At 33.3% G+C, this 60,948-nt stretch overlaps 3 protein-coding genes and 1 pseudogene across 3 annotated transcripts; 1 reads left to right on the top strand and 3 right to left on the bottom strand.

Moving 5' to 3' along the window:
* Positions 1 to 8,531: 8,531 nt before the first annotated feature.
* Positions 8,532 to 9,700, bottom strand: LOC126719180 (pectinesterase-like). Its single transcript, XM_050421761.1, has 2 exons — positions 9,373 to 9,700; positions 8,532 to 9,223 (listed from the first exon to the last, which is right to left on the bottom strand). The coding sequence occupies exons 1-2, from the start codon at positions 9,698 to 9,700 to the stop codon at positions 8,532 to 8,534; spliced, it is 1,020 nt and encodes a 339-aa protein (XP_050277718.1).
* A 15,701-nt stretch (positions 9,701 to 25,401) lies between these two features.
* Positions 25,402 to 41,470, bottom strand: LOC126719179 (bidirectional sugar transporter SWEET16-like; annotated as a pseudogene).
* A 458-nt stretch (positions 41,471 to 41,928) lies between these two features.
* LOC126716912 (bidirectional sugar transporter SWEET17-like) lies at positions 41,929 to 45,755 on the bottom strand. Its single transcript, XM_050417957.1, has 6 exons — positions 45,589 to 45,755; positions 45,411 to 45,447; positions 44,599 to 44,809; positions 43,847 to 44,008; positions 43,412 to 43,531; positions 41,929 to 42,540 (listed from the first exon to the last, which is right to left on the bottom strand). The coding sequence occupies exons 1-6, from the start codon at positions 45,620 to 45,622 to the stop codon at positions 42,202 to 42,204; spliced, it is 903 nt and encodes a 300-aa protein (XP_050273914.1). The 5' UTR covers positions 45,623 to 45,755; the 3' UTR covers positions 41,929 to 42,201.
* A 4,758-nt stretch (positions 45,756 to 50,513) lies between these two features.
* On the top strand, positions 50,514 to 55,315 carry LOC126716911 (uncharacterized). The gene is made up of 8 exons (XM_050417956.1): positions 50,514 to 50,704; positions 51,855 to 51,936; positions 52,037 to 52,104; positions 52,373 to 52,470; positions 53,784 to 53,920; positions 54,065 to 54,132; positions 54,691 to 54,754; positions 54,914 to 55,315. Exons 1-8 carry the CDS (start codon positions 50,694 to 50,696, stop codon positions 54,929 to 54,931), a joined length of 546 nt encoding a protein of 181 aa, XP_050273913.1. The 5' UTR covers positions 50,514 to 50,693; the 3' UTR covers positions 54,932 to 55,315.
* The last annotated feature ends 5,633 nt before the right edge of the window (positions 55,316 to 60,948 follow it).

Below are 60,948 nucleotides of genomic sequence, written 5' to 3'. Positions count from 1 at the left end.
AATAAACTATAAAATAGAACACTGAAAGTGGGAAAAAGGGCTTGCAGTCATAATTCTTATACCTTACGGAGAACAATTTTTGCAAAACTATGGGCCTATCAAAATACTAATCTCAAAAAGAGACAGAACCCATAAAGATTAAGCATGCATCCAGCCCAAGCCCAAAATCCATTGGTATACCCCACAAAATTCGCTAACCCAAGCCCATGAAGTCCAATGCAAATCCATCAAGAATTCCTAGCTGGGCCAAGATCTAAGCTTACTCTTTCTTTCTTTCTTTTTCATTTCTTCTTTTTTTCTTTTCTTTTTTCTTTTTTTTTTTTGGCTAAAGCTTACTGTTTCTTTGTATTTTATGAACCAAACCCTAGCATGAAGAGGAAGACCAACAAGAGGGAAAATTAAGTAGATGTGGATTAGAGAGCTATAAAATTATTTCGCACACTGGTATAAGCTTACTAAAAGGTCTCCCAATCGCTTAGAAAATTGACGAGACCAATGACCCATGTCGAATGCAAATATCTACTTAATTAAAATATACTAGTCTTACCACACATGCTATTTTTTTTGTTTGTTTAGTTTCATAATTTTTTATTTATCAAAATTTTAGGTTTACACATTCAATACTGCACATTTGCAAACTGTTAATATAATTAGGAATGTCATGAGGCTAGTTATAAAAAATAAACATCAAAATAACATTGAAATCATATATTTGTGTGTGGATTTGTTCATTTTTTGAAGCTAGCAATTCGTAAATGTATTAGCAATTTATAAATGTGCAATATTAAACGTGTAAACCTCAAATTTTGATGAATCAAAAATTATGACACCAAACAGGAAGAAAAGAAAAAATATGCTAGTTATTATTTATAATCACGTTAATTATTCTATTCTTATCTTTAAAGATAATTTTTGGATGTGGAGCCATACCATTAATCATGGATTTGGATTAAAGTCATCTTAAATTTTGCAAAATTACAAAAATCTTCTTTAGGATAAACCAAATAATTTATTTGAAACCTGATATTGCGCATAACAATATAAAATGAAAAAAGTTTCCTTACAATTATCTCTTCATGATTTTATTTTTAGTTCTACTGTGACAACGTACTTTGCCATAATATTTGTTACAAGTAATGACATGTAAGATTATAATCGGTAAATCATCACTTTATGACCCACCACCTTTTTACCGGCATTTATAGTTATACGTCATGGTTCTGGCTAGGGCTGTCCAGATTGATCCGGTAACCTAACCCACCTGAAGAACCGACCGGACCCGACCCTAATCTGGCCAACCCGACTGCTCTAGCGAGTTGGCAGCGAGTCTTCACCACCGGAAACTGATTCCGACGGGTCGGTTTCGGTTTTCCTCCCCTAAAACCCGAAAAACCCGAACCGACCGAAAGACTTATAGATTCCGGCCAAAATTTCCAGAATTTGGCGAAGAAACCCAGATTCCGGCAATATCTCCCTTAGATTCGGTGAGATTTTGACTGGATCTAGCGAAATCTCATCAAATCTAGTGAGATTTTCGCCGGATCTAGCGAAATCTCCTCCAGATCTAAGGGAAATATCGCCGGAATCTGGAAATCTATTGCCAGAATCTGGGTTTCTTCACCGGATTTGTGTTTTTTTGACCATTTTCTCCCCGTCTTCTCAGATCTATGACTCCGATCGACCCGCCCGCCACCCGTTGATGGTCTAAACCGCCCGACTCGATTACTCCGGCGGGTGCATTTTTTCCCCACCCGATTCCAGCGGGTCGGTTCCGGGTTGGGCACAAACTCGACCCGGACTGACCCGTGGATAGCCCTAGTTCTGGCAAGATTTGTGGTTCAAAAATATTCTCCGTAGACTTTATCGTATTTTTCTTAATTAGTTTATGACCTTCCACTTTTCTACCACTATTTATAGTTGTACATGTCAAGGTTGTGGTAAGATTTATGGTACAAAAATATTGTCTATAAATTTTATCATATTTTTCTTACCCAAGTTTATTTTTGTCAGTTTGTGACCCTCCACCTTTTTACCACCATTTATAGTCATACATGTCAAGTTGTGACAAGATTTGAGGTACAAAAATATTTTCTATAAACTTTATCATAATTTTCTTTCCCTAGTTTCTTATTCATAAATCATCTATGCTATACTTTAGTTTGTTATATATTGACATATGTTTTAACTTATAAGACTTTTAAATCTACTGAATAATTCAAAATGATTTGAAATGTCAAAATTCAACAGATTAAACAATCCATATAAATCCGTCAGAGTAGTTCAAACTTCCAACATGCAAAAATTAACATCTAGGCGTAATCTAAGTCTGGATGCAACATAATTCTCTCCAAATTAAATGGAAAACCGAAGTTTATTTTATTTTTTATTTATTTATTTATTTATTTTAGGTAAAATGGGAAACCCAAGCTATACAATGAATATAATTGACTAGAATGATCCTTCAAGAAAGGGTGAATAAATAATAATAGTGCACTAAGAAAGGGTGCTTTGAACGCTTTAATGCACTATTCCCTTAGCGTAGAGTTGCAGTAATTGAATTTGGTTCTTGGGCACAAATTATGACTTTTGGATTTATACATATCAAAATTTTATAATCATAAGGATTATGTTTCAATGGTGTTGATTTTTGGGGCAGTGTATCTCAGTCGTAATCGATATAAATAGTCACCATTCCAAATTTGGGAGGATAAGTATGGAGAGTAACTAGCTTTAAGTAGGAAAGTGGGGGGAGAGGAACAAAGAAAAAGGTAGAAATTATTAAGTTCACTAGGTGAATTGCTAACATAGTCCTCCCAACCAATGAAACAATGTCATCTATGCAAATATGTGAGTGAGCTTCCTAATTAGCAAAATGAATAAAAAATAAAAATTACTAGATGATGTCACATTTGCATAAATAATAGCATTTTATTGGTTGGAAGGTTAGAAAGAACCACGTCAACAGTTCTCTTAGTGGACCTAATAATTTCTCAGAAAAAGGAGAAGATTTTGTGAGGAAGTTGCTATTGGTTGTGTGATGGTGGTTTTGGCTGTGTACGTGGAGTGGAAAGTTTTTTTTTTTATTTATCTAGTGGGAAGTTTGGAGAGTTTTTTAGGGTGGTGTATCTCATAGTTATCTATATAAATAGTCATCATTCCAATTGGTTGTGCGAGGCTGGTTTTAGCTGTGTACGTGGAGTGCAAAGTTATTATTATTATTATTATTATTATTATTATTATTATTATTATTATTATTATTATTATTATTATCTTGTGGGAAGTTTGGAGAATTTTTTGGGCTGTGTATCTCATATTATCTATATAAATAGTCACCATTCCAAATTTGGGAGGGTAAGGATGGAGAATAACTGGCTTTAAGTGGGAAAGTGGACGGAGAGAAACAAAGGAAAAAGAGAAGGTTTTGTGAGGAATTTGTAATTGGTTGTGTAAGCGGAGTGGGAAGTTTTTTTATTTTTTAATCTAGTGGGAAGTTTGGGGAGTTTTTCTCCTGTAGTTTTTTGTTTTTTAATTTTGTTGAATTACAGTTCTATTCTCTTTTCTTTTTTTGACAATTTGTTAAAATGATAACTAACTTCCGCATCTTCTTAATCTATACAGATAAAACACATTCTCTTCCCAGTAAAGAGAATCGATTATTAACTGTAACTAATAATTATTGATATCACATTAATATATGCTTTCCCAAAATGCAAAACTCCTTTATTGTTTGAAAATATGTTGTTGCAATAAGTAAAACCATATTTCCCACACATTCCAGGCATAATTTCAAAAAGAGTGTTGTTAAAGGGTACTGTACAACACCCGTTAATATGATAAAATTTAAAATAAATTATTCACGTTTTTTTAGGGATGTGGAAAAAACTAAATATGTATTAAATGTGTGCCAGTTTAAATGGAAAAAGTCAAATTATTTTGTGATAAAACACAGCTGAAAAATAAAACTTTGCCAATTTCCTATGGAAGTGGGATTTGTGATAAATCATAAATGAACCACAGCTGGTTCATTAACAGGTGCTGGCCGGCACCTGTTAACAAAGTCCTTTCAAAAAAACGTGTTATTACCATTAATCCCTTATAGTAATAACTTATTACAATGAAAAACTTTAAAACAATAATTTTTCAACAAAAAATGTCTTTGCAATATGTTTTTTCAACCAATAATGTTTTGTATTTATTGTAGCGAAAATGTTGAAACAATATGTTATTGCCAAAGAATATTTGAAATATTAGCTTATTACAACAAAATTTGGTATTACTATTTCCGTCGAAATTTATTTTTCATATTTATTGTAACTAGTCGCTAACCCATGCAATGCACGGGAAAACTATTGTGTAAGTAGATATTAACAACTATTTGTCTTTTCCATTTTGATTGTACATAGTTGCTAACCCGTGCAATGCATGAAATAATTTGAGAAAAATAATATATATTTACTTTGCTTAAAAACTCACTTTAAAATGAATAGGCTGGCTTTCTACTCATAACATACTCAAAAACTGGAATCATGTTTGATTAAAGGAAAATTGAACAATATCAACTATTTGCAAAAATGGTAAAAGAACAAAAATATATAACTAATGAAAGTTTTCCATTATGTTTACGCTGTTTGTTGTTCTAAATAAAATATTTTATAATGTATAATATTTTACATGTAAAATATTTTTAGTAAAATGTTTTCATTTTACGGTATTTAGTTGCATAATTGGAAATGTTTTAGAAATCATTTTTTAGTGTTTTTTTTTTTAGTAAAATAAAAATAAAAATTCCATTGTTCTCAAAACCCACCAAATGCAAGCACAATTACACAACTACGCACATAACCCACCACTGACAACCACCCAAAATTCTAGATCCATAAGGGAAAAAAAAAGAAAAAAAAAAAGTTATGATAGCCAACCAAAAACCCAAATCTAAAAACCCAACCAAATTTGCTCCAATCTCCAAATACACCAATCTCATCCCAACCACCATCAGCTAATATCCAGTACGGCCATAACCCAAAAAAGAAGGGGAAAACTTAATCCACATCGCAACAAACGCATACAACTCAACTGCCAAAGTAGACAACCACCACAATACAACCCAACCTTCGATCCACACCCTCAAACCCAATGAAAACCCACATATCTATGTCTCTCACTAACCCATAGCAAGCCTCTCAACGACTTCGACTTGAGCAGCGATAGCCACCTACACATTGATTTCTAATTGGGAGTTTTGGGTGTGGAAGTTCCGAGCAAAAGAGAGACAAATAGGTGTGGCTAACAGTGTGCACTTTAGGTGAAGGGAGAAGAGGGAGATTTGGTAGAGATTGGGTCTTTGGATTTGATACGGATTTGTAATGGTTGGTTAGTTGTTTGATGAATTTTGGACTGTGGGTGTGGCTTTTTGTTTGTGGCTGATTTCTGCGTTTAGGATCGGGTTTGTAATTTGTATTTGGTGGAAATAAAAAAAAAAGATTTATTATTATTTATATAAGTATTGCTGATGTGGAAAATTGTGGGAGTTTCAAAAACTTCAGTTTTATATATATATAGATGAAAATTTTTGAAACAATAAATTATTGCAATATGTTTTCGTGTATGAATAAATTACTTAATTGATATTTACAACATGTCAATAAATGAAAAAAAAAATTTATTCAATTGATATTTACAACGTTGCATGCACAGATAATTAAATCAAATAAAAAAATTATAAAAATTAAAAATTAAAAAAAAAAAAAAAACAAAAACAAAAATTTGAAGACTTATATGAGAATAGAACCTTACCTACTGAAGCCGATTTTGAAATTTCATAACATTGTTTCGCACTTTTGTTAAATTGAACTATAGTCTTCTCCATGCCTTCTCCAATTAAAACTAAATTGGACTTATTTTTACCAATGTAGACCACTTCAATATATATCCCTCGTTTGATTAAAATAACATATGGATTGTGACAACCTATTGAAATCTTTGATACGGGCCATACGGCTTCGTTGTGCTGAAGTTGTCACTGCATGCCATCAATGGTGTAAAGTTGTGATTTCCAACTATATTGTGTTGGTTTTAATTTCATGCCAAATTTGATTGTAATTTCTTCAATCATTTTCCCTATATGTATGTGAGTTTATGTGTAAGGGATAAGTGTGAGAGATCGGTGAAGAATCAAGCTTCAAAAATTGAATCAGTGGATTTCGCGACTAGCTCATGAGAAGCAACCCACGAAAAAACCACGTTTGGAGCACATGACTGGAAGATGAAGAGTTGTGTTAGGCTGTCATTTTCGTGACTATCTCGCGAGAAGAGCCAACTCGCGAAGGACCCGCAAAAGTTTCTGTTTGGAAAAAAGCTGTGTTTGCTTTACCAAGTCTTTACCCACACTATATATACCCTCATTATCCACGAATTGTAGGGAGTGCTTTTTAGAGAGAAAACCCTAGCAAATACACTTGAGAGTTAGAAATTATTATACCCACAATCATTTACACATTTCCTTGTAGTTTTTCTCAAACTCTTACCTCTCCATCTCTAGATCTTTGAGAGGTTGCCAGCCAAAATACTTACCACACCCATTCTGAGTGTTAAGTGAGATTTTGGTGCTACTGGAGAGCATTGGAATGAGTCATTCATTAGCAGATGTAATTGGACTGAATTGTGGGATTCGGAAAGCTAGAGAAGATAAGATTCTGAGAAGTCTGTTGGCAGTAGGAGCTTGGAGGGCTCTAGTACATGGGGTAGACTAGATTTGGAGGGTCTTTTGTTATTCGTGTACTCCAACTTTATTCTCTAGTGGATCGATTTCGATTTGGAGGATCACGGAGAGGTTTTTCACTAAGTTCCTCGATTTCTTTTTCAATAACACGTCTTGGTGTTATCTTGTGTTTGCATATCTCTTCTCTACTCTTTAAGCTTTCATTTTATTGTTGATGATGGATGAATATAGCTTAGGGTAGTACTATCGGTTTATTGCGCTTATATACTCTTATTCTGCACTTAGTTTAAGGCAGAGTAAAAGCAATCTAGCCGAAATTTTAATTGGAGGTCTGAATAAGCTCTTGTGTTTTAGCACAAATCCAAGCTTTCAAATGACAATTTTAACATTGGGCTTATAAGAGTGAACTTTGACACATGAAAAGAATAGAGTTAAAATGAAAGCTAGGACAAAAATATGTATTTCCATAAAATAAAAAGGTAGTTAGAAGAAAATAAACTAGAACTTTTTTTTTCTTGTGTTTGGATACAAAGAAGGATTACAAGTACAAAGAGTAAATGCTCTATTTATAACCTTACATTAGCGTGGACCTATGTGTGGGACCCACTCTTCATGTGAAAGGGAGTACACAATAACTTCCCCTCTCACTGGACTTAGAAAATTGATGAGACTAATGAGCTCATACCACAATATGCAACATATGGTCACTCATGGAATAACCAATTATCTACTGGATTAAATCACAGACACACATTCCTCCCAATAAAGAAAAACAATTACTAACCGTAACTAATAATTATTGATATCACATTAAAATATATTTTTGCAATATGCAAACTCCTTTATTGCCTTAAATATGTTGTTGCAATAGGTAAAACCCTATTTTCCACCAATATAATTTTAGAAACATGTTATTACCATGAATCCCTTTGCAATAATAACTTATTGCAATAAAAAACTTTAAAACTATAACTTTTTGCAATGAAAAATTTTATTGCAATAGGTTTTCTCAATTAATTGTACTTCGTATTTATTGCAACGAAACTGTTGAAACAATATCTTATTGCCAAAGAATCATTTGAAGCAATACATTATTGCAACAACATTCGGTACTACAATTTCCTTCAAAAAATTGTTTTCATATTTATTCAATGAAAATAAATTTAAAAAATTAAAACTAAAAGCTCAATATACTATAGAATCCTTCTTTTTTTTTAAAGAAGTATTTTGTATTGAAAGTGGTGTCACATTTAATATGAAAATAACAAAATTCTCAATTGTTGCAATGCACGATAAGTACTTGCACAAAAATTAAGAAATTGATTCGACAAAAGACACAAAATTAGACTTCAATCTTGGATTTCATTGGATTTTCTCTCAATTTTGACTTTTTATATATATATATATATATATGAATGCTTTCTACTTAAAAAATTACTAAACAATTTTTTGTTAGTGCTTGTTTAGGTGTTTATTATTTCCCACTAACCTTATAAAAAATTTTAGTTTATTTTTTAAAAAAAATTAATATTTATTCATATATTTTTTAGTCAACTCTCCATGCAATAGATGACATTTGGTTAGTTCACAAAGTAATATATCCATCAGGATAAAAACAATAGAAGTCAAGGATTGAAAAATAATGAAATAAAATCTGCATGGAGTCAAAGTGTTCCAACGAGTCAGGAAGGACTAAATTCTTTATATATATGTGTGTATATAAAAATATATATATATATATATATATACATATATATATATATATATATATAATTTCTTTAATTGATATTTTCCTTTTCAATGCATACAATATTTAATTTATAAAACCACCAACAAAAGGAACTCCCACACTTGGCAGCCATTGGGTACCATTAATAAAATTTTCAACAGTAAAATGTTTAATCTCTTCAGAATTTTTGGCAATATGATACCCGGGCCATTTAACTCTTCCTGTTGTATTGGCTCCTGGGCCCCAATTAGCATACTCCACGTGATGCAAAGTGGATAAGCTTTTCTTGTCATTGTTCGGAAGCCATCCTTCAGGGTCAACCAATTTGTCTAGAAAACATTCCATGACAATGGTTTGTGAATAACTATACCACGGCCTGCCTAGAAATGTTTTGATTTGTGGGTAAGGTTGAAGATCTTTGTCAGCCTTAATGGAACAATTGTGTAATACTATTCCTGTATCTTCCACTTGTCCTCGACCTTGAGCTGTGATCATATTCACAGTGCCTTCCGTACGCTTCCTCACGTAAATGTCACAATTCTGTAAGACAACTCGTGAATTCCCAAATATGAAATCTACTGTGCCATAAACTTCACATTCTCGGAAGAAATGAATACCATATGCTGTCAGTAACGTATCTTGGTATCCTTGTATGGAGCATTGGTAAATTGCAATTCGGTCACCGGCTACTCTCAAAGCCACAGCTTGGCCACCATCAGGTCCAGCATTGTTCACAAATCTAATACCTTTAACAAACACATCATTGGCGCTAATATCTAAATGAAGAAATATAAATGAAATAATCAGTATGTGTTAAAAAAATAAATAAACAACAACAACAACATGTGTTAATAGATATTTACAACATTACATGCAAAGTTAAATAAAAAAAAAAATTACGACTAATATGAGAATAAAACCTTACCTACTGTAGCTGATCCTGAAGTTCCATAACCTTGTTTTGCAGTTTTGTTAAATTGAACAATAGTCTTCTCCATGCCTTCTCCAATTAAAACTAAGTTAGACATGTTTTGAGCTATGTAAACCGCTTCATTATATGTCCCTTGTTTGATTAAAATAACATATGGACTGTTACGGCCTATTGGAATCTTTGATATGGCTTCGTTAATGGTGTTGAAGTTGCCACTGCCATCAATGGCAACTGTGACATTGGGCTTGTAAGATTGAACATTGACACATGAAATGATCAATAGAGTTAAAAAGAGAGGTAGACGAACAATATGTATTGCCATTGAGTCAGAAGAAAATAAGCTAGAACCTTTTCTCTCTTTTTTTTTTGGATACAAAGAGGGGGGAGCTAAAACTAGGAATCAAAAACACAAACTAGAGCTTAAACAAACAAACAAGTACTGATTGCAAGTATGAAATGCAAGTGCTCTATTTATAACCTAATATATAGTTGTACCATAATTTAAATTTAACCATGGTACAACTTATTAGTTGTTGTAAATAACCTACTAACCAATTCCTCGGTGTAGATGGCTTATTTCATTTGGTTTGCAATTTAGCTTAGTGGTTTATATGGTGCTAGCAGTTTGAGTTGGTTTTGCTGTGGTTCATATTGGCAATGGAGAGTGTGAATTCTTAGCCATGGGTGGACACAATTGTGGGTGCTTTGAGGTATTGTGTTGTCGGGGATGGTTTATTTTTAGTGCACATGTATGTGTACGTTGTGCAACATTTAGCACGAAAATGAGAAATCATATTAGAGAAATATGCAACTATTAAGCATTGACTTTGTCAATTGTCATACACTAAAAATAACTTATAAGAGTTGTCATTACGAAAAGCTACTTGAAAACCATAAATTGAATGTGATAAATGATTAGCACCACTTCACCAATTATACAAAACAAAATGAATGTAATGGTCATAGGTAAGTGACCCGGTCTACCGATTCTAAAAAATCAACCAATAAAAATAATGTAAATGCATTTATGAATGCACCCAAATTGAACATTGCCACATCTTCACTTAAAATTGATTAAAATTTCTAGAAATATCATTGCTTGAGTGGATCCAATAGTTGCAAATTTGCAATTATTTTCAGCAAATATCAAGTTGTCAACATGCTTAAGAATAATTTTAGGTTAAATTCACATCTCTCTTTAATACCTGGAAAAGTTACAGTCTTATAAAGTCTTTTAAAACAGAATGGATAAATGGATAGACTAAGTGATTAACACATTAATGCACAAGGGTCATGAGTGAGATTTAAATGAAAATGCAAAACTTTTTAACATGAATTTATCAAAATTTAATTGTTTTATTTCTATCTTCATTATGTGAAATAGATATGTTTGTCTATGTTAGTGTGCAAATATGTTAGTAACTCGGTATGCCTTACATTATGAGATTTGTTGAGAGCCATATGGCATAAATTTATGCAATTGTATCGCAAAAACTTTTGTAGCAATTTGAGATAAATTTAATTATAGAAAAAGTTTTATGATTTCTTTTGAAATTGCAGCCATCGAAAACAATATTTATAGGGCTAAATGGTAGAGTATTTTGAAGAAGGAAAGAAAGAAAAAGAGAGGACTTTTTAGTTTTACACTTTCAAAGGCTCGTAGGATATAGAATTATAAACAAATTAAAATGTTTTTTCTTTTTCAAAAACAATAAGCCCGCCTACCATTATTATCTGCCTACTCCTTTCCTTTCAAGACTGTCTTGTTGTGAAGTCTAAACTATTGGACTCTACAAATTCTCTCATTGTTTATTTCTATCAATTTAGAAGGATATTTTGATTATTTTAGGGATTTTTGAATTTTTTTTGTGTTTTTTAGGTTTCAACTTACAATATTTTGTTAATTTTGAAGGTTTCAATGATGTTAATTTGAGGGTTTTGAGAATATTATTAGGATGGACATTTTAAATAATTTTGAAATATTTCTATCATTTTTAAGATTTAGATTTACTTGAGACTAAAAATGGTAGAAAGGTTTTTTTTTTTTTTTTTTTTTTTTTTTTTTTTTTTTTTTTTTTTTTAACTCCTTAAAACAAGGCCCAAAACAAAAATTAAATAAAAACATGAAATTTTCCAACCAAATCAACGTATCCATAGAGATTTAGTACCAAGGCCTATTATTTTTATTTTTATTTTTTGACCCTATATACCCCACTCCTTCAAAGTGTTTTTGGGTTTGTGGATGCGCTTTGATTTATCATGGACCAATAGGGTTTGGTTTTAATGGGAGGATTTATTGAAATTTTAGTGGGAATAGGTAATCTTAAGAATACATTAATTTTTATACAGCTTCAACTGCCTATAGGTCGAAGAAGCATAATTGCGTAATTGACCATTGAACCTTACAGCGCCTCACTCACCTGCTATTGCAGGAATGGTGCCAGGGATAGCTTGTACATCTTCCCTAGTGGTATCTGGTATTAATGCTATAAGACAAGAAGGCAATGGTTATCCAAAGATGCTATAGGATTCATGTAGCCCTTTTCATAGGTAGGGGAAGGAGGAACCTTCCTGTTTCCTTGCTGCAAACTTTGGGCGTGTTTGGTGCTTAGGACGGTCAACTCCATACAATTAAACTAGGTATATGGTTCTGCTCGAAAATCTTGTGACATGGCTGTTTGCTTAACACAAGCTTTTCAAAGGCTCCATATGACTAACCGGTGGTGAGATCAGAGTGGCAACAGCCCTCACTCCTTAAAGAGAGGGGGTAAGGTTTACCTTACTATAAAGGGGTAGTTAATACAAGAAACTTCATAGTAGTAGTAGTACTCCTTAAAAAGAGTTCCATGAAGCCCTATTCTCAATAGATGAAAAGGCTAAGAGAGAACTGTAGTAAGGTATTAGAGTCCTGTAGCTATTCCTATCATTGCTATTCCTATTACAGCTATTGCTAGACTAGTATAGCTAGCTCATAACTCATAGTGTACTACTAGCTCATAACTCATAGTATGGACTGTTACCCCCCTAAGTCCCCCCTCAGGGGGATTGAGAGCAATTGAGCTCCTTAGTTTACTAATAGTTTGATTAAGGAGTGAAGCTCCTAAGTCTTTACTGGCTTGCTTTGCTTCGCTTATCCATTTGAGAGCGTTTATTTCTCATATCATGAGTCACTTCACTCCCTTGCAAGCCTATTCATAGGAGTTAAACGTTGGTTCCTACCTTTAATACATTTATTCATCTTAGCGTAGTTCCTTGGAGCACATCCCCCGAGGACCCTCTGGTTACATACCCTGCCTGCCCTATCGCACTAACAGCCTCAACTGCCTATAGGTCAAAGAAGCATAATTGCATAAGTGACCATTGTAAAAATACAATAAGCCTGAATATGCATTTCAAGAAGCAGGGGAAACAGGGGAGTTTGGGGGGAGTTTTCTTATTACTTTCTCTTGTCCTATTATCGGGGAACAAGTTCAGCTTGCTTGGGTTCCTGTTTTCAAGTTGTATACGTGACTTTACTTCATTTTAATAAAATTCTATCGATTATCTCAAAAAAATAAAAAAATTAAAAAAAAGAGAAATGCTTTCTATTGTAAATATTTTGAATTTAACAGAGAATTATGACTATGTGCATATAAACATTAAATTAGTTAAATACTTGATTTTGTAGTTTAATTAATTGATTTTGCTCTGCTAAAAAAAATATTTAATGTAGTTTAGTGGGAATATCATAATTCATCCTATACTTTTTTGGAAAAAGTATCTATATTATTATTTAAAGGATTTCCCCTGCTTGGATTCCTCATTTTTTTTATGCCTAAAATACCCTTATCATAACTAATAGGGATAAATATGTAAATTAAAACTCATACACTTTAAGATCCACAAACTCACACACGTACACTTTGCCAGTTTCTATCTCACTTTCTATCTCTCATCCTTCTTCAAATTGAAGACATTTAGTTTAGCTCTACATTCACATTTCTTTTTCTTCAGATTGAAGACATTTACTGTCAAAGGCTCCAACAACTTTTCAGGTTCTATCTTTTGCAAGTTCCTCTTTATTTTCTTTTCTTTTGTTTTGTTTATCATTGACTTTCTTTGAGTTCTTACCTGTCATGGCTGCCAATTATTCATAGTTTCAGGAGTACTTACTTGTGGGTGAATGTGATTAGGGATTCAAGGGTGTTTGACAATGGCTTGTTACCGTGGTTGACTTTGAGATTTCAAATAAGAGGGTTTGTACTTGAACTGGCTACTTGAACAAGGATATTGGTAAGAGTTCTTTCATTTTGTTTTGGTCTAGAATTAAACACAAACTCTTTTTTGGGTTTTTTTTGGGAATTTACGTTTTTTTTTTTAAAGGGAATTAAGCTACTTGGTTTGGTTATTTATTTATAGGAATTTACTCTTTTTTTATAGGAATTACGCTTCTCTGACCGAAGGCATATCATCAATTATACACTAGTTTTTATTCCAAAGATTGAGTCATAATTGAAAAAGCCTCATTTCGCACGCGTGATGATATAAGAAAACATTTAATGTCTTCAAAAAGGTAAGGAAGTGCTATTGGGTTATCTCTGTCTTGGGGTTCTTTCTTACTGGGATTTTGGCTTTGTTTTGGGATTTTGTAGAGAGGTTTGGCTGCTGTTTTGTGCTGATGAAAATGGGAAAAAGGTGGGATTTTTCACGTGTTTTGGGGTTTTTTTTTTTTTTTGGTTACGTTCCTTTTTGATTTGCTAGTTGTATGGTGGCTGGGATTTTCAAGTTGGTAAAGCAGAGGAGGGATTTTTTGTTTTGTGTTAGTGAAGACGTAAAAAGCAGGGATTTTTGGGGTTCTATTTTTGAAGGCTTACAGTGAGGTTGTATGGGGTTTAGGGGTAGGCGTAGAAAGGAAGATACCTTTTTTACGCTACTTTTTTTTAAATGTAATTTACGCTACTTTTTTTATAGAGGGTGTTATTATATATTTGATGTATCATGTTAATGGTTATCCAATTTAAACCTCATATGAAGTGGTTGTTATCTAAGAAATTGTTGTAAAAAAATTTCTTTTGTAACATAAATTATATTTATCATTTGTATAATTCTATGTAAAATTCAATTTACATTTTTTTTATAATTATTAATTTACTGCTCCATAAAAAATGTTACGTACCCTTTCTCAGTTTTAAGGGTAGTTGATATCTTTGAAATCTAAACTCTTTTTAGCTTTTATTATGGACGTGCAGTAAGTGGCTAACTATTAGGATTACAACACTACATTTTAGAATTAAAATTGATCCTTTTACCATAAAAGAAATATATTTGAAATTTAAGCTCTTTTTAACTTTTGTTATGGATGTGTAGTAAGTGGCTAACTTTTAGGATTAAAACATTACATTTTAGGATTAAAATTGATCCTTTTACCGTAAAAGAAAAAAAAATGATAGTTGCCAAATTTTAGATATAAGTTGTTTCCACTTTTTGTTATGGATATGTAGAACATGGCTAAATTTTAGGATTAAAACACAACATTTTAGAATTAAATGAGAAGTTTTTAACGTGGGGAGTGTTATTGCAACCCACATGTATAAATCATGCATTAAGCAAACGTGGGAGACTGGTAGTTTTATCCAAAAATTTTCAAGATGGAGTTATCCAAAAATGTGTACTGTTTTTAAACTTTGAATTAAATAAATAAAAATAAAATAAAATAAAAAGGTGGCCGGGTAGTGTTTTTTTTATAGAATGTGGGATTTAAAATAAATAAATAAATAGTTTAATCCGAAATTTTTAAACTTGTAGTTTTTCTTTTTTGATAAACTTTAACTTAAGGATAGGGGTCACACCAATTCCCCACGTTAAACTTTTAAATTTTCCTAAAATTTAGCTTTTTATTTTCTTTCAAAATAAGTGTAGGGACTGGGTTTGAGCACTTCTACTACTAGATGAGTGGACTCAAGCTCAACTAGCCCAATACAATAGATTTATAGAGAGTAGGTTTAAGAACTAGGTCTTAGTAAGGATTACAACAACCAGACACGGTTATAAATGGATTGAATAACAAGGATATGGACTAAAGTATGAAATTCTGTCCTCGGGCATTTCGTCTGAGGAACTTAGTGTTCTTATTATTTCTTCAGTGCTAGGTTACAAAGGTTTTTAAGATTATGCAAATTGCTACAGTCTTCTCCTTTCTTTTTTCCGCCCCTTTTTCTAGAGGATTTCTCACATTATATATCCCTCCCCAATCGATTTTGGCCCTCCATTTGTTGATCATGTAGGTCACTACTCGAGTACCTATCCCATCAGCCACCTTCCCAAACCTTCAATGAGTTGTAGCAACCAAGACTGCACTATTCAGGAGTCATTTCTTCATTAATGCGGCCAGAACGTTAGTTGTGGGCATTTAATGCGGAGGTGAAAGTTTCTCCTTGAGTTGTTCCTACACCATACTCCTATGGCTGTATTACAGTACTTGTCCTTTTTCTTGGGACACTCTAGGAGGCTACCATTGATGGCGGGCCGTTCTTCCCTCCTAGGATCTGGGTTAGCCGAGGACAGAATTGTCCTCGACAATGTTTCTGGGCAACTTGGGCTTTCTTCATTCGTCCTCGGCCATTCCTTCCTCCTCGGAGTGGGCCTTGGGTTTAGTATGAGGTGGGCCGGGGTTGTCAAATCCTTTGACCCCACAATAAGATATCCTAAAAATTAGTTTTTCTTTTATATTTCTTTTTCACGTTTTTTTTTTATTCTGTACAGATGAGGGGTTTTTTTTTTTTTTTTGTCCTATTCTTCTCCGTTTTCTTTTTCATTTTGTACGGATAATTTTTGTTTTAAATAAAATTATTGATGTAGGCTACCACTGGATAAAAATAAGGTATTTTCAAACTTTGAATTTGAAATAGAGCCTGGGATTTTATTTTTTTTTTTTTAAGAAAAATAGTTTAATCAGAAATTTTTGAACATGTAGTTTTTCTTTTTTAATAAACTTTTAAATAAGAATAGGGGTCACACTAATTCCCCACGTTAATCTTTTAAATTTCCCTAAAATTTAGCTTTTTATTTTCTTTCAAAATCAGATATCCTAAAAAATAGGTTTTATTTTATATTTCATTTTCACCTTTTTTTTAAATTTTGTACAGATGAGGGTTTTTTTGTTTTGTTATATTCTTTTCTGCATTCTTTTTCATTTTGTATGGATGATTTTTGTTTTGGATAGAATTATTGATGTAGGATACTATGGGATAAGGATAAGGTATTTTTAAACTTTGAATTAAAAAAAAAAGGTGGCCGAGTAGTGTTTTTTGAATAGAACATGAGATTAAAAAAAAAGTAATTTAATCTGAAATTTTTGAACGTGTAGTTTTTCTTTTTTGATAAACTTTTAAATAAGGATAGGGGTCACACCAATTCCCCATGCTAATCTTTTAAATTTCCCTAAAATTTAGCCTTTTATTTTCTTTCAAAATCAAATATCCTAAAAATTAGGTTTTATTTTATATTTATTTTTCATGTTATGTACAAATGAGGGTTTTTTGGTTTTGTTATATTCTTTTCCACAATCATTTTCATTATGTACGAATGATTTTTGTTTTGGATAGAACTATTGATGTAGGTTACCGTGGGAAAAGGATAAGGTATTTTTAAACTTTGAATTTGAAAAAAAAAAAACAAAAACAAAACAAAACAAAAAAAGGTGGCCAAGTAAGGTTTTTTTGGATAGAACGTGGGATAGTTTTATGTTTTTTTTTTTTTCTTTTCAAAATGGGGGTAGCTTTTTTTGGATAAAACGTATGACTTGATAACTGTCATAAAAACAAAAACAAAACAAAAAAACTAGAACAACAAAAATTTGAGTCTTTTACCGTGAAAGAAAAAAAAATGGTAGTTGCTAAATTCTAAATATAAGCACTTTTTAAAATTTTGATATGGATGTGTAGTACATGGCTAAATTTTAGGATTAAATACAACTTGATAACTATCATAAATAAAAGAAAAAGAACACCACCACTAAAAAGAAAAGAAAAAAAAAGTGTGGATGCACATCGGTAAAAAACTAAAACTAAAAAAATTTGAGTCTTTAGCCATAAAAGAAAAAAATGTTAGTTGCTAAATTTTAAATATAAGCTCTTTTTACTTTTGTTATGGATGTGTAGTAAGTGGCTAAATGTTAATATTAGCTCCAGTGGGTAAGCAAATTCACTGGCTAACTAGAACTTGAACATGGCCTTACAAAAAGGCATGATTTCGTTTTAAAGTGTGTCAAATGAGTATAGCAATTTAATCTAATTTAACTAGAAATGAGTTTGGGAAATAAAATAAACATTTTTAAAATTATATTTTGATCACATTGATCTAACAATTCATAACCTAAATTTAAATATATTCTCAAAACTTCTACCTGAAATAATAATTTAATAATTTTAAGAAGTGTAACTTATTTCTCTTATTTTAGTAAAAATTTATTACAATTGCACATTTTATTACAATTCTTTCATGTGATTAATTTGTTCAAAATTAGTTCAATTTTTTAAGGTTTTAATACATGCTATCTATGACATGGAAAGATTTATTGCTTATTGTGTATGTATGTGCAACAACCACTATAAATGTAATTTAAGTTTATGTAGAAATGAGTTTGCAAAATACAGCAATGGTGAATAACTATGACATAGAATGTTGTTGAGAATGATGGAGATATTATCCTCGCCTGAGAAGCCAACGAGAAAACAATGAGAGCAAAAATATTCAATTGGCAAGACATCGTGCTAATTACTTAAGACAAAGACAACAAACTTTAGGTGGTGATCACATTTTAGTGGGCAGCTAGAAAATTTAAATGAAGAAGATGTTGCGCATTCTAATTCAACATCAACAAACGCATCACTAATACCACCTATTCATGAGGCTGGACGAAGTCGTCGGCTTACACATATCCGTAACTTGGCATGCAATATGCCAATTGAGCATAAGGCTATGCAAGAAGTTAGTGGTGAGATTATAGTTTTGTATCTTTAAACATTCTTCATTACTTGGAATCTTATTATTTTGAGAAAATCTATAGTTTTTGGCCTGTTAGACCCCTTAAACAATTGATTAACCTAGGTAATTAGCCAAGTTGTTACTTAGTCCAATTAAACAAGTCTAGGTTATCACAATATAAAAGATCAAATCATACAAAGCAACGGAAAATAAATAACACAAGATATGATCACCTAGGAAACCAAACCGGTAAAAACCTGGGGAGGATTTGACCTAGCTATCCTCAAGGTAAACTTGAATCCACTATCTTGAAAGAATCGAAGTTCATACAATAAGACTTACAAGCCCCCACGCTCGACTTCTTATTGCTACCAACCAGTAGAACTTACTGACACGACCACGTGCAAGCTCCGAATCCACGGACTCCTTCTTTCTTGGATTCACCACCAAATACAAGCACACCCGCTTATGTATTCTTTAAAATTTAATGGCAGCAACTGAATTGATCATCAAGGTGTAGAAAATATCTCCTCCTTGAAAACCCAAAGTTTGTGTAAAGGAAAACTCATCTAGATCTCACAAGAGATTTACACAAACCGCAATATAAGCAACACTAAAACGTGGTTAGGGTTTGCCTTTTATACTTAGGACAAATAAGAAACCCTAAAAGCGTTTTAAAACAAATAGGGCTGAGTTGGACGAATCTGCAGAAAAGCATTCTGCCCGAACTTCGATCGGTCGAGCCTAAGCTTCGATCGATCGAGCCAGGCCGAAAGGCACAATCCTTTCTGCTTTCACTCGATTCCAACTTTACATAAAATCACAACTTTGAGCTAGACTTAAATACTTCTAAACACATTGTTTTGATCATGGTTTGCCAACATTACACATTAGAGTTCTAAATACATAAAATCCTAAACTTTAGAACCTAACAAACTCCCCCTTTGGCAATCCGTGACAAAACACAACTTAGAAGCTCAAAGTTTACAAAATGAAAAGCCCTTTACAAAAATAATGCTCATAAACCAAATTCAATCCTAACTACTATCCATCAGTTGCAAGTGTAGACAGCAACTTAATTGAATCAACCTGTATATTTCCTGAAATACTAAACAAAATGCATAACCGCATGTGTGGAAATAACACAAGTAAACAAAATAACTTCTTGATTTCAAACAACACACAAATAAAGACATATATCAATGAATAACTCATAAATATAAAACAATAAGCAGTTTGAAATAAGAAACAAATAAAGTACCAACACAACATAAAACTCCCCCTAACATGAATATCCCATCAAAAACAAGGTAAGAGCTAAAAATACATAAGTACAAAGTGAAGCACCTAGATACAATCTAAAACTCCACAAGCTCCAACCAAAAACAAATAAACTCCCCCTAAAAACAAAAACTCTACAAAGTACTCCAAAGTACTCCCCTTTTTTGTGACAGAATGCCAAAGGGCAAACAAGATATCCATCATCAAAAGGGAGGTGGTCTAAATTGCGCCAACTCCAGATGCAAGGCACGGATCTCATCAAGTACGTCCACCAAAATCTGTCCTTGAGCTGCCTGAACGGTCAAGACATGATCCAACGTGCGACGAATATCTGAATCATCCGAAGCAGTCGGTGGAGGAACATCAGCATCAGCAGCAACACTTGAAGTCTCAACAGCAGCAGTACCTGTAGAAGAGGGAGGAGGGGGAACACCACTAGATGACGCACCTCTAGTACGAGAAGGAGCAACTCTCAACTGAGCAACCCTCTGACGAAGAAAGGTGGCACCTATGGGAGCAATCACATGAACAGGCTCACTAGACGGAAAACCATCTAGACCTAAGTAGAGCAAAATCCTATGAATGAAAATAGGATGAATCAGTGCATGCCCTACGGCAGAACTCCTATGAACCTCGTTCAAAGAACGAAGGAACAAATGAGGAAAACTGATAGTCACTCCAGAAGCAAAGGCATACAAAAACACACATTGCTCTAAAGGGATGGTGTGGAAGTGAGAGATAGGCCACAAGGAATGACACGCAATCCTAAAGAAGAGATAGGCCGTCTCGGTAAACTCAGCGGACGTGATCCGAGGATCAGAACCCCACTGGATAGATGACCCAGTGATGTAAGACATGACAACGTCTAATGAGGGTGACTCATCATAGGGATAGTCAGCATCCCGAACAACCGACACCCCAAGAGCCTCAGCCACTACCCGAGGGGTAATGGTGAACTCTATACCTCGTATCCAACTCCTAACTAGGGTGTTGGAATCATAGATGTGGCAAGAGAGGTTCGAGTAGAACTCTATAATCAGGGCAGTCAGGGGTGGATGATCTATCTCTACGAGAGGCAACCAACCTCTAAACTCAAAATTGGCCCTAATGGCCGGATCAAGCACATCTAACACAACAACTCGCTCAGACCAGATCTTACGCTTACAGTTTAAAGTGTCATAGGCTTCCCTACGCTTATCATTCTTAAACAGCTCAACTCTAGTGGGAGACTCAGAGGAAGTGGAAGTGGTCCTATGGGCTCTAGTTTTCCTAGGCATGGTGCTAAGATAGGGATCTTGTTTAAAGAAAAATTGTGTGTCTTGAGTATATTCCTACTGAGCGTCAGAATGCCGACATTTTTACCAAACCTCTTGATAGAAGTAAGTTTGAGACTCTTCGTCAAGTGATTGGTGTGATTCTGTGTCCCTGATTTGTCTTTGGCCTCATGGTCCTTGTGCTTCATTACTCTACCCTTTGCAACCATTGTTCTTTGATTTTTGTTTTGTTCTTTTTGTTTCTAGGATTTGCATAGCATAACATTCATGCATTTCATTCTAGGTGTTTTTTTATTTTTATTAAAATAAAAAAGGAAGAAAAAGGAAGCACATTTTGTTTTGCACTTTTCTTCTTGGTTTTTGAGAACAAGGTTGGTCAATTTATTTTCATATAACATGTCTTTTGTACCTTGTTTAGCTTTGATGAGCTTATTTATTGCACTTTACTAGTTGAAGATTTGTAGTGCATGTTGTGTGGGAAAGATGTGTATGGTTTTTGATTACTATGTCTTAATCTTGAAGTCACATGTTTTTAAATGTTGGACTTGAACTTTTAGAGAAATGCATAAATAACCATCTCACTACTGTTCACTAGCTAATCATGAACACCTTAGTGCATATCATAAGATTTCGTGCTCGAGAAAGTGTATCACATGCACAAAAAGAATATAAGGTGAAGCCTCGGTTAAAGTGCTTAATTCTTAAAATCAAAATTGGTGTGTACTATTAGGCTTGATGCCAAACTCACATAACTTAAAATTGGAATGAATATTATGAGGCATAAATACAAGAAACTTACATGATTGCAAGCTTATGATCTAGGAAATGTGGGAATTATATGATGTAACTCTTTAAGTGATAGTCTCTTTTAAATTCTTTGTGATGAATTTTGTAGACTTTGTGATTGATTGCTATTCACATATCACCTCACATGTATCTCAAGTTTTTGCTAGTTGCACACACTACACGAGTTACTCTTTGCTAAACATTGTACATGTTATTGTGTGTGTTTATGGTCTGACCAACCAAGTTTTTGCAAATACTTTGAATTATGTGCAAACTTAATTTGTTGCTTGAAAATTTGTGGAGAATGTAAGAAATTTTGTTTTTGGGAATATTGGGCTTAAAATTCTTGATTGGAAAATCATATCATCTCATACTCATGCATTTTTGTTCTTAAATTTCAATGCTTTGAGTTAAATCAACTTGTTTTTCAAAAATTGTGTTTTTTCTCAAAAATATGGTGAGCCTTTACCTGATTCGATCGGTCCATTCTGTTTTTTGACCGATCGAAATTTTTAAAATTTTTAAAATTTGAGAGAGGGAGTCTCTGTCTGTTTTGACCGGTCGAGGCTGATTTTCGACCGATCGAAACTCGCGAATCAGGTTTTTTAAAAAGCAGAATTAGACTTTTTCAAAGGCACTTTTCAAATAGTTCTTTGCTTTTCTCTCTCTCCGCGTTGGCTCTAAGCTCCACCATCCATTTTTTTGTCGTTTTCCTTCAAGACTTTTGCAAGATTTTTGTCCTTGGAAGCCGGTAAGTCCTTTTTGCCATTCTTTTTCAAGTTTATTTCTTTATTTCATGCATTATCATGGGTATTTTCGGCACTTTCAAACATATTGGGGTTTTTGATAATTCGAACCTATTATTGTGAAATTGATCAATGGGTTTTTGTGCTATGATGTTATAATGATGTTTCCTATAGTTTAATTTGATCAATTTTGTGGTTTTTGAAAAATTGAAAATTCTAGGGTTTTGAATTTGATCTGAATTGGGGATTTTGTCAAATTGGCTTAAATTGATGAAATTGGCTTATCCAATTGATGTATTTGGTCATTATTTTTGTTATTATATCATGTGTAATGATCAATTCGTCAATATTTTTCAAATTGATCAAGTGGTTTTCCAAATTTTGGTTTTTTGTGTTAAAAACCTTAATGTTCAAGCCAATTTTGTAATTTGAACCTTTTGAACTTAATTCACTGCATTAGAACATACATCATGACATTTAAACTTGTTCATGCATCATATAGATTTTGATTCTATATTTTGTTTTTGTGCTAACTTGTAGTCTGCCCTTGGTTTTGGTTTTGTGGTTTTTGTTCTTTCGCTCTGTGTTTTGATCTTATCTTAGCACCATGCCTAGGAAAACTAGAGCCCATAGGACCACTTCCACTTTCTCTGAGTCTCCCACTAAAGTTGAGCTGTTTAAGAATGATAAGTGTAGGGAAGCCTATGACACTTTGAACTGTAAGCGTAAGATCTGGTCAGAAACTTCACCATCACTAAGGGTTATAGCCATAGCCTTACCCTTAGACTTCAAATAGGTTGGACATTCAGATTTCATGTGTCCATACCCTTGACACTCAAAACACTAAGAGCCCAAGGAATTATTAGAAGCTTGACCTACTCTTTCTCTAGGTTTATCATTGATGTTAACCTTAATGGGATCATGCTTCCTAAAATTTCTAGGTTCAACAGTGTTTGTGCCTCTTGCCTTTCTATTGCTATTCCTGAAAAAGTTTCTAAAGTTTTTGGCAAGATAAGCAATCTCTGTAGCACAGAGCTCATCATCAAATCCACCACCTTCAACATCATCAACTGACTTAAGAGCCATTGATTTGGATTTGGTAGTTTTGGGTAGATCTAACTCATAGGATTAAAGAGATCCTACAAGCTCATCAACAGGGATGGAGTCCACATCCTTGCTTTTAGTAATGGCAATCACCTTGGGTCTAAAGTCTTCAGTCAAAGATCTAAGAATCTTCCTAACAATTTTAGGTTGATCATAGATTTCACCCAAGTTAAAAGCAGAATTAACAATATCATTCAGTTTAGCATAGAATTCATCAAAAGATTCATCATTAGACATCCTAATGCTTTCAAATTTAGAAGTCAATTGCTGCAATTTGTTTATTTTGACAGTCTTTGTGCCTTCATGCACAGTCTGGAGGATATTCCAAACAGTATGAGCAATCTCAACATTCGAGATTCTCTTAAATTCCTCCATAGAAACAGCGTTAAAAATCGCATTCATAGCCTTGCTATTAAACGAAGCTGCTTCTTTCTGAAAAGTTTCCCACTCACTAATAGGAGTAGTGGGCTTCTCCCATCCGTATTCAACGGAATTCCACACCCTTTCATCAATGGATTTCAGGAATGCTTTCATCATTACTTTCCAGTAAGCATAATTATTCCCATCAAAGTGAGGAGGAATAACTAGAGAGTGTCCGTGTTCCATGACAACAGGGGTCAAGGATCAACTCAGTGATCAAAGGATCAACAACAAAAGAGCTACCCGCTCTGATACCACTTGACAGTTTTTAGACCCCTTAAACAATTGATTAATCTAGGTAATTAGCCAAGTTGTTACTTAGTCCAATTAAACAAGTCTAGGTTATCACAATATAAAAGATCAAATCATGCAAAGCAGCGGAAAATAAATAACACAAGATATGATCACCTAGGAAACCAAACCGATAAAAACCTGGGGAGGATTTGACCTAGCTATCCTCAAGGTAAACTTGAATCCACTATCTTGAAAGAATCGGAGTTCATACAATAAGACTTACAAGCCCCCACGCTCGACTTCTTATTGCTACCAACCAGTAGAACTTACTGATACGACCACGTGCAAGCTCCGAATCCACGGACTCCTTCTTTCTTGGATTCACCACCAAATACAAGCACACCCGCTTGTGTATTCTTTAAGCTTTAATGGCAGCAACTGAATTGATCATCAAGGTGTAGAAAATATCTCCTCCTTGAAAACCCTAAGTTTGTGTAAAGGAAAGCTCCTCTCGATCTCACAAGAGATTTACACAAACCGCAATATGAGCAACACTAAAACGTGGCTAGAGTTTGCCTTTTATACTTAGGACAAATAAGAAACCCTAAAAACGTTTTAAAACAAATAGGGCTGAGTTGGACGAATCTGCAGAAAAGCATTCTGCCCGAGCTTCGATCGGTCAAGCCTAAGCTTCGATCGATCGAGCTAGGCCGAAAGGCACAATCCTTTCTGCTTTCACTCGATTCCAACTTTACATAAAATCACAACTTTGAGCTAGACTTAAATACTTCTAAACACACTGTTTTGATCATGGTTTGCCAACATTACACATTAGAGTTCTAAATACATAAAATCCTAAACTTTAAAACCTAACATGGAGTAAGGGTTAATTTAGAGCATTTTATTATAATTTGTGATTACTACATTATTCAATCACAAAAAAAAAAAAAAAAAAAAAAAAAAAAAAAAAAAACCTAGGGTGTGATGAAAAATTATTTCACCACACATAATACTCATCATACCCCTAGGTTTTTTTTGTGATTGAATAATGTAGTAATCCCAAATTATAATAAATGCTCTAAATTAATCCTTACCCAAAAAATAGAAGAGAAGGTTTTTTTTTTTTTCCCTTTTATTTTTCAATGTTAAAATCATTAAATACAAGGCTAAGCAACACATGATTTCAAGTTTTCAACAAAACAAAAACCTCATAATCAATTGTGATTCTTTCCTCCCTTTCCAACCTCTTCTTCATAGGGCCAATTATAGTGTCTTTCATATGGATTCAAAGAAAGTGTCTTCAAGATCCTTTGGAAGCTATATTGTCGATTTACAGATGGTTTTGGGAGGCTGCTTCCTTTGTGAAGGTTTCAACTTTTCAAATTGGCCTCTTCATTGTCCTCGAATGCTCCCATCTCAACTCCTTTCACAAAATGAGCAAATTTAGCATTATGGGATATTTACAAAGGCAAGTATTAAAAAGAGAAATGTTCAATGTTTAGTGAAAGTTTTAAAGGGGAAACATATATTTTAGACTCTAAAATTTAGGGATATAACAAATTAAACTTGTGATTTTATTAAACCCTACAACTTGTTATTTAGGGTTTGTATCTATGTTTGTGATTTTGAAAGGGAAAATCACAAATCTGAAATTTTTGTGTTTGTATTAGGATTTCTATGTTTGTGTTTGTGTTAGGATTTGTTTTTGTATTAGGATTTATGTGTTTGTGTTTGTGTTAGGATTTGTGTTTGTATCAGGATTTCTGTGTTTGTGTTTGTGTTAGGATTTGTGTTTGTGTTTGTGAATTTGAAAGGAAAAATCATAAATCTAAAATTTGTGTTTTTCATTTCTCAATTTGTGTTTATGATTTTGGGCCAAGCATGATGGGACGGGGCCTGCAAGGCCCGATAGGGCAAGTTTGGGGATTTAGAAAAAAAACCCATTTATTAAACAAGGTGGGTTCAGGTAATGGGGGGAGGCCCGCAAGTTGGGTTCGCGCATAAGAAAAACCCGCCCTGAACCTAACCCGTGTGAGAAATTTAAACCGCAGAAACAGAAAAAGACTCAAAATAAGGATACCCAAAAGAAATAAAGAACAGAGAAGACAAAAACCATGGAATATTGGCGTGGTGCATAAACAGCGGGGAGCAAAGAGGCAGATCAAAGTGCTAAAACCGTAATCTTGAAAAGTCCTTCTACAGAAGAAGCAGGGCTTCTGTATCAAAATGAAAATTGTATCCTCAAAGCTATACTCCTAGGGCTTGCTTGGTTTGAGCGAAAAAGGGTGTATTCTGTATTCATTTCAATTTTCATGGGACTTGCCACTAAAAAACTTGTTTGACTATGTATTTGCACTCAATTTTCATTTTCAATATCCAAAAAAAAACGGATTTGAATACAAAAACTGAATACAACTTTTTGGTGTTTTTATTTTCTTGAAAATGAATACAATGGCATTTTCGTAAAAAACCAAATCTGTGGGTCCCTCTAACATTGACTTGTCCCCTCAAAAAACACACAATCTCTCTCTCAATTGTGTTGAATTTTTAATCGAAAAATATAAAGTGAAAAAACAAAGTAAAAACTAGACTAGAAAATAATGACAAACATGAAATGGGTTGGGTAGAGAAAATGAATACAAGATTTGAGAAAAAAAAAGAGTTTAAAAAATGAAAAGAGAAAATGAATTCACCCCCAATGATAACCATACAGGGCCTTAATTCCTTTTAAAACCAAAATTAACAATCCAAAAAACCATTTTATACTTATTTACATTTTACAAAAAGATTCTAAAGAAAAAAAAATATATATATATATATATATAAAAGGTTAGGGTATTTTAGAGAGTTTAAGAATTTGTGTGAGAATATTTTAATATACAAAATGATGAAACCTAAATAGAGAGTCTTGTTATTAGTATAATATATATAGTAGGGGTAAAAAGAAAGGCACACCCCTAATTTGGGCTTGGCCCATCTGAATCCAGTTGGTCCTATTGTCATCCACCTTAGCTTGGTGAAACATGGTCAGAGATGCCTCACCTCGGAAGGTCCCGCCGATGATAACTGGCCTCACCGAGGACATGTGTTAATATGGGGACAAACATCTTGCTGAGCACAAAATTGGCATTAAGAACAAGTTACTAAATGATCTTTACAATGTCATAATTTCATGCCCCACCTTTGATAAATAATTTGACAAGCATGAATAGTACTGTAGACACAAAGAACCACTTAAGCCCTGAAGGTGGTAGGGCCCACACGCGTGTGGAATATTCTGCCATCATAAGGGCTCCACTAAGAGTTTGTTATAAAAGGAGGAAGGAAAACCAAATAAGGGGCTAGAATGAAAATTGGGAGAAGGATACACGAGAGAAAAGTGAGAACACAGTCTAGGGATCAGAGAAATCTTGCTCAGATTTCAAATAGGGAAATCGGTTACTCAGCTGCTTGAAAGCCTTCTCGACTAGGCTTGATTCGAAGTAGCCTAATAGTAAAATAGAACTAGGGTGTTGTCCATCATAGCATAAATTGCATTAGAGATCTCCCATAATGGACTAAACCTAACCAAGAATACAAATAAATTGGCGGCTTGAGCCCATTCAACTTAGGGTTGTTAGGAAAATGCCACCACAATATATATATATATATATATATATAACTATTATGAGTCAGGTTAATGTATGCCCTTATGGCACATATTTACCATCAATTTTAGGAATCATTTTATAGGAAATTAAAAAGGCTGACAAAAAAGTTGATCACTTTTTCATTTTTTCATAAAAAGTTTCACAAAATGGTTTACATTGCACGCATTAGTAAAATTCATATATTATATTCACAGAATATTTGTTCATAAATAATAATAATCATGTTTTGGGTCGAAGCTACTTTTTATTCAGTCAACTCATAATAACCATAATAATAATCGTGTTTTGGGACGAAGTTTGATTTTATTTAGCCAACTCAAAATTACCACTGTAAGGTCAAAGAGACCGATTAAACAGTGTGGTTGTGTGGTCATATGTAATTCAATCCCGCGCTAAAATATTCCATTTACTTTTTATAGATCAACTTTCAAAATAGGTAGTTGAACTTAGAACCAATCACATCCAACCTTTTTTCTATATAACCATAGTCCAATAGCTACAAGTTTCACAAAAACACCCAAAAAAAAAAAAAAAGTACTATCGCTACATTGACTTTACCTTTTTAAAAAAATAAAATTTATCTGAAAAGAAAACATTATAGTGAAAACATGAATCCCATTTCAAGCCTCGTCTTTGTGCTTCTTTTGACTGTCTTTCCAACCCAAATTTTTTGCCAGAACTTGATTGCACAAGCTTGTGGTTACACTTCGTACAAGCCACTGTGCCTAAGCACTCTTCAATCGGACTCTGAGGCCAAATCAGCAAAAGATCTCCTGACTATAGCCAAAGTTGCACTAAAACATGCAGGGACTAAAGCTCAAGCAGTAAATGCGGAAGTCAAAAAACAGCAAGGTTCAGCAACGGACGAGGGCTTGAAGCAAGCCCTATCTGATTGCGCTGAGAACTATGGAGATGCAATTGATCAAATTCAGTCCTCGACCACTGCCTTGGGATCTAAGAAATATAATGATGTTAATACATGGGTCTCAGCTGCCATGAACGATGCAGACTCGTGTAACCAAAGTTTCGAAGATCAATCCGTCAAGTCTCCAATAACTTCTTCAAGTACCACATTTAGTCAGCTATGCAGCAATGTGTTAGCCATTACCAATCACCTCTAAGCCTTGATTCAATGTTGGCATAAATAAATTTTCCAACTATCAAGTTGGTGCTCATCTACTTCTATGTTGTCCTGGACGCGCAAAGGTTGCCAACCTATAAAATTTCCATATTCTATAAAGTATCAATAACATCTACAAGTTTGTACTAGGAAATGATTTATAATCGATACCATACATCTTATTATTATCTTATTTCATGTTTTTTTTTTCATTGGATCATAGCACAAGCAATGCATGTTTCTTAAGGCTTTAACACAATCAATATTAGCTGCAATAGTATGCACGTTAATTCTTAGGTCTAATAGCGTAAACATTACAGAATAGAAAAAAAAAATGAAGAAATTAATGCAGAGTCTCAAAGAAAAAGAAAAAGGAGTCCAAAAGGTTGGTGCACCAGTGACTGACCACCAGTAACATTAGTGGCCACAACATCCACCTATTTCCAATATTTTTTTTCTCTTATTTTTAACTATTTTCTCCTTATTAAATTCTCACCTTACAATTCCAATTCCTTCAATATACCTCCCACTTTTAATGGACTCTCTCTCTCTCTCTCTCTCTCTGGATTTTTAATTATTTATTACTTTTCTAATTTAGGTTGATAAATTTTTGTATTGAACTCTACTTCGGGTTGATGCGATTTGATTGTGTTTTAATATGTTATCTTTTTTCTTTTCATTTCTTCGATTGATAGATGTTAACTTATGACATTATGTAATGATATAATGTTATTCTGTTACGTCGCATTACTTGGATAATTTGGTGTTGACAACTATACATTTTCTTTTGTATTCTTTTATAAAAATTTGCAATTTTTCTTGTGTTCTCTCCTTAAAAAAGTTATTATTCTCTCTCTCTCTCTCTCTCTCTCTCTCTCTCTCTCTCTATTATTATTATTCTTTCATGCAACTCTACTTTAGATTGATATTTTTTGTGTTCCTTATATATCTACATTAGGTTAATACAATTTGGTGTTGTGTTTTTTGAGTTTCTCATCACATATACTTTCTCTACCTCTTATAATTTTGGTTTTAGTTAATTCTTAGATATTGTGTAAGTAAGAATTTAAGTTTATATCAAAATACAATTTACATGGCTATGTATTTAAATGTGCTTATCAATTATTTGAGTAATATCAATTAAAAATTTGTGACAAGATTTGATTTTCATAATAATCTTCTTAAGAGAAGGAGAAATTTGGTCAATTAATTTGAAGCATTAAAAAGTTTTCTTTTTAGAACTGAAACTTGAAAAAGGTTAATTGTATAAAAAAATATAGAGAAAAATGTAACACATACATATCTATATATAATATAAAAGCTAAATGTTTGACTTTTTGTTGACCACTTCTCATTGCGCCACATGCCTACATAAATTAATGCCACGTATACATTTGAAAACACCGAACAATTATGCTTTTTTTATTTTTCAATAGGCACATTTTCAGTCAATAGACATTTTTTCATTCAATAGGCACATTTTTTAAACAAATGATACCTTTTTATTCAATAGTTAGATACCTTTTCATTCAATAGGCACATGAGACACAACAAAAAACTATCATTGAGAACAAGAATGTTCAAAAAAAATTATTCACCAACAAATAGATTAGGGCAACAACAACAAAAAAGAAAGAAGGTAGTAAAGATTGAGGATTCAAGGTGATCTTACCAAGGAAATTTAATACATATCCCAATCTTACCAAGGATTCTAGGTGTGTAAACTTACTAATAAAACAAAATTAGACCAATTGTAAAATATTTAATTTGAACTATACATGTGGATTCCAGTTGGCCCAACTAATAAACTTTCTTACGGTTGAGTAAGAGATTTGAGATTCAATTCCCGCCTACACCAAAAACCGATTGTTGTCCTAGTCTAATGGTAAAGTGCTATCATCAGAAGCGAACGTTATAGATTGAAACTCTCTCAAAAAAAATTGAACCATACCTAAATGAAAATTTCAGATAGTGTGTAATGTGTCCCGTGTTGTATACCTTGATGTGAGGTTAGCAAGATTGGAGGAAAGATCAAGACATGTCTAGATCAATGATGAAACTCTTGGTGATTCCTGTCATGCCCGCGCTGGAACTAAACTATTTGTGATGTACCCAAATGATACCATCGTTTGTTACAAGGTTGGTGATATTGACCTTTTATATTTCAATGAGAATGAATTTCTAGAATAGTATGGGGCATTCAATTTCAGTATTCATTGCAAAAATTCTTTATTTTCCAAAACATTTGGTTTCTGATGGGACTAAAGCTTAGGGAAGAGAGCAAGAAATCTGAGAAGAAATACATCTGTAAGGAGTTTAAAGAAATCATTCAGTATTATTGTTGGTATCGTTGGTGTGGCTTGATTTCTGAAATAAATAAATAAATAAAATAAAAAAATAAAAAATTAACTACTCATAATGTTGGGAATTTAAAGGAGTAATATAATGAAATAACAAAATAATCCAGTAAACAAACATAAAATTTGATTGACTTAGAGGCACAACTGAATGCTATCCTTACATAATATTTTCCCCCACATAAGAGTTGCTAAAAGGTTATTACAAATTTGTCCTCGGGATACAACTAAATTTATTGAATTCTACAAATAGAAATTTTGGAGAAGACTTACAGGTTTCTAGCATTTCTAAAAAAGATAAAACAGAAGAAGTTAAAAAGAAGGTAAAAAATGAATATGAACCACTATTTATACCCAAAGGATTATGACCCTTCAATAGGCACATTTTCATTCAATATGCACATTTTTAGTTAATAAGCATATTTTCATTCAATAGACATTTTTTCGGTCAATAGACATATTTTTATTCAATAGGCACTTTTTCGGCCAATTGGCACCTTTAATATATATCCAATATGAAGGGTTATGACCTTTCAATAGGCACTTTTTAGTATATCTAATATGAAGGGTTATGACATTTCAATAGGCACTTTTTGGTTTATTCAATTTGAAGAGTTATGCAAAGGCACCTTTTGGTAATATATATTACAACCTATCTTGTATATACCTATACATACAACCAAGGGAATTAATACCGTACCAGAGGCCATTTCGGTTTGGTTATGGGAACAAAATATTTCGATACCGGTTCGTATTGGTGTACCGTTCGGAGTTACCACTATTACATATATATATATATATATATATATTTTTTTTTTTATTTATTTAATAATTCTCTTAGAGCATATACCTTCTATGTTGTTTAGGACTTAGAGAATTTGTTAATACATTTTAAGAATTTGTTAATACAAGAAAGAGCAATGTTCCCCATTGTATTCCTTACAATCTAGTGAAAAAAAATCTCTTTGCGTTGTAAGTAATTCTATGTTTTGCAGTGATTCTTTATGGTAAGCAATGAGTTAACATTGGTTCCAAGAAAGTTATATTTGGTAAAAGTATTCTTAAGCCAAAGTTTCACCATTTTAAGAAATATGCTTTTAGATCTTTATTTTTATGTTTTTGTTATATTTTTTGTGTTTTCAATAGTTAAAGTATAGAGGTGAGTTACGAAAGCTTAACAGGGTGAACCTCGAGTAGGCAAAATTCCAACTTTTAAACCACATGTAAACAACATAAATTTCGGCCAAACCACAAGTGAGTAAGTTGTAATTTGCCATTTTTTTAAGTTCATGCATTTTTGCTTACTACTCAAACTAAAAAATTATGTTTTTTTTTTTTTTTTAGTTCGAATCAAGCTTACCGATTTCAAATAGGGAAATCGGTTACTCAGCTGCTTGAAAGCCTTCTCGACTAGGCTTGATTCGAAGTAGCCTAATAGTAAAATAGAACTAGGGTGTTGTCCATCATAGCATTAATTGCATTAGAGATCTCCCATAATGGACTAAACCTAACCAAGAATACAAATAAATTGGCGGCTTGAGCCCATTCAACTTAGGGTTGTTAGGAAAATGCCACCACAATATATATATATATATATATATATATAACTATTATGAGTGAGGTTAATGTATGCCCTTATGGCACATATTCACCATCCATTTTAGGAATCCTTTTATAGGAAATTAAAAAGGCTAACAAAAAAGTTGATCACTTTTTTATTTTTTCATAAAAAGTTTCAAAAAATGGTTTACATTGCACGCATTAGTAAAATTCATATATTATATTCACAGAATATTTGTTCATAAATAATAATCGTGTTTTGGGTCGAAGTTACTTTTTATTCAACCAACTCATAATAACCACTGTAAGGTCAAAGAGACCGATTAAATAGTGTGGTTGTGTGGTCATATGTAATTCAATCCCGCGCTAAAATATTTCATTTACTTTTTATAGATCAACTTTCAAAATAGGTAGTTGAACTTAGAACCGATCACATCCCAACTTTTTTCTATATAAATATAGTCCAATAGCTACAAGTTTCTCAAAAACACCCAAAAAAAAAAGTACTGTCGCTACATTGACTTTACCTATTTAAAAAAATAAAATTTATCTGAAAAGAAAACATTATAGTGAAAACATGAATCCCATTTCAAGCCTCGTCTTTGTGCTTCTTTTGACTGTCTTTCCAACCCAAATTTTTTGCCAGGACTTGATTGCGCAAGCTTGTGGTTACACTTCGTACAAGCCACTGTGCCTAAGCACTCTTCAATCGGACTCTGAGGCCAAATCAGCAAAAGATCTCCTGACTATAGCCAAAGTTGCACTAAAACATGCAGGGACTAAAGCTCAAGCAGTAAATGCGGAAGTCAAAAAACAGCAAGGTTCAGCAACGGACGAGGGCTTGAAGCAAGCCCTATCTGATTGTGCTGAGAACTATGGAGATGCAATTGATCAAATTCAATCCTCGACCGGTGCCTTGGGATCTAAGAAATATAATGATGTTAATACATGGGTCTCAGCTGCCATGAACGATGCAGACTCGTGTAACCAAAGTTTCGAAGATCAATCCGTCAAGTCTCCAATAACTTCTTCAAGTACCACATTTAGTCAGCTATGCAGCAATGTGTTAGCCATTACCAATCACCTCTAAGCCTTGATTCAATGTTGGCATAAATAAATTTTCCAACTATCAAGTTGGTGCTCATCTACTTCCGTGTTGTCCTGGACGCGCAGAGGTTGCCAACCTATAAAATTTCCATATTCTATAAAGTATCAATAACATCTACTAGTTTGTACTAGGAAATGATTTATAATTGATACCATACATCTTATTATTATCTTATTTTATGTTTTTTTTTTTCATTGGATCATAGCACAAGCAATGCATGCTTCTTAAGGCTTTAACACAATCAATATTAGCTGCAATAGTATGCATGTTAATTCTTAGGTCTAATAGCGTAAACATTAAAGAATAGAAAAAAAAATGAAGAAATTAATGCAAAGTCACAAAAAAAAGAAAAAGGAGTCCAAATGGTTGGTGCACTAGTGACTAACCACCAGTAACATTAGTGGCCACAACATCCACCTATTTCCAATATTTTTTTCTCTTATTTTTAACTATTTTCTCCTTATTAAATTCTCACCTTACAATTCCAATTCCTTTAATATACCTCCCACTTTTAATGGACTCTCTCTCTCTCTCTCTCTCTTTCTCTCTCTCTCTCTGGATTTTTAATTATTTATTACTTTTCTAATTTAGGTTGATAAATTTTTGTATTGAACTCTACTTCGGGTTGATGCGATTTGATTGTGTTTTAATTTGTTATCTTTTTTCTTTTCATTTCTTCGATTGATAGATGTTAACTTATGACATTATGTAATGATATAATGTTATTCTGTTACGTCACATTACTTGGATAATTTGGTGTTTATAACTATACATTTTCTTTTGTATTCTTTTATAAAAATTTGCAATTTCTCTTGTGTTCTCTCCTTAAAAAAGTTATCTCTCTCTCTCTCTCTCTCTCTCTCTCTCTCTCTCTCTCTCTCTCTCTCTTATTATTATTCTTTCTTGCAACTCTACTTTAGATTGATATTTTTTGTGTTTATTATATATCTACATTAGGTTAATACAATTTGGTGTTGTGTTTTTTGAGTTTCTCATCACATGTACTTTCTCTACCTCTTATAATTTTGGTTTTAGTTAATTCTTAGATATTGTGTAAGTAAGAATTTAAGTTTATATCAAAATATAATTTACATGGCTATATATTTAAATGTGCTTATCAATTATTTGAGTAATATCAATTAAAAATTTGTGATAAGATTTGATTATCATAATAATCTTCTTAAGAGAATGAGAAGTTTGATCAATTAATTTGAAGCTTTAAAAAGTTTTCTTTTCAGAACTGAAACTTTAAAAAGGTTAATTGTATAAAAAAAATATAGAGAAAAATGTAACACATCTATATCTATATATAATATAAAAGCTAGATGTTTGACTTTTTGTTGACCACTTCTTATTGCGCCACGTGCTTACATAAATTAATGCCACGTATACATTTGAAAACACCGAACAATTATGCTTTTTAATTTTTGAATAGGCACATTTTCAGTCAATAGACATTTTTTCATTCAATAGGCACATTTTTTAATCAAATGACACCTTTTTATTCAATAGTTAGATACCTTTTCATTCAATAGGCACATGAGACACAACAAAAAATTATCATTGAGAACAAGAATGTTCGAAAACCATGAAAACAAAGACCAAAAATTATTCACCAACAAATAGATTAGGGCAACAACAACAAAAAAGAAAGAAGGTAGTAAAGATTGAGGATTCAAGGTGATCTTACCAAGGAAATTTAATACATATCCTAATCTTACCAAGGATTCAAGGTGTGTAAACTTACTAATAAAACAAAATTAGGCCTATTGTAAAATATTTAATTTGAACCATACATGTGGATTCCAGTTGGCTCAATTAATAAAGTCTCTTATGGTTGAGTAAGAGATCTGAGATTCAATTCCCACCTACACCAAAGACCGATTGGTGTCTTAGTCTAATGGTAAAGAGCTATCATCAGAAGCGAGCATTATAGGTTGAAACTCTCTCAAAAAAAATTGAACTATACCTAAATGAAAATTTTAGATAGTGTGTAATGTGTCCCGTGTTGTATACCTTGATGTGAGGTTAGCAAGATTGGAGGAAAGATCAAGACATGTCTAGATCAATGATGAAACTCTTGGTGATTCCTGTCATGCCCGCGCTGGAACTAAACTATTTGTGATGTACCCAAATGATACCATCGTTTGTTACAAGGTTGGTGATATTGACCTTTTATATTTCAATGAGAATGAATTTCTGGAATAGTATGGGGCATTCAATTTCAGTATTCATTGCAAAAATTCTTTATTTTCCAAAACATTTGGTTTTTGATGGGACTAAAGCTTAGGGAAGAGAACAAGAAATCTAAGAAGAAATACATCCGTAAGGAGTTTAAAGAAATCATGCAATATTATTGTTGGTATCGTTGGTGTGGCTTGATTTCTGAAATAAATAAATAAATAATTAATTAATTAATTAATTAACTACTCAAAATGTTGGGAATTTAAAGGAGTAATATAATGAAATAACAAAATGATCCAGTAGACAAACATAAAATTTGATTGACTTAGAGGCACAATTGAATGCTATCCTTACATAATATTTGCCACCACACAAGAGTTGCTAAAAGGTTATTACAAATTTGTCCTCGGGATACAATTAAATTTATTGGATTCTACAAATAGGAATTTTGGAGAAGACTCACAGGTTTCTAGCATTTCTAAAAAAGATAAAAGAGAAGAAGTTAAGAAGAAGGTAAAAAATGAATATGAACCACTATTTATACCCAAAGGATTATGACCCTTCAATAGGCACATTTTCATTCAATATGTACACTTTTAGTCAATAAGCATATTTTCATTCAATAGACATTTTTTCGGTCAATAGACACATTTTTATTCAATAGGCACCTTTTCGGCCAATTGGCACCTTTAATATATATCCAATATGAAGGGTTATGACCTTTCAATAGGTACTTTTTAGTATATCTAATATGAAGGGTTATGACATTTCAATAGACACTTTTTGGTTTATTCAATTTGAAGAGTTATGCAAAGGCACCTTTTGGTAATATATATTACAACCCATCTTGTATATACCTATACATACAACCAAGGGAATCAATACCGTACCGGAGGCCATTTCGGTTTGGTTATGGGAACAGAATATTTCGATACCGGTTCGTATTGGTGTACCATTCGGAGTTACCACTATTACATATATATATATATATATATATATTTATTTATTTAATAATTCTCTTAGAGCATATACCTTCTATGTTGTTTAGGACTTAGAGAATTTGTTAATACATTTTAAGAATTTGTTAATACAAGAAAGAGCAATGTTCCCCATTGTATTCCTTACAATCTAGTGAAAAAAATCTCTTTGCGTTGTAAGTAATTCTATGTTTTGCAGTGATTCTTTATGGTAAGCAATGAGTTAACATTGGTTCCAAGAAAGTTATATTTGGTAAAAGTATTCTTAAGCCAAAGTTTCACCATTTTAAGAAATATGCTTTTAGATCTTTATTTTTATGTTTTTGTTATATTTTTTGTGTTTTTAATAGTTAAAGTATAGAGGTGAGTTACGAAAGCTTAACAGAGTGAATCTCGAGTTGGCAAAATGCCAACTTTTAAACCACATGTAAGCAACTTAAATTTCGGCCAAACCACAGGTGAGTAAGTTGTAATTTGCCATTTTTTTAAGTTCATGCATTTTTGCTTACTACTTAAACTAAAAAATTATGGTTTTTTTTTTTTTCCTGAAACTCATCCAGTAACTATTCCTGTGCATTGCATCATTTCTAAGTTTTCCACCAAACAAAAACCTCATAATCAATTGTGATTCCTTTCTCCCTTTCCAACATCTTGTTTATAGGGCCTACACATGATTTCTAAGTTTTCCACAAAACAAAAACCTCATAATCAGTTGTGATTCATTTCTCACTTTCCCACATCTTCTTCATAGGGCCAACTAGAGTGTCTTTCATATGGATTTCTAAGTTAGTGTCTTCAAGATCCTTTGGAAGCTATATTGTTGATTTACAGATGGTTTTGGGAGGCTGCTTCCTTTGTGGAGGTTTCGACTTTTCATATTGGCCTCTTCATTGTCCTCGAATGCTCCTTTCACAAAATGGGCAAAGCCCTCTTCTTCCATCATTTCCAATGATTTTGTTGAAATGGACTTCTTGATGTAGATTGCATATATGATCAGCTGGATTGACCCCAACACAAAGCCAGTAGCATTTGGTACCTAAAATTGTTTGAATAAAGTATAAATATTGCATTCTGGGATATCTACAAAGATAGGTATTAAAAAGAGAAATGTCTAATGTTTAATGAAAGTTTTAAAAGGGAAACATATATTTAAAACTCTAAAATATAGGGATATAACAAATTAAACTTGTAATTTTATTAAACCCTACTTTTAAAATAATAAATTAAATTCTCAACCTAAATTAAACCAAAAATAAAAATATATTCAACTTAAATGACTAAATTTGAATTTATTATTATTTGAAACATCAAGGCTTAATTTCTTAATTTTGAAACTATAGAATTTCATATGTTACTTTTTAAAATTTTATAATTTAATTTTGATTGTTAGTTTTGAAACGGTAGAATTTAATTTTTTTACTTTAAAAAAAAAAATTGGAAGTTATATGATTTAATTTCACACATAAACTATAGAGTTTTAAGTTTTAAAAGTACCATTCCAAGAAGGAAGAAAAAAAAAAAAAAAAATCTAGATAAAACACCTTGTCTTTGTTGGGCTACATAGCATGAGCTATGTAGGACCATTTAAGGATTTAAACCCAACCCAACCAGATTTTGCAAGTTACAATTATCCCGGTTTAGTTGCATGGTTTTTATTATGCAATTCGGCCACATATTCTGGGCCCAGAATCTTCCTTCACATTGTCCTTATATGGACGTTATGCCCCCATTGATACTAGTGCTCTTCACTTAGGCTATGGAAGCTTTGGCTCACATTTAGGGTCTGTTTGGATGTTATTTATTTTGTTGAAAATATTATAAATAAAGTAAAAGTTAGTTGAAATAATACAATGAGGCTCATGAATAGTACCAAAAAGTGTAATATGACCCTTAAATAATAGGAAAAATAAACTAAATAGTAAAATAATTTATAATTTTCATCCAAATCCAAATGCATATTAATTGTACCAATTGCCAACTTTGTAAGGGAAATTTGGTGTTTAGTCTAATTCTAGCTCCACTTTTTATTTATTCCTTTCGGCATGGTTAATCAAAATTTGTTACTGCTTCAAATTTATATGCCATAGTGCTTAAGTACTAGAATTTTTAGCACCATTACTCTAAGAAGATGAATGAGAAAACTCACTACAATATAGAAGTCTTTGACAAGCACCATATAAATAGACCAAATACCAGCGTTAAAGAATAGAAAAAATGAGAGAAAAAATGGCATGTATTCCACACTCTTGGTCTTTATCGCTATTCCATGTAGGACAAAGTTAAAATAACATCAAATAAAGACTCACCAACAAAAAAAAAACAAAAAAAATCAAAGAAAGTGAAACGATTTTTTTTTTAGGACAATACCCTTTCCACATTAAAAAATAAAAACCTTGGATAATCAATTCTTTATATAATTGATTAATGCACTTTTCTTTTATTCTTTATAGACCATGCTCCTTGAAAAGTGTATTTCTTTACTAAAAGAGTGAAATGGCCCAGTGCCATGTGAGATCCACATACAACAAGTGGCATCATCACCGTGTGAAGAAGTATCATGCAAATAATGTTACTTGCCAGAACAAAAAAAAAAATTATAATAATAATTATATCAATTTTTTCTTGAGAAGTGGCTATTTTTTACTAATTAAGTACATGGTCTGTGAAGGGAATTAAAGATCTTAACATAATTGATAGAGGTGGTGCATACATGCCTATGGTTAATACAACATATAAAATTCCAAAAACGGTAAGTTGGACACTTCCAGGGATTGCTAGAAGAGTTACTGCAATTACGTACCCAAGAAATCCCACATTCAATTAGGCCACCAGCTTTGCCGTCTTGTCCTGCATTCACACCTGTGCTTTATTGAACAATAAATTACTAAGAATTGATGTTCATTTGCATACAATACATTAGTTATATTAGACATATTTTCTTTGTTTTTGTATTTTACTTTTTAATCAAGAAAATAGTCTATCATGGTTTTAAAAGAGAAAACAGTATTTCATGACACACACACAAAGCCTAAATTGGCAAAAGGCCAACTTCAATTGAAAGAAATTCTATAATTAATAAAAAGGTGGAAGATAGTGATAAACAATTATACAATTAATATATATGATATAACAAGAAGGTTAAATTGCAAATTACACCTTTAAAGTTTGGGGTAATTGGATTTTACACCTTGAAGTTTCAGAATTTAGATTTTACCCCCTAACGTTTGGGGTATTTGGAATTTACACCTTGGTATTTTAAAATTTGGATTTTACCCCCTAACGTTTAGGGGTGTTTGGAATTTACATCCTCATGTTTTAGAATTTGGATTTTACCCTCTAAATTTTGGAGGTGTTTGGATTTTACTCCCTATAGTTTGTGGATGTTTGAATTTTACACTCTAAAGTTTCATAATTTAGGGGGTGTAAAATCCAAGCACTCCTAAACTTTAAAGGATAAAATCAAAATTTTGAAACATTAAGGTATAAAATCCAAACACCGTAAACTTCAGGGGGTAAAATCCAAATTCTGAAACTTCAGGGTATAAAATTCAAACACTCTCAAACTTTAGGAGTGCAATTTGCAATTTACCCTAACAAGAATGAGTTAGGTTCCAGAATAAACCTTTCATTATTGAGTTAATTTATTCATTGACATAAATAAAATAAGAATTAAAAAAATTAATGATTTAATTCATTAATATGGTTAAATATTTATATTTTCAAGATTAGCTTCTTAATTTTTTTTTTTTTTTTTTTTTGAGCATTTATAAAAGTAGTTGACATGATAGCAAAGAAACATTTATATCACCTTCTTATCCTGAGGAGCATAGATGAGAGAGAGTGACATGTACATGAATGAATTGAAAGACAGTAACATCTCCATTGACCGTGGTTACAAGTAAACCATCTGGATTAAGAAGTCCATATAAGGTCCATAAACTTGTGATTAGTAGAGTAGTTATATATGGAATGCTTTTATAATTCTCAGTTGATTTCTTCTTCACCACCTACCAAAATGTCTTTCTCGAAAAAAGAAACATAACTGATATTACATACTTAGATGGGAAGTGAGTGTATTTGTAGGGGCTTTGCTGAATTGCTTATTTGTAGAAAAGAAGGGGTAATTATTTTTTCTTTTTTGGTTAAGGCTTGCCAAACACACTCAGAGCAACTACTTAATTGATGCCCAGTCTGAACTTGGCAATGAGTTCTATGCTTGACTACAGTTAAAGATTGAGCAGGATAAACTGGTGATTATGTTCATGGGCTTTGTTGGAGAAACAAAAGATTCAATTCCGATGACAAGTACATGATATCTTGTAGTCATATTTGGACACTCCACACGAATTTATAATCTGAAGTTGAGTTACAAGAAATAAAACAAGCTCTAGAAATGGTGTTTTGATCGGTAATAAGGGTACAATCATAAAAATCTAACACACATCCATGTCAAAAATTAAGAGATATATGGATCATACGTTGAAACTATTTTTTTTTTTTTTTTTATAATTGCAAACTAATTTCAATTGAGTGATAGACCAATGCAATGATTTATTTTGTTGCAATAACCTAATTTTAAAATTATTAAAAATCATTTATTGCAACAAAATGCTATTGCAACAAAATTTTTGTTACGATAATTTATTGCCACAAACTTTTTGCAACAGTGTGTAAACAAATTTTTTCGTTGCAATTGGTGTTATTGTAATAATTTTGAGTTTATTGTACCAAAAAATTTCATTGCAACAGGGCTTTTTCTAGTAGTGTTAGTTGTTGAAACATAAAGGCTAGAAACTAATTATGTCATTATTTATGAAAGCTCAATCACAACTTTACAAGTTATTACCATATCCCACACTACAAGGTTTTTTTTTTTTTTTCCTCTTCTTTTTCAATGTTAAAATCATTAACTACAAGGCTAAGCAACACATGATTTTTAAGTTTTCCACCAGACAAAACCCTCGTAATTAATTGTCATTCTTTTCCCCCCTTTCTAACATCTACTTCACAGGGTCAACACATAATTTCTAAGTTTTCCACCAAACAAAAACCTCATAATCAACTGTGATTCTTTTCTCCCTTTCCAACATCTTCTTCATAGGGCCAACTAGGGTGTCTTTCATATGGACTCAAAGAAAGTGTCTTCAAGATCCTTTGGAAGCTATATTGTCGATTTACAGATGGTTTTGGGAGGCTGCTTCCTTTGTGGAGGTTTCGAATTTTTACATTGGCCTCTTCATAGTCCTCAAATGCTCCCATCTCATTTTCTTTAACAAGATGGGCAGAGCCCTCTTCTTCCATCATCTCCAATGATTTTTTTGAAATTGACTTCTTGTTGTAGATTGCATATATGATTAGCTGAATTGACCCCAACACAAAGCCAACAGCATTTGGTACCTAAAATTGTTTGAATAAAGTAAAAATTTAGCACCCTGGGACATTTACAAAAGCAAGTATGAGAAATAGAAATTTCTAATGTTTAATGAAAGTTTTAAAGGAGAAACCTATATTTCAAACTCTAAAATTTAGGGATATAACAAATTAAACTTGTAATTTTATTAAACCCTACAACTTTAAATATAGTAAATTAAATTCCCAACCTATATTAAACCACAAATAAAAATGTATTCAACTTAAATGAACTAAATTTGAATTTATTATTTTTCGAAACATCATGAAGGCTAAAGTTGTTAGTTTTGAAACTATAGAATTTAATTTGTTGTTTTTGAAGCTATATGATTTAATTGTACACTCCATAAAATATAGAGTTTTAAATGAATTTTTCTTAGGGGAGAAAACAAAACAAAACAAAACAAAAGCAAGACAAAACACCTTGTCTTTGTTGGGTTACATAGCATGAGCTATGTAGGACCATTTTTAAGGTTTCAAACCCAACCCAACCAAATTTTGCTAATTCCAATTATTCAGGGTTTATAGTTGCATTATTTTTCTTATGCAATTCGACCATACATTCTGGGCTCATAATGTTCCTTCACATGGTCCTAATATGGACCTCATGGCCCCATTGACACTACTGCCCTTCTCTTTTAGAGTATGGAAGCTTTGGCCCACATTAAATTTTGCCCATTACCAACTTTGTAGGGGAAATTTGGTGTTTAGTCTTGCTTAATTCTAGTTCTTTTTTTATTTATTCCTTTCGGCATGGTCGATATCAAAATTTGTGACTCTTTCAAATTTATATGTCATAGTGCTTAAGTACTAGAATCTTTAGCTCCATTACTGTGAGAAGATGAATGAGAAAACTTACTCCAATATAGAAGTCTTTGACAAGCGCCGCATAAACAGACCAAATACCACCGTTAAGGAATAGAAAAAATGAGAGGAAAAAGGGCATGTACTCCACGCTCTTGGTCTTTATCACTATTCTCTGTTGAATAAAGTTAAAATAACACCAAATAAAGACTTACCCAAAAAAGAAAAGAAAAAAAATCAAAGAAAGTGAAACAAAAAAAGTGTATTTCCCTACTAAAAGAGTGATATGGATCAGTGCCATGTGAGATTTACATACAACATGTGGCATCATCACCGTGTGAAGAAGTAACATGCAAAATTGCAAATAATGTTACTTACCACAACAACAAAAAAAAATAATTATAATGATAATTATATCAATTTTTTCTTGAGAAGTGACTACTTTTCACTAACAAAGTACAAAGTTTGTGAAGGGAATTAAAGATCTTACCATTACTGATAGAGGTGATGCGTACATGCCTATGGTTAATCCAGCACATAAAATTCCAACAACGGTAAGTCGGACACGTCCCGGAACTGCTAGAAAAGTTACTGCAATTACTAACCCAAGAAATCCCACATTCAATAAGGCAAACAACTTTGCCGTCTTGACCTGCATTCACACATTCGCTTTATTGAACAAAAAATTACTAAGAATTGATGCATACGAATATACGATACATTAGTCATATGACTCATATTAGACATAATTTCTTTGTTTTTCTCTTCTCAAAAAAAAAAAAATATTCTTTTTTTGTATTTTTTTTTTTTCTTTCTTTCAATCAAGAAAATAGTCTATCCTGGTTTTAAAAGAGAAAGCTGTATTTCATGACAAACACACAAAGCCTAAATTGGCAAAAGGCCAACTTCAATTGAAAGAAATTATATAATTAAGAAAAAGGTGGAAGATAGGGATAAACAATTATACAATTAATATATATATATATATATATATTTGAAAAAAAAAAAGATTTAACAATAATGAGTTAGGTTCCAGAATAGACCTTTCATTATTGAGTTAATTCATTGACATAAAAACATGTGAATTAAAAAAAAAAAAAAAAGAGTTAATTGAATTCATTAATATGGTTAAATATTTATATTTTCAAAGTGAGCTTCTTGATTTATTTTTTATTTTTTTATTTTTTAGCATTTATAAAAGTAGTTGACATGAACATGATAGCAATGAGACATTTATATCACCTTTTTATCCTGGGGAGCATAGACGAGAAAGAGAGTGACATATATGAATTGAAGGACGGTACCAGCTCCATTAACCGTGGTTACAAGTAAACCATCGGGATTAAGAAGTCCATAAAAGGTCCATAAACTTGTGCTCAGCAAAGTAGTTATATATGGAGTGCTTTTGTAATTCTCAGTTGATTTTTTCTTCACCACCTGCCAAAATGTCTTTCTGAAAAAAAAAAAAAAAAAAAAAAAAAAAAAAAAAAAAAAAAAAAAAAAAAAAACCATAATTGGTGTTATATGGGAAGTGAGTGTATTTGGAGGCACTTTGATGAATTGCTTATTCGTAAAAGAAAAGGTAAATTTTTTTTTAAGGCTTGCCAAACACACTTGAAGGCTTGAAGCTGCTACTTAATTGATGCCTAATCTGAACTTGTCAATGAGTTCTATGCTTGTCTATAGTTAAAGATTGAGCAGGACAAACTGGTGATTATGTTCATGGACTTTGTTGGAGAAACAAAAGATTCAGTTCTGATGACAAGTACATGATATGTTGTAGTCATATTTGGACACCTCACACAAATTTACAATCATAAGTAGAGTACCAAGATATACAAAACAAGTTCTAGAAATGGTACTTTGATTACAATTATGAAAATCAAACATATAAGCATATAAAATAATTTAAGAAGTGGATCATATTTGGACCTTCCATTATTAAATTTAAAACCAAATTTATATAAAATAACCCATCTTAGCTCGGCTTATCATACGTCTTAATAAATAAAGAACTACTATAAAACAATCTTTCTTTTGATGTTCTCACTTACATGGGAGAAGTAAAAACCAGTATTGAAATTATATTGCCTGCAAATACAGAAACAAATTTATGGCATTAATATTTTTTTTTTCTTGAAGAGAGTTAATAAAATAAGCAGAGAACAAAGGACTAATAAGTAACTATGGAACAAACTTAAGGAAACTGTGTGTGAGACAGCATAGACTAACCAATAATGCCAATGATGAAGCTTAAGCTAGCCATGGATAGAAAAGTACACTAGATTGAAGAAATGAAGCGGTGGAGATGGGAGGTTATTGCATGTAAAGGATAAAAGAGGATGTGATGGCGATTGAAACTTGATGCATATATAGCTTTTTAGATTCTTCCGGGCAAAACTACGTTATTGGTCCCCTATCAATACTATTGGCCCCTCAAATATTAGTCATTTTGTTAACTGCCGTTAGTGTTAATACCTATATGACTCAAATATTAGTCTTTTTATTAACTGTCATTAGTGTTAATGCCTATGTGACTAATGAAATATTGATATATCTTCTTTTTAATTGATATGACATTTTTATATATTAAAATGCTAAAACTATTTCAAGATTTACACTTTTATTACAAAATTTTTACAAACGTGTATCTATGACACATAAGCTATTTTGAAGAAAAACTTACCAATCAATTTTAAGTTAATAATCTATTCATATTTAAAACAAAAAAGTAAAACACCAAAACATTTTGAAGAAAAAAAAAAAAAAAAGAAAACCCAATTTTCACTGTCGGTATCTCTTCAGTGACCACCCACCCGGTCAAGCTGGACTGTCCATCTCAGGGGACGTTCTACCAAAAACTCAAAAACTCCTCAGATCTTACTTTCTTTCTTTTGGATGTTTTTATGGTTTTTTGAAGCATGAAATTCTTTTATTTTATTATTAAGATTTGGATCTTTTGGGGGTGATAGATTGTGAGCAAAGGAGGAGCACAGATTAAAAAAAAAGGAACAAAGATTGTTGTGGCCTGGTGTGCAGGTGAAGGCAGATTTTTTTATGGACAAACGAAGAAATTCTTTGTAATTCGTAATAGCCACTATTCTTTGGCTTCTAAAAAACCCATTACTTCTTCATTATCTTCATCATCTCCTTTTTCTCTCTGGTGCTGGTCTAAGTGCAGGTGACTTAAGATTAGAGCTTGAAGCCATTCCGGTGATGAGAAAAAGGAATTAATGCTAACACTAAATAAAAAGACTAACATTAAAAAAAAAAATGACACGTCAATTAAAAAGATGCCATATTAATGTACTGTTAGCCATATAGGTATTATCACTAATGACAGTTAACAAAAATATTATCGTTGTTCATGTTTTAAATTTAAGGGACTAATAATACTCACTTAAAATTTGAATAACTAATTATACTCCTAAATTTTAGGAGCTAATATTGTAATTTCGGCATTCCTCTAGGTATCGTGTCTCTGTTTGCCACTCTTTCAATTTGTCATCATGCCCAGTGGACCAGTCTCTTTTGTACAGGATATTTATCTTCACATGTTTCTGCAAAGTTTATGAAATTTTCTGTGGTCCTTTATTGTCGGTCCCTTTAGTGTTACATAAAAGGGGTTTGATATATTATAAAGAAAGAAAATTATAAAGTTTTTGTTTTGATTAGCAAAAAGAAAGATGATTTTCATTTTAATTTGTTAGGTAGTGTTTAGTGACATTGGATCTGTTTGCCTTCTAGAACTCAATTTTACAATTAGTTGATGATGGTAGGTTTCATCTTGAGCTTGAATATCTAATATTGTTAATTAATTCATTTTTGTTTTGTCGCAATGGTGGAATAATAACTCTGCTGAGTTTAATTCAAATACAAACAAACATTCTTTAATTCATTTTCACAAACTTTAAGATAATCAATAGGAATATCACTTTTTAGAAATTAGTCATTTTAAAGTAATTTATAGACTTTTTCTACCAAACAACGAGATAGGTCGGTGTTGAGATATTTTGTAAGTTTTACTTTAAAATAATTGATGGCAAAGTAACGTGTTACAACTTCCAACTTACAACTTACAATACTCTACTGGTCTTTGATTGCATTATCTACTGGTCTTTGATTGCATTATTGTTTTCTGTTAAAAGAAATGGATTCAAATTTAATAGCAAACATATAAGTACGTAGGATAACTCAACAAAAGCTTTACCATTTTACAAAAAGCTCAAGTCTTTTAGGTACTCCATGATGGTGGGAAGTGATGGGAAAATCACTATTTGCCGTATTCAAATTGGGTTTAAGAACATGCCATGACACACAACAAGAGGTGGTTCTTAAATCACCAATATATTTTATTTGATGAAGCAAGGTATATGGAATACGTGAAAGTATTTTCCTAACAAGTGGTCATTTTCTTCAATCCTTACCACTATTGTTTGAATACAAAATACTTTTTCTTTCATCATATGTAGAAGGTAAAATGTTGTAGATGAAAATTATATATTTAATTCTTTTTATGTCACAAAAGACTTTGTTTATCTCTTTTTTTCTTTTTCTTTTTCTTTTTGCTCTAATGTGAATCATTTTTTTAGTAAATTCTTAGATGTAAATAATTGAGACTTATCTGTGGAATTCATTGACTTCCATGGACTGATGGGATGGGACGACAACTTTTCTCTTTTTTTGTCAAGAGTTTGGGGAGCGAATTGACACTCAACTGGAGAATGACCTTGCTTTTATGAGTACTTTTTCCCACTTGCTGAAAAATATGTTTTTTTTTATATATTTGATGTGCGTTTAGATATGACTTATTTTTGTTGAAAATTGAAAATTTATTATTAAAAATATTATCACAAAATATTTTTATTGCTACAAACCGTTTTTAGCACTTGACTGGTACATAAACAATATCATAGACAAGATAAAAAAAACACGCTGGAAACAAACGCAAATACAGCCGCCAAAACAAACGCACCTAACTTTCTTTAATTTATTTTTTCTATTATTTATAATTTTCACTATATTTCTTTTACTATTTATAGTTTAGTACTATTTCAACTAGTTTTTATTTTTATTTATAATATTTTTAGTAAAAAAGATTTATTTTCAACGAAATAAATCGTTGCTACTAACACTCAAAGGTACTTTACCGACCTGATTTTTTTTTTTTTCTCTTTTTTTTTTTTTTTTTTTTTGAGAACTACGTACCGACCTGATGTTTGGTTCACGAGCTGCTATCTCATGCAGATTTTTCCTTGGTTCACATATTAAGTTTGTGTTTGTGAACAGTTTTATTTTTTAATTCATTTCTTTATGTATGTACAACGTTTTAAAATTCTACTTTTTTGTAGATACAATTATTTTTAACCAACTTTCAGCAAATAAGATTCCACAAAAATTATAGTCAAATGAACACTAAACAATTTGGGATTGGACAAATGTGGAATTTAAACATGGCAGGTATATGTGGTGTTTATAAAACATAGAGAAAGTGATCTTGATTTAAAAACATTTTAATCTTTTATGATTGTACCAATCATCATATAAGGCCCTTATGAGTGTGCACCACATATTATAAGTCTTTCAAAAATCCCCTTCCCTGTACCCCTGTGTGTGCGAGTTTAACTACGTAACAAAATGATCACAATAATTTCTTATTCAAAGATAAACAAAGTAAAAATTATTTTCTTATTTTATTTATTCTATACTACTATTTAGGAAATTTCTTTCAATTGGATTCCTACTTTTTGATATCCAAAAATATCGTCAAATTCACTTGTTTAGAAAGTTCAAATAATAGGATTGGACATGTAAAATTACTAATTTTAAAACTCCTAAATTTTATATAAATTTTTTAAAAAGCAATTTACCAACAAAAGGTTAACGGTTTTTCTTTAGGTTTTTTTTTTCCCCTTTGTTCTTTTGAACATATCTACTCCAACGTTCCCACTAACTTCATACTCCCAATAGCAAAGAGTTACTTCATTATACATGTCTCTCCATTTTTGTCATCTTTCTCTTTCTTCTTCAAATTCTAAAAACAAATCCAACATGCACATTTATTCCCACGTTCCCACTAATTATAAAAGAAGGCAATCACTCAAAACTCAATTAAAAAGGTATGAACATATTATTTGTTTTTAATAAATTTCATTATATTGCTTTCTCTTTCCCTTTGTCTCTCTTTCTCTAATTACTCCGCCTTCATAAAAGTAGACATTGCATCTTTAAATCTCTCATATTATAGATTTTTCTCATCTTAATTTGTTCATTTTTTTTAAGCTAGCCTTGTGAGTCATGACACTCCTAAGTGAGCAAATGTGTAAACTTCAGATTGGGATAAATAGAAAATTTTAGCCCTATACCCCAAATAAAAAGATCCTCATCACACACATTAAGTGTGTGCAATGAGGCTAATATATTTAATTCATTCAAATTAAACCTATCTATACACAATTAGTCCTATCCATAAGATCACATTAAGATTATCATATGATGGTTTTAATCATACCAACAACCAAGTTTTTTATCTCAAAACTTTGAGAGCAACTATCATAATAAAACGATGATTAAATTTTTCGTTAACTGTCAACCAACCATAATCTTTTTCTTTTTATAAATTTAGAATTTAGTTTGAACAAAGTATATAATAATAGTATGATACTGAAGTAATTGAACATGAACATAGATGGAGTTATATAATGACTTTTTTGAGAGAGTTCCAACTTATGATGTCTATTCCTAATTATAACTCTTTATTATGAGACCAAAACACCAATCGAGTTTTAGTATAAGCCGAGATTAAATCCTAGATCTCTTATTCAATCATCAAAGACTTTACTAATTGTGATAATTGAAACCCACCAGTTATGATATAAATTACACATGGTTAATTGTACGTGATCACATGCATCACTAGAGTCACCCCCACTTCCATGTTCCCTATTTGGTTAATTGTACCATAAAAAGAAAGTAGGACTTGTTGTGACCACTAGGCCCCTACAAGGAAACCCTAAACCCATTTCACAAAGCCCAGCTCGGCCCCAAAAGAGGACTTGTTGTGACCCAAGTCCCAACCACAGCTCCAAAATGAGTCCAGCCCAGACTGACAAAAAAAAAAAGTGGCTTAGCAACCACGCTGGCTAAAGTGCGCGGTGAGCTAAGTGTTCCACCCCAGCTTTCTCTCACACTTCTCTCTGTTCCAAAAACTGAGTTTGAAAAAAGGTTTTAGAATTTAGATCGATCCCAAACCTAAAACCCCACGAAACAAAAAAAAGACAAAACCAGCTTCATTCAGTTTGTCAAGTTCTCTAACCCTCTCCTCTTTGAATTGCAAAATGTTCAAAAAGTAAGCTCTTTTCTTTTCTCTCTCTCTTTGTTTGTAGGTATGTGTCTATGTATAATGTATATTTATGTGTATCTATTTTTAATTATTTTGGGCAAATTATTTGTGGGTTTTTTGTAATTTGGATTAGACTATGATAAAGTTTTATTTTTTAATTTGTTTCTGTGTTGGATTTGTCATGTATGAATCAAAGGTTGTGTGTTTTGGGGGTATTGGCGGTTGTGGTTCGCAGTTTGCAATTCATTGATGCCTTGACTGTTATTGGTGGTGGTGCTTTCATCATGTTTGAACAATGAACCATGCCATGTTTGGGGAGTGACTTTGAGAAATTGGGTAGCTGGGTTTTATGGATATTGGCTTATTTAGTGTGTGTGTGTGTGTTACCATATGGTGGTTGTTTCTTTTGGGATTGGAGGTGCACATTGTTGCTGGTTGTAGAGGGCATTCTAAAGCTTTATGGGCCATGCTTAAGTAATTAAGTACCACATTTAGGTATGGGGCAATCCATAAGTTGTTGTTTGGGGAGGTTATAGATTCGTGGACTGTGGAGATCACCCTGTTTTAGGCTCTTCCGGGATTTCTTGATGTGTCTGCATATGGGATGGTGTCTGTTGATTCAATTCGATTGAACAAGAAAAAGGTTGAGGAAAACCTAAAATAATAATTAGTAGAAATGGTAAAAAATGACATGTCAATTAAGGAAGTGACTTGATTATGAGTGTGGTTAGGATAGAATGACAAAAAAGAATACATGCAGTCAACCCTTATTGGTCTATTAAGGATCCATAGTCGACCAAAATGTTTTGAGACTTAGGCTTGGTGGCGATGTTGGAAGTTTCAAGATTGGATTTTGTTATGCATTTCTGGTGCTATTAATTTTTTTTTTAGAGGAATTGGATGATTTTGATTGAAGTCCATGGATTTTACTAACTGTTTACTGCTTTTTTGACCAAAAAGTAGTGTATCATTCGTTTCATTGGTTTGATTTTGTAGTAAGCTTTTCTTTAATCCCATGGCACAACTCTACAAAAACAGTCTTTGGTGTGTTTTAATTCCTATTATGCATTGTTTATTTATTATCTGTTAATATGATTCCATTTATTAATAAAGGCAACAATTTCATCATGAGCCATGCATGTTTTGTTTCATCTAGATTTTCCTCCGAAGAAGTCTCTGCACAAAATCAAGTCAAGGCATCTGTGCAACGTAAAATTCGACAAAGTATTGCAGAGGAGGTGATGGTTACTTGTGATTTTTTTTTCATTCCTTGTTCTTAACAAAAAGTTTCAAAAATTATTTATGTACGTGCATGACTCATTGTCACCTCCATTGCAGTACCCAGGACTTGAACCAGTGTTGGATGAGTTGCTTCCAAAGAAGTCCGCTCTCGTTGTTGCTAAATGGTTTGTAATCCTGTTGGTCCTGTTTCTGTAATTTATCTGCAGTTCTCATTCCAGATATGTTCCCCTCAAATTTTTTTAATGATAACCGTGTTATCAAAGCCAAGAGTCTTGTAACTTAACTGGCACCTCTTGGTGTTTCCAACGGAAACGTCTAGAGTTCAAATTCCCCCTCCCTCAACTATTGAATTGTTAAAAAAAAAAAAAACTGTGTAACCAAATATATTAAGTCATAAATCTGAATAACTGTTTTTTTCCCCTTGCCTTATAGTCAAAACCATCTAAATCTGGTATTGGTGAATGATGTGCCGCTATTTTTTAACATTCGTGATGGACCATACATGCCTACCCTACGACTCCTTCATCAATGTAAGTATTTTCTTTTTTAATTGACAGTAGTATCTTATCTACATTATCACTTCTAATGCAACAGTTATAATTTTGTGACTTACAAATTACTTATTATGTTTTTTGTGATATTGTCTTAATCTGATATGAATGTCTTGAAATGAATTCAAAGTGAATTTTGGGTGTGGAAATTGTATTTGATTTATGAAACATTAAAAATTGTATCAAAGGCTGCATGGTTCTTAAATAATAATAATAACAATCCATTGATTTCACCTATGAGCTCTTGCTCAAATAGCACCTTCATGGGTGTAGTCATGGGTTCAAGACCCACTAAATGCATACGTGTCATACTAATCAAAAAGAAAAAAAAAATCAATAGATTTCTCAATTATATGCCTCAGAAGCAATTAAAAAGAACTGTGTGGTAATAAAATGACAATGGGTCTTGGGTAATGATCTATTTAGATTTTACTTCCCTTGGTAGGCATGTTGTTTCCAAGTGACATTTGAATGAGGCTTTGAATGTGTGGGTGAGTCCTATTGTCAATCATACACCTCATTGTATATCATCAGATTACTTTCACTTTAACTTCTTTATATAGTTATCTTCTGATTCAGAGTCTGATTTCTGGCAGATGAAAGGTTATATGTTTGGGGGATGTTGCAAATCTGTATACCACTGATTTGAATTTTTTTAGTAATTTTAGACTTTTTATTTAAAAATTTCTTCAATATTCTTGACTCATCTAATCATCCAAGTAGCACCCACCACAGGCCTCATGGTCTATCAGCACTCGCTGGCTCCCTATATGATGTTAGTGTCCAAGTAGTAACCCCATAAAAAGTTGGGTTGTTACTGTATCCTAAGGGCAATGCTTACACACAGCTCAGAAAGGGGGGAAAATTATAATAAAAGATAAGAAAAAGAAATGGTATTGACATTGTAAAACCATTAAGGTTCAGGTGATTACTAAAGTGCTCTGACTCACATACAGGAGAGGGGATCAGTTCTATAAGTTGCACATTGTAGAGGAAAAGGACCACGTATTCTGTAATTTTCATCCTTGCTTTCTTCCCCTTTCTCTTCCATACACCTGTCTTCATACCCAAATTAGAGAGCTCTCTGACCAACCCTTTCTTTTCTACTCTCAGTTAGACAGGAAGTATCTATGAAACCTCAATTGAGATGCTAGGTTCTCACTGAATTCAGTGAATTTTTTTATTGTTTTATGGATCATCTAATCATATGACTTGATGTTCTCATCTAGCAATTGAAGCTTATCCCCTAAAGTCAAAGCCCATAATGTGGTTTTGTATTATTGGTTTTACAGATCCAACTATAATGAAAAAATTTCAAGTTGACCGAGGTGCAATAAAATTTGTTCTTGCTGGTGCCAACATAATGTGTCCTGGTCTTACATCTCCTGGTGGTGCTTTGGATGAAGAGGTGGAGGCAGAAACTCCTGTGGTATGAATTCTACATTTTGTCTGTGGCTACTGTCGTATAATGTTGCACTTGGATTGTTATGATCCATTATAATTATATCATATGAAAGTGTTAAAGTTTAGTTTGTTATATATGTTTCTGATCTGTAGAACTGAATACTCTCAGGCCATTATGGCTGAAGGAAAGCAACATGCCCTTGCAATTGGATTTACAAAAATGTCAGCAAAAGACATGTAAGTTTCTGTTGTATTTTCAATTAATTAAGAGTTCAAAAGTGGAAATGGAAAGTAGATAACTATAAGTTCTCTTTCCCCCTCCTTTTCCTAGAAGGGTAGGGGAGCAATTTGTGACTATGACAATAGTGTGAAGCACATGCCTATAACATTTTGCTGTCAATCTTATTGAGCAAAAACTAGGGATACACTATTTACCTATTAGTAGCATACTTTATGTTCCCTATTTTTCTTATTATCATGCTAAACACACACCCATGCAGACATGCTTATTTATTTATTTATCAAATGTACACTGTTGCTGGGAAGTGTCAAAGTCTGGGGAGACAAAACTTTTAACAAATTTTTTCACCACTATTGATGTGGCCTGTTGTGATTGGTGAATCATAAAATTGTTATTTGGGGAGGCCATATGATAATGATGTTGCTCCAATCACAACTTACCACCTAAATAAGTTGTTAAAAAATTTGTGTACCTAGCATTGTTTGGGAAGTATAGAGGTAATTCCTTTGCTGATTGGCATATTTAATAAGTTGAACCATTTGCATAATCTACAGAAAATCAATCAACAAGGGAATTGGAGTGGACAACATGCATTATCTTAATGATGGTCTTTGGAAGGTATGTAATGGTTAAAGCCTTACCTCTCCTTTTTTCTACACTACTTGTGAGTGTTATCACATCAGTAATGATTCTCATCATAAACAATTTGATTGTTGCCTATTATGACGCTTTGTATGGTATTTTGAGTTTCAATAATCTTGAGTTTTGTCTTCGCAGATGGAGCGACTTAATTGAGGATGTGCAAGAACCACTGCAGTACCCTCATTTGAGGATAAAGAAGTAACATATGTTATTTCTTCATCTATGCAACATGGTGTACTGTATTCTTGACATTACTGTGCGGATAGAGGGATTATATGTATACCATGCCCCTTGTTCCTTTTTTGGTTGCTGTATACAGTAAAGAAATCATTTCTTGCGGTATAGATTGATCCTTTGATCAGTTTATCATGCATATTTCATGTAACTTTGGTGAATTTTGTTTTGTTAGTCGGCAGAAATGTTAGAGCTGAATTCGTCAATGCTTGCCTGATTCAATCCTAAATTTTGTGCTTGAACGACATCAAGTTTGAATGATTCAATTTGAATTTTATATCACATGAATTACGTTAGTGTGAAGCACATGCCTACAACAGATTTATTAGTTATGGACTAACTTAACAAGATGATGGGATTTATTTGCCTTTTGGGAAACCAATTAGTGCTGGTTATCTTTACTTGCTGCCAGTATTGGTAGCGCTAACAAGAACATGTTCTGTATCATACTTCATACCTACTTTAGTTTATATCTAACCACAAAGTCAACTAGAGGGAACTCGTTAATTGTATATTCCTTTAAAATCCTTTTTCAATCCTTTCCATTCCATTTCTCTTCTCCTTTCCAAAAATGCTGCTAGTTTATCGTACTCTACTACTGGATGTGAAGTTAAGGAAGCCTAAGGGAGAAATAATAGTGTGCCCTGCCTGATATGTAAGCAAATGCTTGACAAGCTCTATCTGGCCAAGTTCATATATGCAAAAAGCAGCTCCACCTTTTGTAAGCCTTGTTTAAGAGTTATCTGGCCAAGGGCAATTGTGTAATGGGGCACCACCCCCTTGTCCAAAAACAAGGGCTGATAGTTCAAAATCCTATAATTATTCTTGAATAAAAATGGGTGAGAGGAAACATCATATCATGGTTAGAAATAACTTAAATCTACCCCCACCCCTACCCTCGGGGGGTCTTGAACATGAGACCAACACCTACTCTCCGGGAGGTGCCATTAGACCATTAAGTTCATTGACAAAAAATGCATATTCTTTGCCTCTCAATAATTGGACATACACCCATAATATACCTTAAAAATAGGTGAGTACCAATCGATAGAACATTTTTTAAGTAGCAGCAAGACTCACTCCCGCTAACAAATAAAATAGGGCCCAATAAATTACTCACTAAATCTGTAATAGTGAAGAAAAAACTAAGATGAAAATCACATAAATAAACAAAGCAATCTTATGGAATCTTTCTCTAAGATGTAATAGAACTACTTTAACATCTTATCATCAAAGCAGCTTAGTATATATCCTTGGGATAACTTATTGAAGCAACAATTAATAACAGAAATAAGGCTAAAATGCAAAATTCATCTTCTATGTTTCATCATAATTCATTTTAGTCATCTAACTGTATTTTTTTTTTTTTCATTTCAGTCCTCTAAGTTTCAAATTTATTAATTAAGGCTTTTTTACTAACTTTTTCTATATGTTATGGTTAATTGTCCAATTTTTTAAATTTTTTCTTCAAATGCCACATGCCCAATCCTATTCTATATTATTTATCCACTTACCAAGAAATATCCAAATATCACCCATAAATTATTTGGAGTCTCCATAAATATTTCTCATCCCATTAATAAATTGGCTCACAAATATTTCCTATCTCATTATCTAATTTGGGCCGCAATATAAACCATCACAAAAAGTCAAAAACTCATATCCTATCAAATTTCATCATCATTATTTAGCAATGTCCAAAACTGGCCCTATGAGCCCAATGGACATATTTTATTCTTTTTAAAGTCCATGATTTAAGTCCATAACAAAACTATTTTATCAAATGGAATTCAAATCTCATAATCAAAACCCATGGTTCAAACATATGACAAAACTATTTTATCAATGGAATTCAAATCTCATACTCAAAGCTCATGGCAAATTATTTATTAAAACTCATTGCTACATGGTACCATCAAAACCCAATTCGTATTGACAACATCAAAACCCATTGCTACATGGCACCATCAAAGCTCATTGCTACATGACACCATCAAAAGCTCAAACTAACTACCTAGCACTATCAAAGCCCCCATTGATGAACAATTCTTGACAAGTAAAGTTATTTTAAACCCATAGCTATAATCTATTCTACATCATATTACAAGCTCATGGAATCTATCTCAAAAACTCATGGCAATTATTTATTTTCAAAATTCATAGTAATCATTTTATAAAAGCTTATGGAAAGTCGTGATTATTTATCTTAAACCAATGACACTCATGGAAAGTCGTAACACTTATTTATCCATGGAATTTGTTTTAAAAAACCTCATGGTTACTGTGGGGCCTGAAATTTGAAATCTCAGCCCACTTCACATTAAGGGCCCAAAGCCCAAGCCGAGGAGCCTACTGCCAAGGACGTATGACGAAAGCCCCTTAACGGCCCAAGAATGTGGCCAAGGACGATCCCACACTCAACACCTCACAAAACGTCTGTGGGAGAAGGACAAACTCAGTACAAGAGCAGTACAAATGAGAAAGCTGCCAACACCATAATGTGGAGCCCAGCGCCTAACAAGCCCATACTCCATACCATGCTATCCAGCTTTTCCCAACCACTCTGACGTATGAATTGATAGGACGAGTAATTACCCCAAATAAGGAGAAACTGACATGTAGATGAAGAAGGGGAAGTGAATACTAGTATAAAAGGGAAAAGAGAGCTAAAAGAGAAGGGGGGAGGCCCCCGGAGAAGGAAGGAAGAAAAAGGAGGAATGGTGAGAATGTCATGCTCCTCGGACTAATTCCGAGGAGTCAAACCTTTCAAACTACATTGATGCAAGGCTCAGCTATACAGTCCAAACCCATCTTTGTATGATCGCTCATGAAACCAGGACCAGACCAAAACCCAGCGCCCCAAAGGCAGGCCTTTCCAAACCCACTCTCTACAAATCATATTGTTCGGGCCCTTTACACACGAGCCCAACGTCATCCTTGGGTCGTTAAAAATCGTGTCCCTACAATTGGTGCCGTCTGTGGGAAGGCTTGCGCATTGGCCCAAGTGGCGGTGGAGTTAACTCTCTAGCAAGTAGAGGTTCGCGGGGTTTCCTCCATCTCCGGCGACATGCAGTTGTTGCTCCGACATAAACCTCTGCTAGGGGCTACGCCCTGCAGTGCCAACGGCGCGGGCAGCCCTAGGGGCTTCCGGCCTCAAGCCAACTCTCCCCGCCATGGTTTAGGGGCTGACCTTCGAAAAACAAATAAATACAGAGAAAAAACTACTCAAAAGAAAAATTACAAGTTTTGGACAGAACCAAGGCCTTGCATGGTCCTCAGACTCAAGCCTATGGGGAAACCAAGTACTCAAAATAAAACTTACAAGTTTTGGACAGAACTAAGGCCTTGCATGGTCCTCGGACTCAAGCCTATGGGGAAACCAAGTACTCAAAAGAAAACTTACAAGTTTTGGACAGAACTAAGGCCTTGCATGGTCCTCGGACTCAAGCCTATGGGGAAACCAAGTACTCAAAAGAAAAATTACAAGTTTTGGACAGAACCCAGGCCTTGCATGGTCCTCGGACTCAAGCCTATGGGGAAACCAAGTACTCAAAAGAAAAATTACAAGTTTTGGACAGAACCAAGGCCTTGCATGGTCCTCGGACTCAAGCCTATGGGGAAACCAAGTACTCAAAAGAAAAATTACAAGTTTTGGATAGAACCAAGGCCTTGCATGGTTCTTGGACTCAAGCCTATGGGGAAACCAAGTACTCAAAAGAAAAATTACAAGTTTTAGACAGAACCCAGGCCTTGTATGGTCCGCGGACTCAAGCCTATTGGGAAACCGACTACCTAGAAGAGATAACATGGGTTTAGGCATGGCTTGGACGTCACATGGACATTAGAATCTATCCGAGGAGAATTTCCCATTGATAGTTGGGCTAATCCCTAAACCACATGAATTCCCCGATTTATCCTCGGATCCTCAATACTAAGAGGATTGATGCAATATATAGGGCAATATGTTGCCAAAAATAGAGTCGAAGTCCCTCACTGCTCGGCTACTCTCTCAGATGAATTATTTAGAGTTTATCATTCTCGGACGGTCGCCTTGCCTGCATTACGAAGCACTCAGCCATTATCCCGGTTAGTTTTATGAGTTTTAATTTACTGGGAATTATCATTATTATGCCTGATAATATCGATAAACTAGAATTAGTAGGTTTCTGTTTCAAGGTTTCCTGCTCTAAGTATCATCAAAGGAAAGCACACATGTAGCATACCCATGCTCAAAATAATTGTTGCAGAAAGGAAAAGTATATAAAAAAAAATAAATAAATAAATAAATTCATCTTTTATTAAGACAAAGGAACAGTACAGCGTACATTGAAAGAGCTCAAATAAGCTTATACTGAAACTAACTACACAAAACAAAAAAGAAAAAATACAAGGGAATTAAGAAAAAGCCGAAGAGTAGGTGCAGGGGAGAGACGTGTTGCCGCTTTAAAACTTCGTCTAGGGGAGCCATTCCTCAATACTTTTACATGCCTATAACTCAGGCAGCAAAAGAGCCCGACTTCGGGTCGACACCGTTGAAGAAAAGGTGCCGGGAGTCCAACTCGAGGTTAGCCCTGCTGAAGAAAAGGTGCAGGGAACCGGAAGTTGATGAGCCTCCACGGAACCACGCCTGCGGTATCGCAGACGGCGCTGATGGCAGAAAACCTTTCTTCTGACACACCAAAAATCTGGTGTAACCAGAACCTGCTTCGGATTTTGACTGAAAGAGGGGGGGGTACCGTCCCCACCATATCCAAACTGGAGGACACCTTAAATCTGTGCCTCCCCTGCCCAGACCACATCACCTTAAGTCTTGGAAGGGTCCGGTGCCTCTGTGGCGGGTGAAATTCCTCCGCCTCCACCCAAGCCTCAAACATGTTGCACTAAGGGAAGACGACACTGGAGGTGGGAACTAGTTATGGATAAAGGGTTATGATTTTGAAGAGAGCAGAAGGGTTTATACGCTAGGAGAATAACCACCTATCCTACTTATATAAGGGGTAAGGAGGTGTCATTTAATTTAATTTGAGCAGATTCCCAAGAAACGTTGCAGACAAGGCAGCTCTGGCACAATTTCCAACACCATCCACCACCACAAAATTTAAAGGTCCTCGTGAAGGCGCGCCTCGAATACTGAAACATCAAAAGGACACTGCGCGGGTGAAGAATAAAGTAATGCCTCTTAAATTCGGCACATCTCCCATGCAAGTGGAAGAACACAAACAGCAATAAGGTGCGAAACTTGAGCAAACCGCGAGATGAGTCCAACATCACCAAAACCCTCCTCCTCAACTAAAAAGTCGGGAAGCAGGATTTTGAGGGGCTATTGTGGGGCTTGAAATTTGAAATCCCAGCCCACTTCACATTAAGGGCCCAAAACCCAAGCCGAGGAGCCTACTGCCAAGGACGTATGACGAAAGCTCCTTAACGGCCCAAGAATGTGTCCAAGGACGATCCCACACTCAACACCTCACAAAACGTCTGTGGGAGAAGGACAAACTCAGTACAAGAGTAGTACAAACGAGAAAGCTGCCAACACCATAATGTGGAGCCCAGCGCCTGACAAGCCCATACTCCATACCATGCTATCCAGTTTTTCCCAACCACTCTGACGTATGAATTGATAGGACGAGTAATTACCCCAAATAAGGAGAAACTGACATGTAGATGAAGAAGGGGAAGTGAATATTAGTATAAAAGGGAAAAGAGAGCTAAAAGAGAAGGGGGGAGGCCCCCGGAGAAGGAAGGAAGAAAAAAGAGGAATGGTGAGAATGTCATGCTCCTCGGACTAATTCCGAGGAGTCAAACCTTTCAAACTACATTGATACAAGGCTCAGCTATACAGTCCAAACCCATCTTTGTATGATCGCTCATGAAACCAGGACCAGACCGAAACCCAACGCCCCAAAGGCAGGCCTTTCCAAACCCACTCTTTACAA

Source organism: Quercus robur, chromosome 3 (genome assembly GCF_932294415.1).
Source record: "Quercus robur chromosome 3, dhQueRobu3.1, whole genome shotgun sequence".
Lineage (NCBI taxonomy): Eukaryota > Viridiplantae > Streptophyta > Magnoliopsida > Fagales > Fagaceae > Quercus > Quercus robur.
This window is presented reverse-complemented; position numbering and strand designations above follow the sequence as displayed.

What these genes read in the sequence shown, in the direction of transcription:
- LOC126719180 (XM_050421761.1), bottom strand. Translation starts at nt 9,700, where the DNA reads ATGGCAATACATATTGTTCGTCTACCTCTCTTTTTAACTCTATTGATC. An exon ending in TTCAGGATCAGCTACAGTAG is followed by an intron (nt 9,224 to 9,372) that starts GTAAGGTTTTAT and finishes TTCTTCATTTAG; the next exon opens with ATATTAGCGCCAATGATGTG.
- LOC126716912 (XM_050417957.1), bottom strand. Translation starts at nt 45,622, where the DNA reads ATGGCTAGCTTAAGCTTCATCATTGGCATTATTG. An exon ending in CTTCATCATTGGCATTATTG is followed by an intron (nt 45,448 to 45,588) that starts GTTAGTCTATGC and finishes CTGTATTTGCAG; the next exon opens with GCAATATAATTTCAATACTG. An exon ending in TCAAAGACTTCTATATTGGA is followed by an intron (nt 42,541 to 43,411) that starts GTAAGTTTTCTC and finishes AAACAATTTTAG; the next exon opens with GTACCAAATGCTGTTGGCTT.
- LOC126716911 (XM_050417956.1), top strand. An exon ending in GCTCTCGTTGTTGCTAAATG is followed by an intron (nt 52,105 to 52,372) that starts GTTTGTAATCCT and finishes CTTGCCTTATAG; the next exon opens with TCAAAACCATCTAAATCTGG. An exon ending in AAAATGTCAGCAAAAGACAT is followed by an intron (nt 54,133 to 54,690) that starts GTAAGTTTCTGT and finishes CATAATCTACAG; the next exon opens with AAAATCAATCAACAAGGGAA.